Source organism: Camellia sinensis, chromosome 4 (genome assembly GCF_055761805.1).
Source record: "Camellia sinensis isolate YWXY chromosome 4, ASM5576180v1, whole genome shotgun sequence".
NCBI classification, from domain to species: Eukaryota; Viridiplantae; Streptophyta; class Magnoliopsida; order Ericales; family Theaceae; genus Camellia; species Camellia sinensis.
Genome location: NC_138964.1, coordinates 201659648 through 201731736, shown reverse-complemented (window position 1 = coordinate 201731736; position 72089 = coordinate 201659648). Strand labels below are relative to the sequence as shown.

At 38.8% G+C, this 72089-nt stretch overlaps 2 protein-coding genes across 2 annotated transcripts; both read left to right on the top strand.

Annotated features, from left to right (window-relative positions):
• The first annotated feature begins 13615 nt into the window (after window positions 1–13615).
• On the top strand, window positions 13616–14329 carry LOC114263257 (phytosulfokines). The gene is made up of 2 exons (XM_028203763.2): window positions 13616–13804; window positions 13973–14329. The coding sequence occupies exons 1-2, from the start codon at window positions 13700–13702 to the stop codon at window positions 14102–14104; spliced, it is 237 nt and encodes a 78-aa protein (XP_028059564.1). The 5' UTR covers window positions 13616–13699; the 3' UTR covers window positions 14105–14329.
• A 9358-nt stretch (window positions 14330–23687) lies between these two features.
• On the top strand, window positions 23688–66290 carry LOC114263268 (ACT domain-containing protein ACR1). Its single transcript, XM_082924023.1, is given in 11 exon segments — window positions 23688–23758; window positions 23832–23877; window positions 24292–24406; window positions 35717–35787; window positions 37686–37725; window positions 37728–38129; window positions 38163–38188; window positions 38191–38346; window positions 51835–51936; window positions 65932–65968; window positions 65971–66290. Coding segments are annotated over 11 exon segments (1386 nt in total).
• Window positions 66291–72089: the final 5799 nt, after the last annotated feature.

Genomic DNA, 72089 nt, shown 5'->3' with positions numbered 1-72089 from the left:
AATTAAAGATACCATTACTTTTCAAGTGCAAAATTATCAATTTGATAACATATAAATTAATTTGATAAAAATAAATGTCAAAAAAATATTTTTAAATTTTTAAAAAATATTACTACCCACTAAAGATAAAATTATGTAAAATTGATAAAGTTTTTAGACGTTTATTTATTTATTTACTTTATCAAATTAATTTTTATTATGTGTTTGAATGATAGTCATGTAATGAGTAGTTCTTTTTAGAAAAAATTGGTCTAACATCCCTCTCCAACTTTTAGTAATGAGAGAGGTCCACAATAATTTTTGTTTTGTAGTCTAAGGTCCCTCATCCACACCCATATATAACACCCACACTCTCATTCTCTCTTATCTCTCTTCTCTCTCTTCTTGCACCAAACCTCTCGCTCTCTTGGAACTTGATCGGAAAATTCATCTCCCTCCACTAAAAACCCTATATAAATCCTCAAATTTAGATCATGAAATCAAATATTCATCGAATTATCTTCTAAACCCACCCATAACGAATATATATATACAAACCAAAGCAACAACAATTAAATCTACAATAGTAGTTGGGTCCCAAAAGCACTAAACTCACCAGAATTGGTAGCGAATTGATGTTGGAAGAATAAGAAGAAGAAGAAGAAGAAGAAGAAGAAGAAGAAGAAGAATGGCAGTAAAAGCAGCAATGGTGATAAGGAGAACCACCACACAACGTCGTTATCAATAGTGGTGTCAGACTCCGTGAAGTAGTAGTTCCAAGAAGCCAAAGACGGCGACTTCTTTGGTGAGTTTGTGGGAGGAATTGCCAATGCCATCAATGTGAGATACGAAGATGTAGCCCAGGTGGACAACGCCAATTCCATCGATAGTGTAGCTCAAGAAGTCAAAACTAGGGCCAAGGTTAGCAACAATTATGGGTGTGAAGGACTTGCGAAGGTGAATATAAGCTCGAGTTCAGTAAGAAGGGTTGTAGAAGAAGAAGAAGAAGAAGAAGAAGAAGAAGAAGAAGAAGAAGAATAATAATAATAATAATAATAATAATAATAATAAACAAAAGAGAGGTTCTTGTATCTCAAGGTTAAGGTTTGGATTGATGATAGCATATTTCCATTATTATGGCGATGATGCTTAGGTAACATGTGACAACCACTTTCTTAATTAAGCAAATTAATTATATTATGTTAGGTTTTATTCTTGGCAACCCCGTTTGACAAAACTCCTTTTAGTTGTATTTGTTTTCGCACCTTTTATTTCAGTGAGGCTATGAGTTTATTATATGCGAATCCAACCCGAATCGTGCCTTTGTCAATTTTCATGGATCAAAACCGAGGTTGTTACAGGATCTAGTGTTTCAGATTTTCCAATTTTGGTCGTCCCGCTCGAGCGGGACAAGGGACGCTCGAGCGAGTATTGCAAGCTCACAGCATCTCTGCTTCGCCTGAAAAAGTACTGGATGGTGTGATTCTCCGCTCGAGCGTGGAAACTTCCGCTCGAGCGTGAAGCCTATATGAATCACACACTTTTGAAGCCTCCGCTGGAACGGGAATTACCACGCTCGAGCGGACCGCGCGAACACAGATTCTTGGATTTCTATAAAGAATTGGTTTTCTTTCAAAAATAGGATTACTTTGGTTTTTTATAAGTAATTGGTTTTCTTCCAAAACTTAGATAACTCCTCCAGATCTTCTTTTTAGGTTCTAAGGTTTATATCTGGGGATTTTTTGCTAGTTTTCTATGATGTTTTCATTGAGTATTCAACTCATGGTTTAAGAAGCATACATCAAAGGTTTGTTTGTTTATTCTACACAAAAGAGAAAGTTGTTCTTCGGTGGATTCTGAAGAATTCGAGCCTGAAACTTTGGTAGATTTCGGAGTGGCTCATCGTCAAGACAATTCCGAGGTGAAGACGGGGTTGGAAGAGGCACATAGAGGTTGGTTCAATTCGGGTGTGGATTTGCTAGGTAATTGAGAGTATACCTGTGTAATTCCTTTATATCTTCTTAGTGGATTGTTTTGTGGCTGTTGCCCGTGGTTTTTTTTATCACAATTGGAGGTGTCCAATTGTGGTTTTTTCACGTAAAATCGTTGTGTCGATTTGTCTTGATTGTTTGATTGGGATTGTTATATATTGCTTAAAATTGATACATAATCACAAATCAACATCTAGGGGATTTCTAGATTTTTCATATTAATTATATGCTTATTGTTAATAATGTGATTATGTGTTATGAGATGTTATTGATTTGCCATATGATTATTTGGTATTGTATTGTTATTGTGAATAGATGCGGATATGTATGAATTAGACCTGCCTGATTCGTTAATTTTAACAAATTAGAATTAAGAAATTGGCTAAGAATTAGAGCCTAATTCACCTTAATATAATTTAATTTAGTATAATTAAGATTATAAGATGATGAGGATTAACTTAATTGAGTGAATTTGATTTCATTAGTTTAACTTAATTTAATTAGGAATTCATGTATAATAAAAGACTTAGTGTTCATTCATCAATTAAATTAGAAGTATGAGTCAGTGACCTTGGTAAACTACACGTAGAGAGAGAGGGAGGGAGAGAGAGAGAGAGAGAGTGTGTGTGTGCTAGAGAAGAACTCAGTATAGAAAAAGAAGAGAAGAAAAAGAAAGGGAAAGAGGAGCTTGAGAAACCTTTGCAACTACACTTTGTTCTTCACAATTCACTCTAGGTAAGAATTCTTCTCTCTAATTTCATGTACTTGAAGACTTATGCTCATGATTTATGGAATTCAAGATTAGTCAAGAGAAATATACGTGTTAGTGAAAGTTTGGTTCATGTAATTAGAGGTTTACTACATGCATGGCTTTTTATGAAAGGAATGAGTGAATTAACTCTTGAATTCACCTTGCATGGCATGAATTCTTTATATCCTTGTTGTTTCTTGTAGTTACACATAATTTCATGCATGAACCACACGAATTCATGGGATTTCTTCATGAGTTTTGAACTTGAAAGTTTATGAGACAAATAGTTTATGTTTTGTAATTCAATTGAAATTTAATCTTTTCAAATTGAAACTTTGAGAGTTGATTTCAAGTTTTAATCTCTATTTTGATCTCCCTTGACTGTTGAGGGTCCAAATTCAAGGTTGTTTATATAAATTTATGGGTTGAAACATATGAATTTGAGACTAAAATGTGGTGAAATTGAAGATCCATACAAGTGCAGATTTTCGGAGTCAAGTAAACCTAGCATTGCACATGCGGCTTGGGCCCTGCACGTGTGGAAAACATGGCAGCCTAGGCAAGCATTTTGCTTAAATTGCACCTGCAGGAGCAGGTGCAATGATGGTCACCGCATGTGCGGCCTTTTTGGGCAGACCCGATTTTGTTTCCACTTCTCTTTTTCACCTTCTAGGCCTTCGTTTGCATGATTTTAAAGTTTTTTCATGACCATTTGCATCTCAGGAGTGCATTAGGGGGAATAAATGAAACATTAGAACGAGTAATGTTGCATGGTAATTGAATAAGAAAACAACCGAATCAATGGAATTGGCTAAAATTATGAATGTAATTGTCTTGTTGTGTTTGAATTGTTTTGTTAGCTCAGACGCCGCATTCTTAGTGCACTTTAGCACATGTTTCAGCAAGTTCACTGTGAGTAACAATGTTGTAAAGGTATGTTCAATTATATTTATTTTCTGAATGATTAATTGTATTGCTTTATGAAATGATATTGTTCACTGAATAAATGTTTGTCCTATTTTATGAACTGTACTAGTGGCATCCATAGCAACTGACTGTTACTACTACTGTTACTGTTACTGTTACTGTTACTGCTACTATTACAAATATCTCTGTCGGTTCCAAGTTTTGGAACTACTATTTACTATTTGATGGCCATCAATTGACTGTTTGGTCTTCTAAGACCTATTGTACTATTTTGCAATGGGATGTACCATGTATGACTGCTATGATTTCTAAATGACTGATATGACATGAAATATGAGACATTGATTGAACAACTGATCTACGAATGCAATTGACTGTTTTAATTTCTGAAAGGACATTCATTCTTAACCCCTTTACACATTTGTTATTCACTGGGCTTTAACTCACAGTTTATTATGTATATGTAGGTGGACAGGCATCGGAGCAAAGTTAGCGATGTCAACCTGATTCCATTTTGTCAAGCCAACCTATTCTAAATGACTGATATGACATGAAATATGAGACATTGATTGAATAACTGATCTACGAATGCAATTGACTATTTTAATTACTGAAAGGACATTCATTTTTAACCCCTTTACACATTTGTTATTCACTGGGTTTTAGCTCACAGTTTATTATGTATGTGTAGGTGGTCAAGCATCGGAGCAAAGTTAACGACGTCAACTTGATTCCGTTTTGTCAAGCCAACCTATTGTGCCTCACCGTGAGATTCCGAACTGTTTCCGTCAAGACTTTTTTGGGGTGAACTAAATCCACCATTTTTGAATGTTATATAAATGCTGGTGAATGTTTTATGACTTTGGTAATACTATTTTTGATAATTGGACTTCATCCCTAACTTGGGTTTTGTCATGTATGTATGTGTTTCATGTTCATAAGTGTTTGTGTATATTAAAGTTTGTACTCATTTAGTTCCTCACAGCTCATTGGGCGATGTATGTTAATATTGATTGGCTTTCGTCAGCCCCTTTATATTGTATTAATGTCATTATTGTTAAGTAGGTCTTTGCTAATCACAGATTACTGGCTGATTACGATACTAAACTCATAGGGGCGGGTTTATGTCGTGACATAACAACACTAGTTTATATATATCAGTAGACTAGTTCAATTTTCTCTGGGTTGGTCAAAACACAAAGAAAATTGTGAGCAAATTAGAGAAAATTGGTCAAAACAAAGAAAAATTTATGCGCAAATCAGAGAAATTTTAATCTAGAGAAATTTCTAAACACAGAGAAAATCAGAAAAATTAAACAAACCAAAGAAATTTCAAAAGACAGAGAAATTTGTAATTTCTTCTTTGTGTTTTGAAATTTCTCTAGATCAAAATTTCTCTAAATCAATATTTCTCTGAAAAAATATTGAGGGATCCCAACCATTATGAAAATATTGCATGTCTCTTATCCTATAAAATCTTAATACCAAAAACTTTAAAAAAAAATTCTCCATGCTTTTATTTTCATTAAATTAGTTTCTATTTTTTCAAAAGTCAAATATGGCGACAATTTTGATATCATTGTTAAACAAATTTATTAAATCAAAAAATTCAAAACTAAAAAATTTTATATGTTAAATATATCGATTATACATTAAAATCTTAACAATTACCTATTATATGATCATCATCCAAACACATAATAAAAATTAATTTGGTAAAATAAATATATATAAATAAATTTCTAAATGATTTATTAATTTTACATATTCTTATCTTTGGTAGGTAGGAATAATTTTTAAAAATTTAAAAATATTTTTTTAATATTTATTTTTATCAAATTAGTTTATATTTTATCAAATTGATAATTTTGTTTTTGAATTTATGCAATGACATCTTTAATTATTTTTATTTAAAATAAAATTTAAAATTAAATGTATCATAATTAAAAAAATTAAAAATTAAAGTAATATGAATTTCAAACTATAAAGTTGCATTGTAATTCGCCCAGAATATATGTCATGGTGACTCAAATCTTGGTTCAGCACGGGGATAATGACAGGAAGAAGGTACAGTGATTTCTAGGCTGTTCTAGAATGCTGATCATTAAATGGCTTTGAATTATCAAACAAAAGTGATAAACCAGTGAGAACTAGATGGGTGATTATTCGTAATTTGGGAGTACGGTCATGTATTATTTTATGTTAGTATAATTAGTGAAGAATATGAGGTATTAATTATTTGTATGAGATAATTAAGAAATATGACATAATAAATAATAATTGATGCAAGCGTATCATCGTCTGATATTTTGATACTATTCTATAATTTTCCGAACTGAAGATAAAATTAAGTCACAATAAATCTATATCAGAAAATGTTAAAAACAGCTCTAAAGACTCTGGTTAGTATTGAAAAGTTGTACTAAAATGTATGAAAGTATTTAAAATATGTGAAAAGTATATTGAAAATATAAATAATTTGACATTTTGTGCACTTTATTAACAACCTTTAAGACTGTTATTAACTGGACTTATATATATATACATATATTTATTATTTCTACTTAAATGAACTTTATCATCGTGAGATTTACGGTTATTCAAATTTTGTGCACATGTGGCACGGAAAAATACAATAAGATCATACTTATAAAATATAATTGGCTAGACCAAGATAAGGGCTCAACTAATCAAATAAGAAAGCCTAGCCAAATAAATTATGCATCAAGGAGAATGTGTCATTTAAAATGGTTGAGTAAGAACATCTCCAACGGTTCATCAAATTTTTTACTAAATCTGAGTAAAAAAATCACAATTTTTCCAATTTGGTACTAGATGCTCCAACGGTTCACTAAATATCAAATCTGTCCCGGGACAACCGGTTGGTCGATCGGTTGGTTGACCGGTGAGGGGAAATTTTTTTTTTTGAATTGTTTGAACTTTTTTTGTTGAACTTTCTGAACTTTTTCCGGGACGACCGGTTGGTCGACCGGCTGGTCGACCGGTTAGGTAAAAAATCAACCAGTTGGTCGACCGGTTGGTCTCCCCCAATGGTCAGGAACAGTGATTTGGTGAAATGCGGAGCCTGCTCTCATTTTGGTGAAAGGTTTGATGAATTCTCGATTTGATATCAATTTGGTGAAACCGTTGGAGCTCAAAAAAGTGTTTTTTTCACCAAATTTTAAATTTGGTGCTAGGTTTGGTGAAGCGTTGAAGATGGTCTAATGATAATCAAAAATTTATTCTGAAGAGAAGATACCGAGAATAAAATAAAATAGAATGAGATTGATGAGAAGTTAGTCATTTTGTCAAACAGATGTGATTAAAAGACAAGTAACGCTGTGCAGTATTCTGCAAGCATCAGAATAACAGTTGAATTATTTCCAACATATCACTCCTATACTAAATTCCAATATAAAAAGAGAAGTAGAAGCTGAAAAGAAAGAAGAGTAATTATCAATATATAACCCCTATACTAAATTCCTATATTATTTTATAAAATTAAGCACGTATTATTGAGTTGATCATCGAAGTTCCCTTCGGTGAAATACCATCAATCAGGCAATTTTGACAAGTTGTGCTTCGACCGGAAATACCAGGACTTCTACAGAACCTTCTTGCTCTCTTTGGTACGAGAAATATTTTTAACCGAATAATAAACTTGCGCGTACTACAACTCTGAATTCCTTTGAATGTCAATATGGAAACTGGTAGTATGGGGTCTTTTGGTCACCTTAACTTACAAAACTTCTCACCTATAAAGTTTCAGAAAAATATTTCAGAAAACATATTTAATAGTTAAAATTAATTTCATGCGTAAACCCCACTATGCAAATAATAGATCTTAAGCACACATCACTTTTCTAGTACAATTCTTGATCCATATTTATGGGTCCTTAAATTTTCTCTCAGGAGTTTATGCACTGATGTTCATCTCCTTGCATGTAAACATGTTATGTGCTTGCACAAATTGCATATGTTCCTTCGAAACTATAGGAAATTAAGCAAATTAAAGGTATGGCTGGACAAAAATAGTTAGTTAAAAATTGATATACAAAAGGAAATACTAAAAACAGCCAATGTTGAAAAAATGTGTAAAAATTGTATTGAAAACATTTTAAAATGTTTGAAAGTGTTTTGAAAAAATGCAAAAAGATTATTGTAATTATAAATATTTGAATATTTTGTGCTTTTTTTGACAGCCTTAATAAGGGTTATCATTAGTACAATCCAATCCATATATAAAATAGACTCAAATAGTTAGTTAAACTAATCCAATTACATAAAAACTGTAATATACAATAGACCTAAAATCTTTATTTGACTAACATTTTGTTGAATACTCCATAAAACTACAAGTGCCTAACTACAACATGCAATGCAACGGACATAGTCCACAATTTGGAACCTAGTAGTATGGTCTCCAAACTCAAAAAGATGTTCTCTTCATGGGGTCATTTTTAAGGTCGATATATACGCATACATCATAAATCAGGTATCTTAATTATAAATATTGGGCTAATTGACGATAGGTTTTAATAGTTAGATTTTAATTTTTATCAAATCTTATTAAAAATAAGTCTTAGTAAAATCGTTGTTAAAAATTAAAAATCTAAAATAACCCATGAGATATTAATTTGTGATTATATTTTAATTTTAAATAGTGAATAAAAAAATACCAATCACAATCAAAAAATCAATAACAAATAGACAAAACGATTTAACGTGACAAAAAATCACAATTGGAGCGCCTCCCATTGTGATAAAAAAATCATGGGTCAAAGTCACAAAAACAATCCAATAAGAGATATAAAGGAATTACACATGTGTACTTTTAATTACCTAGCGAATCACCTGACCTCAATCTTCACCTCGGAATTGTCTTGCCCGACATTGAATCCACAATGCTAATGTTGAGTTCACGATGATGAACCACTTTAGAATCCATCAAAATTTCAAACTAAGTTTTCTGGAATCCACCAAAGAACACTTCTATCTTATAAAGACAAATGTGACAACCCCCACAACGTATAATAATTAGCATTTAATTAATTAAGGAGATTTGAATTTTAATTCCCTTTTATTTTAATTTAATCTGGGATTTATGAAAATTATAGAGAATGATTCATATATGATTCTATTGAGGATTTATTTTGGAATTAGATTAGGCTCAAGAGAGTATAATTGGTGAATTGGATTATTTTAATTTCAAGTATCGGACTATATGGGAGTTTAATTAAATATTCGATACAGTTTAATAAAATTGAGATTTTATTAAGTGGGTCTGAATTGGAGTTAATTAAGTTATGAAGATTGAGACTTAAGATTATTATGAATTAACTTTATTTATGAGATGTTCAATTGAATATGTAATTTAATAACGGAGATTTTGAATTTGATCTAAAATTGAAGGCTTTAAAGATTTGGGAAACCAAAAATTATGATGGCAATAAGTTTAATTTGATATTTGGAGCATTTTGAGAGTTTGATTAAAAATCTGATTCAAATTAATAAAATTAAATATAATTACTTGAGAATTAATTGAAATCAATTAGGTTAATTAAATTATGTGGAGGTTGCGATTAGTTATGATTAATTAAATTATGTACTGATCAAAATTTATTAAGATTAAGTGGTGTTTAATTAAACTAATGTGTGATTAGTATGCTATTTTTGTACTACTCAAATTAATTGGCACATTGGTGAACATTGAGAGAGTTCTAGAAAATTGGAGACGTTTAGCTAGTAGTGAAACAGGGAGTGTTCATTCTATTAGTTTTGCTGGAGCAAAAACCGTGGGAGAGAGAGAGAGAAAGACAGAGAGCTAAAGTTTGAAGGAGAAGAAGAAGCTAAGGAGGAAATTATCTATAGTTTCTAAAATTAAAACTTAAGGTATAAAATTTATATTTAATTTGTGTAGAATCTTTATATTACACTTAAAATTAAAGATGAATTTGAAATCAATGTCTTATAATTAGAAAGAAATTGGGTTTTGAACATGAAATGGGTTACATGTATGTTTATTGTTATAGAAATAAACTTAGTAATTAATTATTTTGGGTTTAATTTTAGATATGTTGCATGAATTTGAGTCTCATTTTTTACATGCAATATAATTTGGAGAAATTAAATAATTAATTCATGAACATGGATAAGATTAATAAATATAAAAATAATTGTAAGAAGTCTTCAAATTAAGCTTTGGTTTGGAAACCTTGATATATATGAGATGTATATTATAATATGAGCTAATTAGCATGCACCATAATGAGCTAATTAGCATGCACCATGAGTTTTGAAAGGATTTGAGCCACACAAGTTTATTATACATTTGATTTTAAAGAAGAGTTTTGGAAACCATGATTTTATGAAAATATGGGTTTTGATTTTGATTATTAATCCATGCATGCAATATAATTTAACAGTTTTATTTTATTCAATTTAAATTGGAACATTTATGTTTTGATTTTGAAACAAACAAAATTAGATTTTAATTACATACATACAAATATTTTTTTCCTAAGAGCTTTATAATTTTAATTTCATATTTTATAAGAAAAATGAAGAAAGGTTTGGTTTTATAATTTAAAATTAGTCATGGGTTCATGTTTATTAATGAAATTACATATTTAAATTGAATCAAGCATGAACCTAAATTTTGAAATAAAGTTTGAGAGCTAAATCTTCAGTTTTGAAAACTCGGAAAATTTACAAACCGCTTGAGTGACCAATTGGTGGCTCGAGTGAACATTTCGAACTTTCAGTATTTTTATAGACTGTGTAATCTGTTCGAGGGACCAACTGGTGGCTCGAGCAGTCAAGCCTTTTCAGCATATTTTGAAAAATTATTTATTTTTCATATTTTCATTCTCATTTTTTTCCAAACATTCTTAGGCATAAAATATGACCCATTGAGGATTACCAAGCTACGAACCAACATAAGTTAATTGATTATGAAGCAAAGTAAGAAATTGGTCTATTTGGAAAAAAAGGAATTAATAATGAAAGAATATGTAAAATGAGAACTTAATTTATTTGAGTAAGAAAGAATAAGCGTAGTAAAACTTTGGGTGACTTACACAAAAAAAGACAAGAAAAGTTAGGTTTGATAAAAAAAAAAAAAAGTGATATTATTGTGTTTCAATGTGTATTTGTTATGTGTTTGTATAGGTTACACGCACATGTCCGTCTGATCTATCTCTCAAGCTATCTGTGAGTAACAACCTTGTAAAGATATGTTCAATTATATGTATTTTCTGCCTGATATGATAAGCTTTGTTTTCTGAAATGATGGGTGTGTTTGGTTTGTGTTTATAGAGTAGTTTTTAAGATAAAAAGTACGAAAACTTGTTTGGTTTGCCTTTTTTCAGAAATGGTTTTGGAAAATTATTTTGGGGAGAGAGTTTTAAAAAAATTGATTGATTTGATGTGTATGAGAGAGAGTGTGTGATTTTGGAAAGTAAGTAACTGAACAAAATTTTGAGATTTTTTTTGAAAAATTTGTTTGCTTTGATTACTCTTAAAAATTTGTTTGTAAAGAATTTTTTTCAAAATTTTTTCTAAAAAACAAACCAAACAAGGCCGATATTTTCTGTATAGATGAATGATTGTCCTATTTTTGAAATGTCTTGTGACATCCTTAGCATTATGTGTATCTGTTATCTGTTGCGTGATACTAGGGTTTCACGTGGGTTCCATTCATGGAACTGACTACGCATAATCAACTATCTGATCTACAAGTGTGTCTTAATGGCCATCTCATATGAATATGGATCTTTATGATCACCTATTCTGCAATTGGATCTTTATAACTAATTTGATCTGTTAGCGCTAATGGATGTACCACATACGACTATTTACAAATTTGAATATGTATATGAATCTGTTTCTGATCTGAATTCTAATTTCTAAATTTGTTATGGACTTCATTCATCAAAACCTTTACTCTGTTGTTATTTACTAGGCTCCAGCTTACTGTACTCTTTACATATGTACATGATCAAGCACGTGACCAAGCCTAGAGCTTCTGCTTAGACTCTATCTTATCAACTAACCTATGTGCCTCCCGTGGAAGTTCCGGATATGTCAAGTGGTTATGGCTATGTGATTAAAGTTTAAGTTTTTGTTTATTCTGTAATTAAGGCTAAGTCCCTTTTTGTCTTATATGTATAAATGTGATGACGTAAGGATGATATATGATACATGTATATAAAGTTTAAAATTTTTCGGTCTCATATATGTTTGCACAGCTCAATGGACATTATATATTTGTTATTTACTTTCACTAGCCCCTAATAATTTGATTTCTATTTAAGAGGCCTTCGGTAATCTACGAATTGCTAGCCAGTTACAATGTTAAACCTATATGAGCGGGTTTGGGTCGTGACAACAAACCCCCTGATGGTGTCAATATAAAACTCGTAGACCCACCGGTCACTCTCAAATCATCAAGAAAACACTTATAAAAATACCCTCCAATATAGAAAACCGTGACAATTCTGCTCTCCTAGAATTTGGACAGCTTAAACCCTAAAAAAATAGCAAATGGTGCACTTTATAGTAAATAGAATTGCGAAGACCACTCAAGTAGTGTGAGTAAAGGCGGTGCAAAACATATAGGCTAACTGCTCAAGTGGTAAAATATCTTTCCCAGAAGTTCAGTTTGCAGGCAGAGATAGTAGATGCTGTTGTTCACCGCTCGAGCGTACAAATCCCCATATATAGTCAACGAAGTGGCAAACATGAAAGGCTTAAGATTACAAACTCCTTTGCATAAGTATAATTCAGATTGGATTCGCATCTAAACACTCACATCCTCACTGAAACAAAAGAGCAAATAAAATTATAACTGAAAGAAATTTTGTTAAACGGGATTGCCAATTACAAAAGCTAAACAAAAATAATTTTTTGTCACGATTTTTTTACATATGTCGTTAAAAATTAACAATTGGTAACTTTTTTTGTCACAATTTTTATAAATTGTCTCTAAAACTTATAATTAGTGACGTTTTTCTGTAATAAATTATTCAAACTACCGCTGAAAATTAAAAATTAATAACTTTTTTTGCGATGATTTTTTTAAAACCGTGGCTAAAATTATAATTAGTGACTTTTTTGTGACAAAATTTTTAAACTGTCACTGAAAATTAACAATCAAGATGTTTTTTAATACTGTTTGATAAAAAATGTCATTAATTCTCATAAGACCTATTAGATAATAAGTCCGCATATTAAAATCTACATATAAGTCCCTCTAAATATTTTTAGTAGAAATAATTTAATTTTTGTACAAACATAACCTATAGCTTCATTTTTTTTCTTTTTTCTTTTTTCTTTTTCTAAAGCTCCGTTACTAAAAGTCGGCAAAGTAGCTATGTATTTAAGGAAAAAGGTTAGGACTCCTTTTGGAGAACTCTCCTCACCTTCAATGCATTGTGATTGGTTAATTTTTTATTTTTTATTTTTTTTTCTCCTATCTTTGATTGACATGTGTCTGTAGAGATTGTAAGGATTAAAAAAAAAAAAAAAAAAAAAAAAGAATTTGTATTATTTCTGATGTATTTAAATGACTTTCAACCCATTTTTAGTTTTGTTTTTTTGCCTTCAATTCCTCCTGTCATACACATTTAATTACCACCTTATTTTCTTTTTTTCCTTGTCCTTTTTTTATTTATTTTTGAAACTTTATTCACTTAAAGTTTTTGTATCTCCTAATATAAGTTGCCACATATTAAAGTCTTGCTTTCACATGAGTGATTATTCAGTATTTTTGAAATATAAATATGTGTTATTCTATAAAATTTTAATTGGTAGAGAGGAGTAGGGGCCTACTATTTATGTTGGGGACAAAGAAACAACATGAGACTAAATAATTAGTAATTGACTTAGAATATGATTTCTGCAATTATTGAATAATTTCTCCCTTCACACACCCATTTTGCATTTGTGTTCTTCTCTTATCCTCCTCTCTATATATACCAACCTTATCACACTCTCTTCTTTGTATCTCTCAATTTCTCAACCTTAACCAGCTTCTGTAAGAAGAGCAAAGATGTCTAAACTTACCACCATGTTCATCCTAGCCCTCCTCCTCTGCTTCTCACTATCCTACGCAGCTCGCCCCGTGCCAAACTCTCCCATGAAAACCCAGCATGAGGTAGGTTGCATCATCATGCCCATGGTTTTAAATAACAATATTAGAATTATACATATCAGTATCCACAATAGTCATATATCTAACTTATTGGCCGATATTTAAAACCCATAACTAAATTTGATTTTTGATGATGGGTTTATGATTATGATTAATGGGTTTTTTTTTTAGGGTCTTGAAGCTCAGCACGTTGAGGCGGCCATGGAAGAGAGCTGTGAAGGAGTGGGAGAAGAAGAGTGTTTGATGAGAAGAACACTTGTAGCTCACGTTGACTACATCTACACCCAGAAGCAGAACCCATAGACCATTTGCTCTGTTCATTACCTTCTTAATTAGCAATAGAAAATTAATATAATATTATAGAACTTAGTAGTATCAATAATATGATACTGTGATGATCAAAGATATGTGCAGTTTGGTTGTTTGGAATTCACTGTACTATAAAGCTCTGTTTCCTAATATTTTTAGAGAAGATGAACGATGTGGAGTTTTCTTTATCTTATTATAATTGAACAAGCTCATTCTGCATCCTTTTTCTTTTCCTTTTCTAGATTAATCCACTCAAAATATCAAAAATCAAGATAATATTGTAAGGGTTTTTTTTAATATTATTATTGCAAAGTTTAATTATTTTAAAAATTGATTGCTCAATATTTAAGTTTATAGTAGCGTCGTTGAATAACTGAAAAAATCTTCTTCAAAAGAATGATAAAATAACATACTATTTATGTTCTGCGAAAAGAATGTCAATGGTACAGGAAGAAGAATATTTTCCTTTGATTTTTGGATTAAAATTATTTGTCATGAATTTTTCTGCAATGATTTTGTTGCGATAAATCAATGGTCTAAGTTATAATAAAATGATATCGTTTGAATGCAGAGTCTAAACATAACACAGGATATTTTGATATTACTCTATTTCAATTTTAAAAGACACAACATCATTTTAAAAAATAAATTAATAAATAAAAGATAACACAGTTAGAAGCACCGTCAAGACAGACAACGAACCTCAAACGATGAAGGTGTAAAGGAGAAGAAACGTGTTGAATTTCTCTGTACTTCATTGACAATTAATTTCTCTAACCTACCTCCAAGTGATAACATTCCAACCAAATCATTCTAAGAACATAATTTTATACTGATTCAAGTCAACTTGCTTGTGTCTCCTCTCTTTCTTAACAAAAACAGTAATACTATAAATTTAGAAATTATTCAGAAATATTAATATGTGGTTCAAATTCATTCTGTATATAAGTCTCACAATATACAGTTTCAATCTCCATTACACTCTCAGTATTGCCACAAATCTGGAATTGTAAGTTTGGGTCTCTAGCCGTACTATAAGAAAAATTATTTGATAGTATTCACGCAAGTTCGTGTAGTGTCTTAACTAAATTTTTATTGGTTAAAACATCGGGACTTTTTTGTTAGTTTTTGAAAGTTAACACGACACTAGTCACGTGATGAGTGGTGTAGAGTATTATGCTAATACCATCAAATAACTTCTCATATCTTAAATGTCAATACCATCTTCCCTGACTTAATTTGCATTATAAATTTATTTTTATTTTTTTTTTATTTTTTTGCAATAATGCTACAAAAATATTAACTAATATACCTACATACATATCAATTACAATAGAAAACTTGTTCATAGGTCTCGGCAATTGGCATGAAATCTACTTATCATTGTGTCTAATGGATGCGTTTATTAGTGTCTCTAATATTATTATATTTCAAGATAATCAATGGGCAATAGCACTTGTAAAATTTAAGCCATGTATACCAAAAAAATTAATAAGAAAATTTAAGTCAGGATGATATCATCTTATTAACAATGAATGTACTTTCATCTTGATATCCAATAGTACTAAAGCACTAAAAAAGTTGACTAAACATTTTATTCAAAAAAAAAAAAAAATACAAATTCATAATTCAAAATTAAAACATAGATAATTTTTAAAATATCATAAACCAATCAATTTAAATGTATTTTCTATATAATTTTTCTATCTGTAAATTATTTTCCAATATGTTACGGAGTTGAATGGGGGAACAACAACCACCTATTTGATTTCAGGTGGGGAATTTAAAGAAACAAACTAAATCACAGGTCCATGTGGTTGGTTAATGGAGGTAGCTGAGAGTTGAGTGATACAATTATTAATAATCTCATTGCAGTAAATGGCTGCTTGCTTGGAATGCCTCATCACTTTGCTATTTTGGCCGCGTCACATATAACATTACCGGCTTAGAACAATTTCAATGAGCTGCTATTTGAATTGTCACATCAAATTTATATTATACCATGTGATGGTTTAATGGTGTTATTATTAAAGTCGTTAAATTTTGACATTATTAGTATTGAAGTAGTTATCATTTGGAAGGTAATTGATTCAGTTAGTCCTTACTGTATTTTTTTTTTTTTTTTTGAATTTTAGAGAATTTATTTTAATTTAACTCATTTTTTTTAGATAGGGAATCCCAATACAACCCAATGGGTATCTATGACTATATTATAGTATTAGTATAGATATATATCTATTGTCAAAGGTCTATGGTAGTCTCTATTAATGTTTATTTTGAAAAGTGATTTTTTATTTATTTATTGATTTATTATAAAAATATATATGTAAAAAACTAAATATATAATATGCCTCAAATAAACTAATAAATTAATAAATTAATTTTCCATTGAATCAAAAAAAAAATTAATAAATTGACTTTTTTACACCTTTCCAAAAGAAGCCTAAACAGGCATCTTTCTGAAACATTATTATGAAGGCATTCACATTGGCATACTGTTGTAAAGTTTTTCTTTTCTGTTATAGATAACAGCCCCAAAGTCACCCACTTGTCAAATCACCACTTTGTGTTTCTCATATTGCAAGATCAAGATTTTTTTTCTTTTTTTTAAGGCTCAATCAAATAGGTGATACTAATTATTGTCAAAATATCATGATGGATCTAGAGGAGAGAAGGGGAGCGATCTCTCCCCAACTATTTTATTTATTTATTTTTACTATAGTTATATTATATTGGTATTAATTATTTATTTTTACTATAGTTATATTATATTGGTATTAATTATTTTCAAATTATACAAATTCACCCGTTCTAATTTTTTTATTTTATTTTCATATAGTAGACGTTGCCTCTATAGGTTTTTTTTTAAAAAAAAAAAAAAATTAAGTGGTCATCTCTCTATAATTTTTTTTAAAAATTAATTTAAGTGATTCCTTAAGTTTAATGTCGATGTTATCATAAATATTTCTAATAACATGAAAAAGCGTTGAATGCAATTCAAGAGGCCTCCTTTAATAGATACATTACTTTACCGTTGTTATCTTTTATAATGCAATATGAATACAAAAAAAATACTATTTATATATGTTTTTATATTATTTTTCATTTAAATTGATTTTGTTATTCATAATCTTTTTTTAATATTAATATAAATGTACGTTCCTTATATTAAAATTATGGATCGGTCCCCCAACATAAGATACAGCATTCTAATAAGAAATGCTTCTCTAATTTGCTTCAAATGCACACAGTTTGCAATACTCTTTTTCCTCTTTGTGCTTAGTTTTAAATGTCAACTTGGCATTGCTGGGTTAAGCATTTGTAATGACCATTTACCAACCAATTTTGGACTGAAATGCTTCAAAATTCTGGTAACTCTCACCAACCAATTTTGGAGTCAAATGCTTCAAAATTCTGGTAATAACTCACCAAACAAATCTGGAGTCAAATGCTTCATATTAAATTCTAACAACTTTCAACTTAGACAGCAATATAAAGTTAGAGTTTGAATAAAGATTATTATTTTTTAGTTACTCTCCGTTTGTTTCAGCTAACAACGTTTCCTATAGAAAAAAGTTTTTATTTTATTTTATTTTTATGTATGATTAATATAATGAAACATATGTGCTCATGACTAGTGACAGTGTTCGTGGTAGCTGTGGGGAGTCCGGATCCTCTTCAGCCAAAGCCTCCGGCCATTCCTCCTGTCAAGGGCTAGGATTTGGCCACGTCAACAGGGCTGGATCCTACGGCTCAGATCAAGTTTGGTTTAAAAAAAAAAAATTGAATTTCTTTGCATTCAACACAACCACAAAGCTTCATTCTAATTCACTTTTCTCCCTTCCTCTTCAGCTTTGGTGAACGGAGATGGCATCTCGTGACACCGACGATGGTGAATCCAATACTTACTTCTTTTTCATCAATACTTACTTTTTTTTGGGTACAAAAATGTGCATTTATCTTACTTTCAACATGTGCACCTAATGCAGCGACTTGTGAACAACAAAAATCATAAGTTTCCTCAGCTTCTGTAGCTCTACATGCTATTGATCTAAATGAGGTCATCAATGTCTTATACCGTAAGGCTTGTTTGAATTTGACATCTACTTGACTCTCATTCCCCAACTTGTCCGTCACAGCTTCTCCTCTTGCTTGTTTGGTCCACCTCTTCATAATGTATTGTAAATGAATCTCTTTCAACTTCAATATTTCTCTCTCATAACCTTCAAACAGTGACTACACAAAATTCCTTTCCTTTCAAACTTTGAACAACTACAAGCCAAAGAGTCATCCATGTAACAACATCGCCAAATTGGACATAATCCATGATCATTTATGCATCGGCCCAAAACATATTCGTTATTTGCTTCTCATTGTCTAATTGCAAAGCATAAAAAAAAAAGATGGATTCTCCAAAGATTTTTGTTGAAAGTATTGCAACACATTACCTACTTCCCCATACGCTAAACTTTTTGTCTTTTGATTCTCAAGTAATTTTTTTGATCTAATTTCATAAACCCAAGAGACTGCCTCCCACCAGCTTCCCTACCCATCAGTTCAAAAGACTGCCCTAAATGAAGACCAGACTATAAGGCTAAGTCTAACTCAATTGCTTGGGTAGCTGATATCTTTCTTTGCGATGGCAACATATGGACACAATCAAGAGATACAAATTCATGGTTGTTTTTTTCTTTGAAATCAATCACAACAAATTCCCCACTATTGACCTCCAATTTAACAAAAAGTCGGGCCTCACAACCAGTCCTAGTTTCAGCTCTAGGGGATTTTGTCAATGGGTCTTGCTTGTCAACCTTCCGAAATCCCTCTTTGTTGCAAACCAAATTTTTAGAAATAATTTGTTTTGTTAACTTGTTCTTCTTACAATATTCCCTTTTTATGCTAAATCCCATTCTTCCTCCATATGCATTATAAAAATCATACACACCTTCTTCCAAATCAAAGGTCATTCCTTCTTTTGGTTTCCAACCACAATCATTGTTAGGTTCCATATCTATATAAAAACGCAACTGAAAAGTAGAGGCAATCAAATGGGAGAAGTATCAATACACAATAATAAAGTTAGCTCAATCACTGTGTTCTCTGGTCTGGGCACTTGAACAGGTCACTTTAATGTTTATTTTTTTAATAAAATTACAAGTTTTTTTTATTTCATTTTACAATGTGGAGCCAATGCCTTCTGGTAAACCATTAACTATATTCATGGACCTCTAACCAGTCATGAAGCTCTTCATGTGTGTGCCCTAAGGTGTGTTTGATAGTGTGCTATTATGATATATATTACTCATTTGATGCTTACAATAAAATATGCATCTTTGTCATAGCAGATCAAACACTACAAAATAATGAAGTAATAAATTTAAAAATAGTATCAGTTGTTAAGTGATGATGTTCTGAAAATAGCATTAGTTGTTATATATGTTATATAATGTAATCTATATGTTATAAATTATTTAGTGATGTTCTCAAATGCATCAAATGCCACATGAAATAGGCTATATTTTTGCTGTTAAGTTTCCAATATAATGTTGGGTAGAACAAGCCAAGGAGGAAATGGTAGATATTCCATTTCATATTATTTTAGTCAATTAATTAAGCATATTATTCACTGACATCCATTTCAGAGCAAGATTTGTATTAGTTAGCAGATCGTGATGCCATTGGGTCGGCCAATCCTACTGAGAATTTCGATCAGTTTTGAACACTGTATGAAAATGCATTGCTTCTAAAGTCTTTTCCTATATTTTGATTTTTTTTTTTCCTTCTGTAGATACAAATAATGAGCTGAAACTTAAAGAGTTTGAAAATACTACTGAACAAGTTAGGAAGACCACATAAATAAATGATTTTGCACAACCACATTATAGATTACATTATATATATATATATATATATTTTGGGCCTATTAAACAATGAAATGACAAACCATCAAAAATTATTTGAACATGGCAGATTATATGGGGAAAAATTAATGAAAAAAAATATTACCTTTAGTTTGATGATGAAGTGCAGCTCTGGTTCGCGGGGTCGCCGGAGCTTGTTTCACCGTCGATGTTCGTTGCTAACTTCGATTCGCCGCCGATCATCGTCGATGTTCGCCGATCGTCCTTCGCCAGAGCTTCGAAGAGGGAGGGAAAACATGGAGTGGATGGGAGGGAAGCTGCTACTATGTTGAATGAAACAAATTCAATATTTTTTTATTTTTTTGCATCTGAGCCGTAGATCTTCATTTAAACGACGTGACCAAATCTTGGCCCTTGACCGGAGGAAGGGCCGGAGGCTTTGGCTTGGAGAGGATCCTAACTCGTAGCTGTGGGGGCAGGATGGTAGCAGTGGTGGGACAGGAATAGTGGTGGTGCATAAAATCCTACTTAGAATATTTCAACTTGGATTGGTGTTTTTATTTAGTAAAACTTCTCATGGCGAAATGAAATTCCCCCCCCCCCCCCCCAAAAAAAAAATTATCTTATTTGGGAACAAGTGAAAATTAAGTTGAGTCCAAGTGAAAATAATTATCTTCCTTAATGAGCCACAAATCTTTATACAGGCTAGTTATCTATTTACTGGTTATATATTTAGCGAGAACCACAAGTTATATGATTTGAAAGATTGGAGACAGATTATATTAATTAAAATTCCAAAAATTCTAGTTATCATAAAATTTTAATAATTTTATTTTGAAAATTTTATGTAGAATGTAAATTTAAAATTAATATATTGTGGATGCTATGTAAAATAAATTCTGTCCAGAAAAATCTCATTATGGGCCTAGGATACTTGCGTCTCACATAAAAATCTCATTATGATCTTAAACTGCACCAAACAAGCCATGGTAATCTGGGCACAACCATTTTCAATAGCAAACCTCATCATACTTCTTGTACTGCCAAACCATATCATATTTGCGCTGGCTTCTAAATTTTTTGTTTCACACTTAAAAATTATGACAAAGATCCAAACATCAAAGCTTTCAAATAAAATTTTTTTTTTTTGGTTAAAAAAAAGAAGAAGAAAGAAGTTAAAACAACTATTTTAAATGAATCTCATTACACAACACTCTTATACCTCATGTAATCTTCTTGTGTGAATTATTCTCCAATTACCTAGATCAAGTAATGAAGAAGTATCAGAACTCCCTACAAGGGCATACGTAATGAGAACATCGTGTATTTATCACTCAATCAACAAAACTTACATTGGTTGAAGCAGAACAAAATACCTTTCCATTAGCCTTATCAAAATGCCAATACACCAATGGAAACAAGAGAACAAAGGTGTCCGCTTAATCTCTCCTTTACAAAATTAAGGATAGAAGCAAAGGATTGAACAAGCCTTGTCTTTAGAACTTTTATTGCACACACCCAAACATGTTCACACATGAAGCAAAACACACAAGAGCTCCTAATTTTTCCAATAAACAAAAAATACGAGACGACATCTGTGGGAATCTTCTATAACCCTACATTGGGAACAAGTCCAAAACAAATTTTTCCAAAGCACACATAATACAAAAATTATGAAAGTTATAGATAACTATGAGCTCTCTCTTCGTTTCTAAACCTCTTTCTTCATTTTCTTTAAGGGGGGGGGGGGGAGAATGATAAACTGATCCCCAGGCTTGTCTTGAGTTAGAAAAAGAAAGGGTCTTTCAAACTAGGGGTCAAACTTTTTTAGTTCAGAAAGACAATAATCTAATTTCTTCCACTGAAATCAGACGAGGGGTGGGGGAACAAAAAGTGGGATATGGGTTCCTTTTGTTTGCTTTCAATGCGGTAGAGGCAGTGCCAAATATATATATATATATAGAGAGAGAGAGAGAGAAGAGATAATGCTTGAGAGTTCTAGGGTTTCTAGGGTTACATGGCTGGGTTTGACGATTGTCCTTCTCCTAAAATTTGAAATCCTAAAAACTACGAGCCATGTCACACCCCTAACATGAATTTGTTAACAATTGCTAATCTGATTAAACCTTAGTCAATGATTTGTAATACAACTAACAAGTGACAGCAACAAACTATCTGTCATACCAAACTAGGCATTCAAAATTTGAAAAGTTCATCATGGTTTTACACAATAAATCACGATTAGTCAAGGCATCTATTCGGTGTCAGAATGATCTGCACCATAGATCGTCGATCCAACTATTAGATCTGATCGGATGCGATCAAGGGACATGACCATTTGATTAGATTCATTAAGGCCTATAAATAGGCTACGAAATCAGCCGTTTCATTCCATTCAAAATCTTGAAAAGCATTCCTGCAATTCTCTCTGTCTCCCTTTTGATTTTGAATTTTCGATCAAGAGTTTCTTAAGCAAATTTCTATTTTTCTTATTGATAATCAAATTCTACAGATTGATTATCAGTGTCTTGGTTTCTTGATTATATCAAGAGTGTTCTGATCTATTGTCGTTAGTGCAGACGCCGATAGACTAGATCTTTAGATTAGGTTTCATTGTATCCTGGAGGCAAATTTTTTGTAACCCCCTGCACACCTTTTGGTGGGTACAAATATTATTTTTAAGAAAACGACTTAGTAATGCGACTTAAAGCACTAATTTTCTGTTCTATATAAACAAGGTCATTGCCAAATTTTGAAGACCCGAAGACCACCATTTGAAGAATTCAAGACCCTTTGTTCCAAACCACATTCTTACTGTCAAAAACCCCCTCCCTCCCCTCATTTCCCCTTGCCCCCTCGGACCCTCTTCTTCGCTAACGTTAACGTTGTGTGCACAATCCCCCACATACAGAAACTGTCAAGACTGGGACTCTATCTCACCAACAAACCAGCTCACACACAGCTAAACTCTCAAAGGGACTCTCTCTCCTACATATCCAATTGAGAGCGCTCTCTCCTTTCAGGTAATTGCCTTATATGCATAAATGTGTGTGTATACATACAATACCATTATCTCTCTTTCTTTTGTTATAATTAAAAAACATTAAAATTTTATTTTATTCTATTGATCAATTAGATTGTTTGATGAATTAGAATTCTGGGTTTCCAATATTCAGTGTTTTGATTGTGTTGTTATGTCTCTTTTAGGATGAATGGTTTGGAATTGTTTGCTTTAAATTTGTGAGTTGCGTTAATTTTTTTCTTGTGCACAAACTCCATTAATATTGTAGGTTTCGATTTAATCTGATTTGTTTTGTTTCCTTCTCATATAACACCGTACGTCGTTATCGTTGAATATATCCTGAACAACCTATCAAATCTTGAATTTAATTTAATTTAATTTTTTTTTTAAAAGAGAATTTCAATCCTAAAAGGGTTATGTTCAAATTCAAAAGAATTTAATCAAAATTCAAAGAAAATTTTATGATCATGAAAAATAGGAATTCTTGAGAAGCAAGAAAGGCATCGCTTTTCTAACTAGGGTTAATATCTTCTTCACTTTTTATAAGTCATGTTTTTTTCAGATCAAAAGAAGTTTATATATATATATATATATATATATGTGCATATATATATATATAACATTTGTGTGATCTTTAATTTTTTAATAATTTTTTTCATATAGAGAAAAGAACAAAGCTCTCTTAATTTAGAAGATGGAGATCATTTACAGGCCTTATTTCGATCCCGATTTCGACACACTTATTGAAAGAATCCACCTTCCAAGGTTTGGAATTTCCTAAGCTTTTTCATTAAATCTTAGTTTCTTCATTGAATTTTTCAAGTTTTTGGTTTTGTAGAGTTTGTATCGATAACGAAACATGCCGAGACTGCACGCTTGTGAAGGTTAGCTATTGCAAATTCAGATTTCACCTAGTTTTAAATAATGATTCATGTGTAGTGAGATTTTGAAATTTTAAATGTACAATTCACTAATGCGTTACATTATCAGATATATAATCATATCATCATCGATACCTTTCGCCAAGATGTTTCCTTAGAAACGATAAGGTCCTTCAATGGTTTTTTTTTTTCAGTTCTGGTTAACCAGTTTTTTTAGGGCATGATAAAAGAACAAAAAAAAAAAATATTTAACTCTTGATTCACCTTTTGTAGTGAATTTTTATATAGAATTATGTAATTCCTAGTGTTCCTTTAATTTTAAATCAAAATATTTATTATTATTTTTATAATTTTAAAAATATATGTAACAAATCATTTTGACGATAAATTATTTATGTTACACTATTATGTATACAGGTAGATAGTGCGAATAAGGACGGGATATTGCTAGAAATGTTGCAAGTACTGACGGATCTAGATCTCGTTATATCAAAATCATACATTTCTTCAGACGATGGCTGGTTCATGGATGGTTAGTGCTCTTCTCTTCTCACACATACTACTACTCTTTTGCAAAAATGTTTTTAATGCAAAGTGGTCTCTGAATAATTGAAATTAAGATTTTGTTAACAAGTGTTTTTAAGTTACGAGTAAAGACAAAAAAAAATTAAAAAATAGAAGATATATTTTATTAAATTTAATTCACTTTTATTAAAATCAATATATATATATTTTCAAGATGTTTTTTTTACACATTTTATAATATTAAACAATGTCCTTAGAATACTTGTTAACATTTATCTTTGACATGGTAAACCCATAAAGATTATAGCCCACCATTTAGGGCCATAGGGCCCAATACATAACTCAAATACTAAAACCCAACATTGCTGAAGCCCCAAGTAGCAATGAGAAGCAATGACATCAAGACACATGGCAAGAGAAGGGCAAGCCACATAAGCAGACAAAGATCTGCAAAGTTATTGTCACTGCACATCGCCATTAATGAGGCCCCTTACAGCATTTATTGCGATAACCCCTCTTCGTCGGGACAGAACGCCTTCACCATGAATAAGGTAAGCTAGAGCATAGACTTTCGGCCAAGGTGACAGGTCGGAAGGGACAACGAAATGATTACCAGAGGACATACGCAAACGTAAAAGACAAGAAAAGGTTAAGTTTTTCTATCTTTAATCTATCTACACATTCCACTTCTCTCTTTCTAACTTGCTCATCGGAGGGTTCGCTGGGGGACTCCCCGTTCCCCGTTGAACTCTTGTGCAGGTCTTCTGGTGGGCTTGGTCATTCAGACATAGGCTCGAGGAGTGTGGATCAATCCAACCCGTTCCACCTGGAACGAACTGTATCATCAGTTGGCACCGTCTGTGGGAAACGTTTTTGTTCTGCGCGCCAGTTGTGGTCGTTGTCGCCGGAGACCCTCTCCCAATAACCCCCTCCTACCACCCGTGAAGGTGGATGGTCACAACTAGATCCATGGCTTCTCACCCCAATGTTCCCAATCATCAAGCCGACCCTCCCAATCCGAATAACCCACCACAGTATTTCACCGACCTCACCAACAGCATTAACCGCTTGGCCGAGCAAAATCAAGCCCTGATTAATGCTCTACTCCAAAGAAACCTTCCTATGCCTCCTCCACCACCTCCAGATATTCCACCCAACTAAGAACGAGCCCCGAGCCATACTAATCCACCCAACTTGGAAGGCTTGCAACCCCCTCCCCCAAGTATAAACCTGCCATCCATCGGTCCCAGTGCCAACCCCCGAAGGAGAGGCCAGTAGCGTCCAGCCCCCGTTTCCCTCCAGTGGTGACAACATTCCTCTCTGGGATGCAGAACTCCGAGCCATGAAGCTCCAGCTCCAAGGAGTCATGCAAAACATACAGCATAAACCATCCACCACAGCCAACTCACCATTCATTGCCTCTATCCGGGACAAACCTCTACCGCCTAAGTTCAAAATGCCCACCATCGACTCTTTTGACAGAACAACAGACCCAGTTGATCACTTGGAGACCTATCGGACCCTTATGATCCTCCATGCATTCCCTGACGAAATCATGTGTCGGGCTTTCCCCGTAACACTCAAAGGGTCGGCTCGACTTTGGTTTAGTCAACTGCCAGCAGACTCTATCTCCACTTTCCAGCGTCTCAGCGACTCTTTCCTCAGCCATTTCATTGGAGCCCAGAGCCAAAAAGACGCCCAGCAACCCAACTCCTCAACATCCGTCAGACCGAGGAGGAGTCGCTGCGCAGTTTCGTTACCCGCTTCAACACCGAAGCCTTGCAGGTAACAGAAAACGATGGCAAGGTCATCCTTACGGCTTTCATGGCCGGCCTATGATCATCTGATTTCCTTTTCTCCCTCTCAAAAAATCCTCCGACCTCCATGGCAACCCTACTCTCCAAAGCCTAAAAATACATGAATGCCGAAGATTTTCTAGCTGCCCGGCAAGACCCAATAGTCAAAAACCCGACACCCAGAGAAAAGAGAAAAGACTCAGAAACCAGAAACACCCAATACACTCACCAAACACCTCAGTACAATGACCGACTGCCCCGAGCCGACCGTCCGGCGTCAACCCGACCGCCCGGCCGGTTCGAGAGATACACACCCCTCAACTCCCCCATGGAACAAGTCTTAAACCAGATCCAGCGAGATTATCCCCTCAAATGGCCCCAACCGTCGCGGTCTCCTTCTAACCGGCGAGACCAGTCCAAATACTGCCGCTTCCACCAAGACCACGGCCATAACACCGAAGAGTGTGTAAACCTCAAAGACCAGGTTGAGGGTCTGATTCGTTAGGGGCGTCTTAGTCGGTTCATGGAAGCTCGCCCCCAGCAGAGGCCAAGAAATGAACCCGTCAGAAACAACCGCCGGCGCACCCTTCCCCGACAACCAGCACAACCTAACCAAGGTCCTGATCGCCCTCCACAACAACCTCGGGCACAAGGTAATCCCGACCCACCTGTTGGAGAAATCAGAGTTATCTCTGGCGGGCTTGCTTGTGGAGGACCATCCCACTCGGCTCAGCGGGCAGAACTCAGAAAAATAAGGCAGGGCTCAAACAAAAAAGTTGTCACATTGGACCGACCCTCCAAACAGCCCAGGCAGTGGACTGAGCTTATCACCTTTACGGACGCCGACTACACAGGCATCTACTACCCCCATGACGACCCTCTCGTCATTTCTGCCCTCCTTTCCAATTACAAGGTCTGATGAGTTCTCATCGACAACGGCAGTTCTTCAGACATCATCTTCCTCAACTGCTTCTGCCAACTCAAGATTGGGAAAGAAAGTCTGTCTCCTGTCCAAACCCCTTTGGTCGGTTTCACTGGTGACCGAGTGACCTCTATCGGCTCCATCGATCTTTCCATCACAATCGGCGAGTACCCACGGCAGACCACAAAGTTGCTCACCTTCCTTGTTGTCGATTACCCCTCTGCCTACAACATCATCCTTGGCCGCACCGCCCTAAATTCTTTCCAGGCTGTCACATCCACTTTCCACCTAGCCATCAAGTTTCCCACCGATCTTGGGGTCGACACAGTAAGGGGAGAGCAGACTGTGGCTAGAGAATGTTATGTCGCCTCCCTTAAAGAAGTCAAGCTCAAGGAGGCTATAATCATTGAAGAACTCAACGTCAGAGACGAGGACGAGCTGGTCAGAGGGGAACTAGTGGAGGAGCTCGTCGAGGTCCTCATCGATCCCACCAACCCAGCCAAAATCTCCAGGACTGGCAGCCAACTATCTCCCCAAGCCAAGGCCGACCTCGCCGCCCTCCTGATTGAACACACCGATGTGTTTTCCTGGACTCACTCCGACATGCCGAGTATTGACCCCTCCTTCATCACCCACCGTCTCAGCATTGAGCCCCATTTCCGATCCATCCGCCAGAAACAACACATCTCCACCTGGAGCCCAACAACCTTATTGTTTCTGAAATAGATAAGCTCCTTGAGGCACAGTTTATCATAAATGTGGACTACCCCAGGTGGCTGTCGAATGTGATTCTGGTTCATAAAAATAATGGTAAATGGAGACTCTGTGTCAACTACTCCGACCTCAACCGAGCTTGCCCCAAAGACAGCTACCCTCTTCCTCGCATAGATCTGCTAGTTGATGCCACGACCAGCCATCAAATGCTCAGCTTTATGGATGCCGTCTCTGGGTACAACCAAATTTTAATGCACCCGTCCGACGAGGAACACACCTCCTTCATCACCGACCGGGGCACTTACCATTACCGTGTGATGTCGTTTGGGTTGAAAAATACCGGAGCCACTTACCAACGGTTGGTCAATGCCGTCTTTCATCATCAAATAGGCCGGAACATGGACGTATCTCTCCACTGATCATCTGGCCGACCTGCGAGAGACCTTCAACACCCTACGGAAGTACCAAATGAAGCTCAATCCGGAGAAATGCGCCTACGGCGTAGGATCTGGGAAGTTCTTGGGTTTCATGGTCAGTCAGCGGGGCATCGAAGCTAACCCTGAAAAGATCAAGGCCTTAATCGAAATGTAGTCACCCAGGATGGTTAAGGAGGTTCAGCAGCTTACTGGTCGAGTTGCCGCCCTCAACCGCTTCATTTCCCGCGCAACGGACAAGTGCCTCTCCTTTTTCAAAATTCTTCGGCAAACTTTTGAGTGGACGGCAGAATCCAAAGAGGCCTTTCAGCAGTTGAAATAGTGCATGGCCAACCCCCCCTTACTTTCTCAAGCAATCATGGGCGAACCCCTCTGTCTCTATTTGGCCGTGTCAAACACTACAGTTAGTGCCGCACTCATTAGGGAAGACAGGTATGTCCAACGATCAGTCTACTACATCAGCCGGGCTCTCAGAGGTGCAGAACAAAACTACCCATTGCTTAAAAAAATGGCCTTAGCCTTGGTCATAGCCTTAAGACGACTCCGACCTTACTTCCAGGCCCACTCCATTATCTTCCTCACTGACCAACCGTTAAAGAAAATCATACAACAACCAGAGCTGTCCGGCCGACTTATGCAATGGTCAGTCGAGCTCAGCCAGTTTGATATCTCCTACAGACCTCGAACGACGATCAAAGGACAGGCTGTCGCCGATTTTATCTTAGAATTCACTAATCCCATTCCGACCACAGCCCCACCACCTCCTCAACCTTAGACTGAGGCAGAAGACCCCCATTCTTGGACCCTAAACGTTGATGGATCATCCCGCAAAGAAGGCAGTGGGGCTGGTCTCATCCTCACCGCCGCCAAGGGCAGTTATTTCCAGTGTGCTCTCCGGTTCTTGTTCGATGCAAGCAATAATGAGGCCGAATATGAGGCATGGATAACAGGTCTCCGCCTAGCCAGAGACATTGGCGTCAGCCATATCTGGGTGTTCAGCGATTCCCAGCTTATTGTCGGACAAATTACGGGGGAATTCGATGCCAAAGAAGATACCATGCGGGCTTACAGGGATATTGCACTCCCCCTTGCTCGCCTCTTCAATACTTTCCATATTAAGCATATTTCCCAGGCAAAAAACTCCAAGGCAGACGAGATGGCTCAATTAGCTTCTGCAGACCAATCAGACCTCAGCCACGGTGTCCGCCTCGAGTACCTGACCACCCTGCCATTTCCTCCAACCAACAGGAAGTCCACTTCCTCCAAAATGAACCTATCCCATGGGCGTCCGACATCTTTCTATTTTTGACAACGGGGGAACTGCCAGATGACAAACAGCAGGCTGCCAAAGTCAGGGCTCGGTCGTCCAATTACATTCTTGTTAGTGGTCTCTTATACAAACGTGGTTTTTCATGTCCATACCTAAATGCCTCAACCCTGCTCAAGCGACCTACGTGATGAGAAAAGTCCATGAGGGTATACGTGGCAATCATTCGGGTGGCAGGTCCCTGGCTCACAAAATACTTCGCACTGGTTATTTCTGGCCTACTCTCAATCAAGATGCGACAGACTTCGTGCTCAAATGTGACAAGTGCCAGTGTTTTGCCAACATCCCCCATGCTCCACCTACAGAATTGATCACACTTTGTAGTCCTTACCCATTCGCCAAATGGGGGATCGACCTAGTTGGCCCATTGCCCACTGGCCGAGGCCAAACTAAATTCGCCATTATCGTCATTGATTACTTCACTAAATGGATGGAGGCAGAATCCCTTGTCACGATTACCGAGCGAAACACAACCAGATTCATCTGGCAGTCGATCGTATGCAGATTTGGCATCCCCCAAGCCATCGTCTCCGACAACGGCAAACAATTCGGCAATGCCAAATTCAGGAAATTCTATGCAGAACTTCAAATCCAGCCATGTTTCTCTTCCCCAGGCCATCCCCAACCGTTCTCTTGTCAAGATTATCAAAACTAAGCTGGAAGCTGCTAAGGGACTCTAGGTTGAGGAATTATCGAACGTACTCTGGGTCTACCGCACTACCGCTCGAACCCCCACTAGGGAGACCTCTTTTCGCTTAACATACGGCGCTGAGGCGGTCATCCCAGTGGAAATCGGTCTGCCTACCCCAAGAATCCTACACCCGAATCCAGAACTAACTGAGGAGCTACGTCGGGGAGACCTAGACCTAATCGAAGAGCTCTGAGAAACCACTGTTGTCAGACGGGCCTCATACCAACAGAAGATGAGAACACATTACAACCGCAAAGTCCGACCAAGGGAGTTCACCGTGGGGGACCTTGTTTTGCGGGAGGTAACCCTCGCCACCAAGAATCCGACTGAGGCCAAACTAGCAGCCAAATGGGAAGAACCTTACGTTGTTAAAGCCAGGCCTCGTCCGAGCACTTACCGACTTCAGGACATGGAGGGCCGAGATCTCCCCTACCCATGGAACGCCGAGCACTTGAAGCGCTATTTTCAATAAAGTTCAATTCTTGTATCAATCTTTTGCTGTATTTTCTTTTTGGCAATTTACGCGCTTGAATGTTCTTATCTTCCTTTTATATGATGTAAATCTCTGATCAACTAGGCCATATTTTAATGACAACAAGCTTATATCTCAGTTATCTGTGTGGTCTTTCAATAACGCTTTGATTGCAGCCTCAGCCAGACTGAGCATAAAGCCTCGGCCAGACTGAACATACAAAGCCTCAGCCAGATTGAGCACGAAGAGTTCAGCCAGACTGAGCATAGAGCCTCAGCCAGACTGAGCATAAAGCCTCGGCCAGACCGAGCATTCAAAGCCTCAACAAGACTGAGCACGAAGATTTCAGCCAGACTGAGCATAAAGTCTCGGCCAGACCGAGCATAAAAAGCCTCAGCCAGACTGAGCACGAAGAGCTTAGCCAGACCGAGTTACTTAAAGCCTCAGCCAGACTGAGCACGAAAAGCTCAGCCAGACTGAGCACGAAGAACTCAGCCAGACTGAGTTACTTAAAGCCTCAGGCAGACTGAGCACGAAGTGCTCAGCCTGACTGAGCATAAGGCCTCAGCCAGACCGAGCATGAAACACCTCAGCCAGACTGAGCATGAAAGCCCGCCCTTGCACCGTCATGATTGTGGCATAGTTACCATACTTAGTCAAATTTTGGGTTCACATTTTTACGCCTCTTCACACTCTTTACATCTATTAACTTACATTTTCCAAACTGACCTATCATTTCTCAACACTCTTACAACATGATTTACAACTTCATTTTTGGGCGTGATTTGAAACTTCACATTTTTTACATTCTTACATGTTTCCTTTACAAGTCAGATTGTTTTCTTACTTATCAGCTTTTACAAGTCAAGCCTAATTTGAATAAACCATTCTCATTCATTTCAGACTCACAAAAATAAAGACAACAGTGTGACAACCACAAACATATAATTTTATTCATTCACAAACTTGTACATAAGTCTATTACAGCAATTCAAAAAAAAAAAAAGCACAAAACAACCAAAATTCTAAGTCCAAATTTTCTCCACACCACTCACTCCTCTTCACTTGAGGCGAGATCTTCTTCTTCAACGCCCTCATTCTAAGGGGGTTTGGGCCACGTCGTCTTCATCAATCTTGACACTGCTGAAGTCTAAGTCTGGGAACAGCTCTTCTGCTTTACGCTTGAACATCTTCCAGCCGCTGCCCCAGAACTCAGCCATCTCGTGTTTATAGAAATCCGACCGCTGGAAGCTCTGGATCACTTCTTCTTCACTCCTGCTTCCACCGGTCGTCCCCTATGGGCCAGCCCCCCTAGACCCCTCTCTCGCCAAGCTGTTGGCAATCACGGCATCGACAGCCACCTGAAAGTCCGCAGATCCCTTGAACTGCTCTACTGCAGCGACGTATAAGTCGGGGTATGCTGCCCTTTCAGAAGCTGCCTTGGTCTTTTCCTCCTCCAACTCCTTCTCCAACCCCGCCTTCTTTGCCACTGCCTTGGCGCGTTCGTCTGCCAGATCTCGTTCCAACTTAGTGAACTTCAGGTATGCTTCTTCCTTTTCTTTGATCCACTGAGGGTGCAGATCTTCATTGCTGATCATGGCCTCTTTAAACCGTTCGTTGGCGACGGTGCAGGCTTTCTTTGCCTCTTCCAGCTTCTTCTGCTCGCCAACTAGCTGGAACTCGAGCGACACCACCTTGCGGCGCTCGTCCTCCAACTCCAACTTAGCCACGCGCAGCTCAGCATGGGCACGATCGGTAACAGTGCTCTGCACTACCGCCAACACCCCCATCTTCTTCGCCTTCTGCGCCTCTTCCAACCCCCTTGCACACACGCTTCGCACGGCCTTCCGCTACCCTGCAGTCTCCTTCCTTAAGCTTTTAAGTTGGGTCTCCACCGCCTCCAACTTTGCCTTCAACTTCCACATTTCGCCTTTAGCAGCCGTTGCATTTCTCAGAAGAGCCCCTGAGGAGGTCGCCTCCATTTGGGCAGAGTACAACCCCCTCAACAGCTCAGCCTCAGTAAAACTGGCCATCGAGCGCACGACTGCGTCTTTCACTACTCCTAAAAGGCGATCTGCAGCGCTTCTGGCCTCCCTTCCTTCCCCTTCCAGCCGCCCAGACACGGTTAGGGCGTGGTAAAAAGCGATCTTCAACCTGGCCCCATCTTCTTCTCCTTGGGGCGCAGGAGCCCCCTTAGGTTGATGCTTCCCCCCTCCGCAGGGTTAGCCACACCACCCTCTACTAGTTCTTCAGGGCCAGTCGCCCCACTCTCCACCCCATTGGCTGATTCCCCCAGCCCCACTTCGGGGGTTGCCCCCGCCGTCACCTCCTTTCTCCTCTTCAAGGCGGGCTCCCCCTCACTCTCCCTCACTCTTTTCTTCTTCTTCAAAGTCTCCAGCTCCTTTTTTGTTCCTTTCCTTCAGAGGATCCACTGGGGGCGGTCGTGGCTCAAAGCCTCCCAGATCCTTTCCCCCCAGTGGTTTCGAGCGCGGTCGGATTTGCTCTCTCGCGATCAGCTTTAGAGCGGGTCCTAGCTGTGTCTCCTTGTACTTGTTCGCTTGGGCAAACAGTATTCTCTCCTCCTCCTCCTCCACTTTTCTCTGCGCCTCCAACTCCTTCGTTGTTAGGTCCTCCCCCAATGGTTGCGGTCACAATTTCAGGGCAAACAATGTTGAAAGCAGGACCAACTCATCCCACCTCACCCCCTTCTCTTCGATCCATTCCCTCACCCTTTTCACTCGATCCTCAGCTGCCTTGTCCAACTTGGGCTCGACCGATTTGGTTGGCACCTTCCACATGGTGCGAACTTCTGCCCCAGCGTTCGCTGTCACGAAAACTCATCTCGGTCTCCATTCCTTCACCGATGATGGCAGACCTGCCACCAGCCCTCGCCCCACCACCGTTTGCAGAGTAACCCAAGTCTCCTGCTGACCGGAAGCCTTATAGCAGGAGAAAAACTCCTTTACTGTCATTGCCGCCCCTCCGATCGCCTGAAGCCAGGCACTCGCACAGGCCATTATTATCTTCCACGCGTTCGGCATCAGTTGCCCTGGCACCGCTCCTAGCTTGTTCAGAATATCCACCACCACTTGGGGGAGAGGTAGCCTCAAGTCCCCTCAGAATGCCTCCTCGTACAAACTGAATTCACCCGGCCGCACGTCTGATGCCTTTTCCGTGGTGGTGGGCAATCTCAGCCCTATCTCCGAGGGTATTTGGTACTTCTTCCTTAGACTCTTCAACTCCTCAGCTGTCAGTACAGATCTATCCGGTTTGGTGTGCCAATGGTCGGGCTCCACCTGACTGATAGGCCTCGCGGCCGAAATCATTGTCCTGGGGCGAGCCCGCACCGCTTGACTCGCTCCCTCCCCCTCCCTACGCTCCGTCTGGTATTGTTCTGCCAAGTCAACCGCATCATCATTGCCTAGGGGACCAACCCTCGCGGTTGTTGCTTCCTCTTGAGCCATCTCTCTTGTATGTCTCGAATAGCTTCGGATGCGGGCGCAAGAAAATTCAAAAAGTGTTGCAGGGGTGTATCATTAGCAACGAAGGAGTTTACACTTGGAATGTTTTGATTTTTTGCAAAAAGGTAGGTAAAACGAATAATACCAAAAGCCCAAGGCTTGCCTGTATTCCAAGGATCACAATTAATTTTCGTCAGTTTGAAAATTTTCAACAATCCGCCAAAACTGTCTTTTCAACACCCTATAATGACCTATCGTTTCACTTATTGTCCAACACCTAACCTCCCGCCTACGAGATTTTACCACGTGTACGACCACGATCCACTGCCCCTTTCCCCTTCTTTGTCTATTCCACTTCACTTCAACGCGTGCCCCGCCACCTCTCGAGCCCCGCGCCACAACACCCACCCTTCGCGGTCGGCCCTTCTCATGGTCGGTCCGTCCGCTCGGCCACCCTTCGCGGTCAGCCCTCCTCATGGTCGGTCCCTCCGCTCGGCCACCCTTCGCGGTCGGCCCTCCTCATGGTCAGTCCCTTCACTCGGCCACCCCTCGCAGTCGGCGCTCCTTTTGGTCGGTCACCCCTCTCGGTCGACCTACACCCTGCCGGTCTCTCACAACCCTCATTTTCTTCATTATTCCCTTCGTTGGACTAAAGCTGCATTTGGGAATAGAGGACTACTGACATGGATAAGCCCATAAAGATTATAGCCCACCATTTATGGCCATAGGGCCCAATACATAACTCAAATACTAAAACCCAGCATTGTTGAAGCCGCAAGTAGCAATGAGAACCAATGACATCAACACACCTGGCAAGAGAAGGGCAAGCCACATAAGCAAACAAAGATCTGCAAAGTTATTGTCACTGCACATCGCCATTAATGAGGCCCTTTACAACATTTATTGCTATAACCCCTCTCCGTTGGGACAAAACGCCTTCACCATGAACAAAGTAAGCTAGAGCATAGACTTTCGGCCAAGGTGACAGGACGGAAGGGACAACGAAATGATTACCAGAGGACATAAGCAAACGTAAAAGATAAGAAGAAGGTTAAGTTTTTCTATCTTTAATCTATCTACACATTCCACTTCTCTCTTTCTAACTTGCTCGTCGGAGGATTCGCTGGGGGACTTCCCGTTTCCCATTGAACTCTTGTGCAAGTCTTCTGGTGGGCTTGGTCATTCGAACATAGGCTCGAGAAGCGTGGATCAGTCCGACCCGTTCCACCTGGAACGAACTGTATCATCAATCTTAAATTTATTTGGAAATATATATAATAAAAACTCAATTTTCTGAGCCATGTATGAGTCACCCACCACTCAATCAATGTGTTTATATGTTGTTTTAGGAAAATGTTTGAAAGTTCTAATGGTGATCCTATTATGTAATGTGATGTTTTAATTTTTTATTTATTTTTTTGACCACATCCCTGGAATTTATATTAAAATTTTAATTTTAAAACTCTGTATCATTGCTCATTGTTTGAATTGCATGGCCAGCTGTGTTCCACGTTATGGACCAGCTTGGCAACAAAATCACTGACGAAACCCTCATTCTTTACATTCAACAGGTACACCTCTCTCTCTCTCTCCCAAAATTATTCATTGCTAATGTCATAAAAGGATCTCAAAGACCATTTGTCTGGTTTTTATGTGAACTCCTTATAATATCATATTTGGAAAATGATAATGGAGGTGCTTTAGATGAAAATGAAAGGAGAATAGTAAGTCACATCTTTTTTTTATGGAATCATATATTATATATCATTACTCATTATTTTTTTGGATTTAGTTTCTCTCATATTAGGGATCTAATTTAAATTTAGTAGGCTCATTGTAAATCCAATCTTGATAATTCAAATTGTTCACTTTTAAAATTCATTAAAAAGAATGTTCATGTAAAAAATTAAGATGATTGAATTTCGGTAACTATATGCTTGAATTACATTTCTTTTCAAAAAATAGATAGCAAATATAATTAAAAAATAATCGCCTATTTTTCAAAGACAGATATGATTCAAACATATAGTTATTGAAATTTAATCATCTTAATTTTTTATATCAATATTTATCTCAATGTATTTTAAAAAGTAAACAGTTTATATCACTAAAATTAGACTCACAATGAGCCTATTTAATTTAAATACTTTCTCAAATTAAATTATAAATATCAAAGAAGCCAAACCTCATATTTTTACACTATATTTGGTTTAATAATGTGAGTTATGGGGGTAGATACAAGAATCAGGATCCTCCCCTTGAGGTTCTTACTTGACTTCTTACTTGCTAGGTCATTGGGTCAACTTTTAGGCTCAATTTCGATAATCCGAACCGTTCATATTTTAAGATTTGTTGAGTATATCATACCTGTAAAAAATTAAGTTGATCGGATATCAGAAAGTATGTGTTCGGAAAACTAACCAAAAACTATTTTTTTTTTAAATTAATAAATAGTTTTCCGAACATATGCTTTCTGATATCCGATCACCTAGATTTTTTACAGGTACAATATACTCAACAAATTTTAAAATATGAACAATTCGAATTATTGAAATTGGGTCTAAAAGTGGGCCCAATAGTCCAGTAAATAAGAAGTCAAGTAAGAACTTTAAGGAGATGATCCTGATTTGTGGATACAAGTCTGATAATCCACCTAGCCTAGCTTGAATTTTTTATAGGTTTGGATTTGAGGAAGCCTATAACAAGGTTGGATTGAATTTGGTAAGCCCCGTATATATTAAATTAATTGGACATGAGAACCCATCTCAGCCTGACCCAATCCAATTACTAACATATTTTTTATAAATTATATATAATACAAAAGTCATATATACAATTTATTTAGTTTTATAAAGTAAAACAAATTTAACTTTAAATTTAAGATATAATTAAAAAAACTAAGGCCTTGTTTGGTTTGGCTTTGGGAAAAAGATTTTGGAGAAATTTTTTGAAAAATTTGTTTGGTTTGTAATTTTTCTCGAAAAATTTTCAAAATCACTTTCTCTCTCCTACACATCAATCAATCACTTTTTCTCTCTCATCTCTCTTTTTCAATCACTTTTTCTCTTATATGCATCTACTCAATTATAACAAATTAGCAAATCATCCTAAACTCCTAAACTCCAAAACTATTTTTAAAATATACAACCAAACAAATTACAAAAATTTCTAAATTCTCTTTTCAAAATATTTTTTGAAAACTTATCTCCAAAGTCAAACCAAACAAGGCCTAAATATTTATGACAACTTAATGACAACATTATTGATTTTTTTTTATAAGATCTATTTTTTATTTAATATATTAGTTTATTGTGTCACTGGAAATTGGAATGAAATTTTTTTCGTCCTTGGGGGGTAAATTTTTAACTCTTTTTATATTTAAAATAAATTTAGATCACATATTATTTATTTATTTATTTTTAAAATATTATTCGTGCACAGATTCTAATGGTTATATACTAAACTACAGGCAATGTGTGGAATAGATCAAAGGATGTCCAAACCTACCATGGTAATGATGAAGTGAGACCGCCACACGTGTCAATAGAACACACGGCCTTCGAGATCACTGGCATGGACCGGCCCGGTCTAATATCCGAAATATCAGCCGTACTCACCGAGTTAGGATGCCTCGTCACTGCCGCCGTGGCGTGGACCCACAACAGCCGAATGGCATGCATCATCTATGTGGAAAAAGAATGCAAAGGTGGTAAGCCCATTACAGAAGTCCAGGCCCAGCTCGAGAACGTGGTGGAGGCCCACCACTGTGATGGAGAGACGAGGAGCATGCGGTTCACGTCTCCGGCAGCTGGGCGGACCCACACCGAAAGGCGACTCCACCAGTTGATGTCCACTGATGGGGACTACGAGGGGTATTGTTGTAGCAGCCCTGGCTGCTACCGCGGCGGTGGCAGTGGTGGTGGTGGTGAGATTTATGAGAGGGAAGGGAGGAGGCAAGATAGCTGTAGAGATGGACCCAGGTTACAATAGATCATTGTAAAGAGAGGGGTTATGATGTGGTTAATGTGAGAAGTATAGACCGTCTGAAGTTGTTGATTGATACGGTGTGTACCTTGACTGACATCGATTACGTGGTGTTCCATGCGGCTGTTAGCTCCATGGGCTCCATCGCAATTTAGATATATCATATATGAATTTCTTTTGAGTCCCATTTGTTTTTAGAGATAAAATGGAAGAGATTCATAATGAGGAGTTTAATAATGAGAAAATTGTTAGTAAGAGAATTGATAGTGAGGGAATTAAATAAAATTATATTTATTTTTATGATAGTTGTTAATGTAGGAATCACTACAAGAAAAGGGAGTATAAAACATGGAACCTTTTGTGACAGCGCGTTCCTCGTTGCAAAAAATAATCTTTTACGACGGCAAGTCACAAATAAAGAGCTTTAGCGACGGCAATTGTACTGTCGGTAATAAACCTACACAGGGAGTGTGATAATACGGAAGTATTAGCGACGACGTTTTTCACCGTCGCAAAAAAGAAATTTTTTTAGACGGCAGAAGGTTGTTGTCGCAAATAGTGGACAATTTGCGACGGCAAATGTCTGTCGCAAAAAAACCATTATCAAAACTGCGCCGGTTTAGCAATATTTATTTATCATTTACGACGGTGTAAAATGTACCGTCGCAAAAAAATAATAACAAAAATTTGCCCCGCTCTCTCCAATTTTTGGCGCTCGATCATTTGGATCGAAATCCCTAAATCTTTGAAACATATCTTTTTCCCCCAAAGTCAATGTAGTGCTCAAAACCCATTCGCCGTATCAGCCACCGCCAGTCATCTTCAATCCAGATTTCATAGCTTCTTCTCCGGCGAAGTTCTTCGGCTCCAATGACCCCTCCAATCGAACCTCTCTCTACATGCTCAAAACCCATTCTTGGAAGCTTTGAAACAATGTCAATCGCAACAATGGTACTTCTGCTGACTCTTCTCTGAGGACTCAACTTCAACTTCAACTTCAACTTCAACTTCGTTCAGGTATATATCTGTTCAGATTCTCAAAACCCCATTTCATTTAGTTCTTTCTTTCTCGAGAATTTTCAATCTATTTCTATGAATCAATGTAATTTAGGTTTATTTTATTGGTTTGTATTTGAATAAGACACATTTGAGTTGAGAATTTAAATTTCTCAAGTGGTTGGAATAAATATACTTCTAAGTTGAGAAATGATGTTCTCATAGGGTTCAACTCAAAATTGAATTAGATAGAAATGTTTTGGTGTTTGAAGTCAATTGGTGCATTAAAAGGGTTGACAAGAGACTAATAGAGTGATACAAATAGTTGGTTAAATTTTGGGAAATAAGAATGGGGAACAAAGGGATATCAAGAGTTTAGCAGTGTGCAAATATTGGAAAACATAACCCTAAGGTAGTGTTTAGTTTACTGGAATGATCATTCCATCAAAATATATACATTCCCTTCCCCTGTTTGGTTGGCTAAAAAAAGTAATGAAAAATACATTATGAATAAAATCATCATTTACCAATTGTAAGCGAATGATCATTCCATATGAGAGCTTACGGAATGACAATTTCATTCCATATCATTCTGGTGAATCAAATAAAGCATAATTCTAAATGATCTTTTAATTCTATATTGCAAGTTATATTGTTAAATTGTGATTTTGTGTATTTGTGATTTGTTTATTTTAGAAAATAGAGAAAAACGTTAAAAATATATAAATAAATAAATTAGGATTTTAGTTTTTTTTTTATAACAATTATTGATATATAATATGACAAAGTGATCAAATTATTGAGGAATAGGATGGAGTACATCATTTTGCATGACTTTTGTTGTTTTTATGGCAAATGTATAAACATGTTTAGTAGGCATGTGGAGGGTCAAAAGGCAAAAGAAAACCTCACAGATGTTCTTTTCTTTTTCTTTGCTTTGTTCTTTGATTTCTCAGCAGAGGCCTTCACTTTAGTTCTATTCCAGCTTACTCTAATTTTGTTGCATGCTACTTACTAGATGTTGTGATGAGTTCCTCTTTACTTTGATTCCAAGGAATGTCTTTCTTTTGTTCTTTCTTCCTATGGATTGAGAATTAATATCATGGTGTTTCTCTTATGGTACGTTTAGTGTCTGGTTGCCTACAATATTGGGAAAATGTCTATTAATTGATCTTCTACTGTCAAGGTAGTGCTCAAAACATATCTTAAAGTCAAGGTAGTGCTCTTTTTGGTCATATATGTATTGTTCTCGTGAAGACAACAAGGACCAAAGTTTAATAATTAAAAATAGTAGCAATTTCAATTACAAATAGTGTTAAAATTAGAGAACCAAGTGCTTGCCCACAAGGCTCTAGTATGATAGAATAACATGGTGCTTGCACTATGTTTTGAACTAAGTGTCGTTTTTTTTAGAACTAAAGTGTCTTATTCATGTCAAAACTTGTCGTATGTTTTAGAACTAAGTGTCTTACTCAAAAGTTTTTTAAACTTAAGGAGACTAAATGAATATGATCTTCATATTCCGTCTCAAATCAATTCATTTTAGATCCTTAAAATTTAATGGATAGTTATATTCATTGCTATGGAATGGAAGTGTACTACTTGTTTTGAGAGATGAGGGTGTAATACGTAGGTATTATATTTAGAGTTACTTTGATGAGATATTTTTGTGGATGTGTACAGATGATGGATAAGAGTTGGATTGATTTTCCAAATAGGATGTCGAGCAAATACATTAATGGGATTGATGAATTCCTTGTGTTTGCCTACACCAACAGGGTTGAAGGTTCGATGTTCAGTTGTCCGCGTAGGAAGTGTGAGAATCGATACCATTTGTACGAGAAGGTGTACGGGAGCATCTGATTTTGAATGGTTTTTTTAAAAAATACAAACATTGGATTAATCATGGGGAATCTTACGTATCTCTGCATGGTAATCGAGAGAATGAAACATTAACTAATTTAGACATTGGGGATGATATGATTGGAATGATACAAGGGGCTATCGGAAATCCACATACCGGTACAAGTGTTGAGGGTAATGAACCACAGGGGCCAGATCCCCATGCATCTGAACCCCAGCTCGGTCCAAATGCAAAGACTGCAAAGTATTTCAAACTTTTTCAAGATGCACAAAGTGAATTGTATTCGGGTTGTCAGAAGTTCACATCTTTGTCATTCATTGTTCGACTCCTACATTTGAAGGTGCTTAATCAGTGGACAGACAAGTCTGTTGACATGTTGCTTGAGTTATTGAATGAGGCGTTCCCGTTGGGTATGAAACTCCTGGACTCATATTATAAAACTGAAAAGGTCACAACAGATTTAGGCTTCACGTATGAGACGCGGGATGCATGTCCCAACAGTTGCATGTTGTTTCGACACAAGGACGCCAATCTTGATAAATATGTCATATGCAACAGTTCTAGATGGAAATCAAATGGTGATGGTGGTTCAAATGGTCCTAACAAAGGTGGCAAACGAATAGCTGCAAAATAGATGAGGTATTTTCCTTTAAAGCCAAGGTTGCAGAGGTTGTTTATGTCATCCAAGACAGCCAAGTTAATGAGATGGCATGCGAAGGAACGAACTGATGATGGTGTCTTTAGGCATCTTGCTGACTCCTTTGCATGGAAAGATTATTACTGTTGGAATATTGACTTTAATAATGATTGTCAAAGTGTAAGGCTTGGCTTAACATCTGATGGTTTTAACCCATTCAGGACGATGAACATAGTTCATAGCACTTGGCCTGTTGTGCTCATTTCATACAACTTGCCGCCATGAATGTGCATGAAGCAACCATTTCTAATTTTATCCGTGCTTATTGACGGCCTGAAAGGACCTGGTGATAAGATTGATGTGTATATGCAACCGTTGATTGAGGAGTTGAAAGAACTATGGAATGGAGGTGTATCAACATTTGATGCATCAACAAATCAAATGTTTCAAATGCATGCAGCTTTACTGTGGACAATTAGTGATTTTCCTGCATATGCAAACTTGTCAGGATGAAGCACTAAAGGCAAATATGCATGTTCTTGTTGCAATAAGGAAATTAAATCGTGTTGGTTGAAGCATAGTAGGAAACAATCATACTTAGGTCATCGCAGATTTTTACCTACTGGTCATAAATTCCGGAAGGATAAAGTATCATTTGATAGTAGTCGGGAAGTCAGACTCAAACCAAAATTGTTTTCTGGAATTGAGATGTTGCTACAATTAGAATCTGAGGGTATTTTAACCCAATACAAGAGGGACGACCTTAAGGAGAGGCATAGGAGACAAGTAGAGAAGGAGAAAACTGGACATCACACCCATAGCTGGAAGAAAAAGTGTATATTTTATGAACTGCCATATTGGGAGCACAATCTAATAAGACACAACCTCGATGTGATACATATAGAGAAGAATGTTTGTAACAATGTGTTGTGGACAATATTAGGGGTTGCAGGAAAATCGAAGGATGGTGTTAATGCTTGGCGTGATTTACAAGATATGAATATTAGAAAACCCTTACATTTGCAGTTAAGAGGGTCGAATAAAGCCTATTTACCACTAGCACAATTCACAATGACCAAGGATGAGAAAGATTTGTTCTTGAAAGTGTTGAAGGAAGTAAGAGTTCTCGACGGGTATTCATCCAATATATCACGTCGTGTGCACTCACATGATAGAAGTATTGGGGGTCTTAAGAGCCACGATAGTCATATTCTGAAGCAACATCTTATTCCATTGGCTATTCGAAGATCGTTACCGAAGAATGTAATTGAACCCTTGATTGAATTGAGCAATTTCTTTAGACAATTGTGTTCCAAAGTGAATCGTGCGATGGATTTGCAATATATTCAAGATCGTATCGCTGTAACACTTTGTCATCTAAAGAAAATATTTCCTCCGAATTTTTTTGATATAATGGAGCACTTGCCTATACATATAGCTGATGAAGCATTATTGGGTGGAGCGATTCAGTTTCGATGGATGTATTCAATTGAGAGGTATCTTCTTACTTTGAAGCAATACGTGCGTAATAGAGCTCGTCCTGAAGGATCAATTGCTAAAGGATATCTTATGGAAGAATGCATGAATTTCTGTGCACAATATCTCAATGATGTGGAAACCAAATCTCGTCGACCCGTGAGGAACTATAGTGGTGATGATAATCTGGGTCATGCTATTGGTGAAAACACAAGCTTTTCTCTTGATAATACTTCTTGGGTACAAGCTCATCGGTACATCTTATTCAATACAAGCGCAGTTCAACCATTCATAAAGTAGGTTATGTCACTCACTCAACATTTTATTATATTTTATTGAATTTTGAACCAAATTTTTTGTATTAATAAATTTTCAATCTACACAGCAAACACCTTGAAGTACTTAAGCTCAAAATGTCTTGTGTCGACGGTCATCAACCTCGACGTGAACATTTTGAAACGTTTCACATTTGGTTCAAAGAACATGTATGTATTTAAGTCTACAGATTCTAGTTACTTAAGTCGAACTACATTTTAAATTTTACATTTTTGTTTTAAATAGGTCCAAACTTTATGAAGGACTACTGATGTCATATTTTCTGAAGAGATTATTCTATTGGCAAATGGTCCTCATAACCTGGCAAGGAGGTTCAATGAGTACATACTAAATGGGTTTCAGTGTCGAGTAAAGGCCATAGATGATCGTCGAGCCACACAAAATTGTGGTGTAGCTTTGAAGGCAGATACCATAAGTTATGCTAGTCGAAAAGACAAGAATCCTCATATGGGGTCTGTGTACTATTATGGACAATTGATAGATATTGTTGAGATTCGATATTCCAATGAGAAGAAACATGTGTTGTTTAAGTGTGATTGGATGGATAACATTCACGGAAAGACAGAAGATGTCTTCAATTTCACGTTGGTGAACTTCAATCATTTATTGTACCGAGATGATCGAATTACTAATGAACCTTTCATCTTGGCATCCCAAGTAGAGCAAGTTTGGTATGTTGCAGACCCATTACAACCAAACTGGCAAGTGGTGGTGAAGATGTCTCAAAAAGGTTTATTTGATATGAGTTTGACTGAACCACATATTGAGTCATATATGAGCCAACAATTGGAAGAAAATATAATGCTTCGTGATGAAGAAGTTGGTTGGGTGAGGGAAGCCGCAGAAGGAGAAACAGTTAATGTTCAGATAGACTGACATTTAATCAACATCAGTAATTCAATTAAGGCCAAGGTTGTAGTTAATCATCAGTTTCTTAATTTACTTTGTCTTTGTAATTGTATTAGTTCAATTAATGTCATATTATAGTTGATGACAAACCATTGTCTATGTTTCTAATGTCAATTAATGTTATATTGCTTGTAGATTATTATGGGAAGGAAGAGGAAACCTGATCATCCCCGATGCATGATGTCTGATGTGGTACATAATAGGACATCAGTAGCACCACCATCAGAGGAGGCATCACATCGGCCACCATCGGAGGGGCCATTAGTGCCACCACCATCTGACCAGCCATCGCAACGACCACTATTACTGGCACCACCATTAGAGGAGGCATCCCAGCGACCACCATCGGAGGGGCCATTAGTACCACCGCATCGACCACCATCAATGGCACCACAGCAACTACCATGTACTCAGCCTCGACACCTACCATCGGTGCGTCCACCATCAGTGGCACCACAGCAACTATCATCCCGACTAGAGTCATCAGCTTATGAGCCATCCGCGGGTATATAAATTTTCTTTGATTTGTATGAAAATTATTTAAATATACATTTATTTATTCCCATTATATATAACTTGTTTATTCTCATTGTATTTTCCAGACCCTTCGACTTCTTCACAGCCCACATCAGGTATAAGAATTCGATTTGTATTGACATTATTTAAATTTGCATTTGTTTATTATCATTGCATATTGTTTATTAATTGTATCTCGCAGGTCATGTTAGTTCTTCATCAACCTCGACTAGGCTTGGTAGAGGATGTGCCAAGGACATTAAGAAGTGGGGTACTGGTACAAAGTTGGACATACAATTTGATAAAAATTACTGCCCAATAGGGGATAATGTGTCTAAGTTAACTACTCAACTTGGCATTATTGTGTGGAATGGTAACATTGTTCCTCTTACTTTTCTTGACTGGAACAATGTACCTGATGATATTGTTGATGCTATCTGGAAAGATGTGAAGGTAAAAGTATATTTTTGTCCAAAAATTCAAATTCCAAATCCAAAATTGTGTTATTATTATTTAAACTTTGAAATTGTGTTTTATAGGACAATTTGAATATATGTCCAGAGGAGTATAAGCCAATCTGCATGAAAAACTGCAACAGCATATGGAAGGATCACAAGAATAAGATTAAGGCTAAGTATTTCAAGCCTAGAAGTTCTGATCCTAATCTAAAGGATGATGTTCCTTTGCACATTGTGCCAAGCCAGTAGGAAGAACTTGTGGACTATTGGCGTACTTCCGATGCTGAGGTATACAAATAAGTTATATGTATGATATGTAAACATACAAATCATATTTATATACTTACATTTGTTGAACCTGTTATAGAAAATTGCAACTAAGAACGCTAAAAATCGGCGAGCTCACGGCATAGCTCATACCACAGGGCGTACTACTTTCGCTCAGATACGGCATGAGGTTTATATTTTATTATTTTATTTTTGTAGGTAAATAAACATTGTATATTTGCAAATTATTTGGATTCAAATTTTCATATTTCTAAAAAAATGTAGATAACTAATAAAGGGGAATCTACTGATAAGATAAATGTTTGGCTTATGACACGTAGAGCAGATGACCCAGAGGTTATCCAGACCTTGGTAATTTCCAAACACCTTTGATTGTATTTAAAGTTTATTTTTTATTTTTTGTGTGTCAACCATCTTAATTTGGCATATATGTCTTATTCAATACAGGATGAGTTTAATCGCCAACTCTCTATGCTACCTGAGAATTGTCGGACTTTGGAGGCTAGGAATGCCATTTTTCATGAGTTGATAGGTCATGACGGACATGGATATTGTTGCACATACGGGAGAACTGTGCCTCAGAGAGCAGTGTATAAAGATGGTGCTGGGCCATCACAGTCAACACCCCAGCCATCGACTATTGTTCAGATCACCTAGCAGGTTCGTGCAGAGCTAAGAGATGAGTTGAGGAAAGAGCTGCGAGCAGAGTTCTCTACACATTTACAGCAGATGAGAGCTGAGATGATGGCCTTTGTGTCACAGGGGCCAAGTGTGGAACCTAACAGACAGGTTCGATGTAAATTAAATTGTTTGATAGTTCAATTTTCACATAACATTATGTATAAAATTCAAATATGATTAACACATTATGCATTGACTACCATAGGTTCCTGGTGCATCGAGTGGCCACTGGGCATTTAGGGAATCTGCAGAATATGAGAATCCATAAACACCACCACTAGAAGATTAGGTATAAAATGTATCTTTGCATTCAAAGCTAAAATGTATCTTTGCATTCTTTACATTCTAAGTTAAGAGACTTGTGGAAAAAGACGGGACTCAAATCGGGTTCCCACATTAGGAGTTAGAGCCGGATTTCGGTCTAGGCAAACTAGCTCCTTAAGAAAATTGAATTCGAGGTGTTAACGTCCCAAAATTACCAAACGGTGTTAGTTTAGCACGAAACTTGGCACACACAACGGCCTAGGCACGAGAGAGTTGTGGGAGAAGACGGGGCTCGAATCGGGTTCCTGGATTGGGAGTTAGAGCTAGATTTCACTTTAGGCAAACTAGTTCCTCAAGAAACTTGAATTCGAGGTGTTAACGCCCCAAAATCACAAAACGACGTCGGTTTAGCATGAAACTTGGCACACACGACCGCCTAGACACGAGAGACTTATGAGAGAAGACGGGGCTCGAATCGAATTCTCGGATTGGGAGTTAGAGCCGGATTTCACTTTAGGCAGACTAGTTCCTTAAGAAACTTGAATTCGAGGTGTTAATGCCCCAAAATCACCAAATGATGTCAATTTAGCACGAAACTTGGCACACACGACCGCCTAGGCACGAGAGACTTGTGGAAGAAGACGGGGCTCGAATCAGGTTCCCGATTTGGGAGTTAGAGTCGGATTTCGGTCTAGGCAAACTAGATCCTTAAGAAACTTGAATTCGAGGTGTTGACGCCCCAAAATCACCAAACGGCGTCGGTTTAGAACAAAACTTGGCACACACAACCGCCTAGGCAAGAGAGACTTGTGGAAGAAGACAGGGCTCGAATCGGGTTGTCGGTTTGGGAGCTAGAGTCGGATTTCAGTCTAGGCAAACTAATTTCTTAAGAAACTTGAATTCAAGGTGTTAATGCCCCAAAATCACCAAACGACATCGGTTTAGCACGAAACTTAGCACACACGACCGCCTAGTCACGAGAGACTTATGGGAGAATACGAGGCTCGAATCGGGTTTCCGAATTGGGAGTTAAAGCTGGATTTCACTTTAGGCAAACTAGTTTCATACGAAACTTGAATTCGAGGTGTTAATGTCCCAAAATCACCAAACGAAGACGCTTTAGCATGAAACTTGGCACACACGACCACCTAGGCACGAGAGACTTGTGGGAGAAGACGGGGCTCGAATCGGGTTCCCGGTTTGAGAGTTAGAGTCGGATTTTGGTCTAGGCAAACTAGATCCTTAAGAAACTTGAATTCGAGGTGTTGACGCCCCAAAATCACCAAATGGCGTCGGTTTAGCACGAAACTTGGCACACACAACCGCCTAGGCAAGAGAGACTTGTGGGAAAATACGGGACTCGAATCGGGTTCCCGAGTTAGAGTTGGATTTCATTCTAAGCAAACTAGTTCCTTAAAAAACTTGAATTCGATGTGTTAACGCCCCAAAATCACCAAACGGCGTCAGTTTAGCACGAAACTTGGCACACACGACCGCCTAGGCACGAGAGACTTATGGGAGAAGACGGGACTCGAATCGGGTTCCCGGATTGGGAGTTAGAGTCGGATTTCACTTTAGGCAAACTAGTTCCTTAAGAAACTTGAATTCGAGGTGTTAATGCCCCAAAATCACTAAGCGATGTCGGTTTAGCACGAAACTTGGCACACACGACTGCCTAGGCACGAGAGACTTGTGGGAGAAGACAGGGTTCGAATCAGGTTCCTGGATTAGGAGTTAGAGCCAGATTTCACTTTAGGCAAACTAGTTCCTTAAGAAACTTAAATTCGAGGTGTTAACGCCCCAAAATCACCAAACGGCATCGGTTTAGCACGAAACTTGGCACACACGACCGCCTAGGCACGAGAGACTTATGGGAGAAGATGGGACTCTAATCGGGTTCCCGGATTGGGAGTTAGAGCCGAATTTCACTTTAAGCAAACTAGTTCCTTAAGAAACTTAAATTCGAGGTGTTAATGCCCCAAAATCACCAAACGACATCGGTTTAGCACGAAACTTGGCACACATTACTGCCTAGGCACGAGAGACTTATGGGAGAAGACGGGGCTCAAATCGGGTTCCCGAATTAGGAGTTAGAGCCGGATTTCACTTTGGGCAAACTAGTTCCTTAAGAAACTTGAATTCGAGGTGTTAACGCCCCAAAATCACCAAACGACGTCGGTTTGGCATGAAACTTGGCACACACGACCGCCTAGGAATGAGAGACTTGTGAGAGAAGACGGGGCTCGAATCGGGTTCCTGGATTGGGAGTTAGAGCCGGATTTCACTTTAGGCAAACTAGTTCCTTAAGAAACTTGAATTCGAGGTGTTAATGCCCCAAAATCACCAAACGACGTCGGTTTAGCACGAAACTTGGCACACACGACTGCCTAGGCACGAGAGACTTGTGGGAGAAGACGGGGCTTGAATCAAGTTCCCGGTTTGGGAGTTAGAGTCGGATTTCGGTCTAGGTAAACTAGTTCCTTAAGAAACTTAAATTCGAGGTGTTGACGCTCCAAAATCACCAAACGGCGTCGGTTTAGCACGAAACTTGGTACACACGACCGTCTAGGCACGAGAGACTTGTGGGAGAAGACGGGATTCCAATCGGGTTCCCAGTTTGGGAGTTATAGCCGAATTTCGGTCTAGGTAAACTAGTTCCTTAAGAAACTTGAATTTGAGGTGTTGACCCCCCAAAATCACCAAACGACGTCGGTTTAGCACAAAAGTTGGCACACACGACCGCCTAGGCACGAGAGACTTGTGGGAGAAGATGGGGCTCGATCGGGTTCCCAGATTGGGAGTTAGAGCCGGATTTCACTTTAGGCAAACTAGTTCCTTAAGAAACTTGAATTCGAGGTGTTAATGCCCGAAAATCACCAAACGACGTCGGTTTAGCATGAAACTTGGCACACACGACTGCCTAGGCACGAGAGACTTGTGGGAAAAGACGGGGCTCGAATCAGGTTCCTGGTTTGGAAGTTAGAGTCGGATTTCGGTCTAGGCAAACTAGTTCCTTAAGAAACTTGAATTCGAGGTGTTGACGCCCCAAAATCACCAAACAACGTCGGTTTAGCACGAAACTTGGCACGCACGACCGCCTAGGCACGAGAGACTTGTGGGAGAAGACGGGACTCCAATTGGGTTCCCGGTTTGGGAGTTAGAGCCGAATTTCGGTGTAGGCAAACTAGTTCCTTAAGAAACTTGAATTCGAGGTGTTGACCCCCCAAAATCACCAAACGACGTCAGTTTAGCACGAAACTTGGCACACACAACCACCTAGGCACGAGATATTTGTAGGAGAAGACGGGACTCCAATCGGGTTTCCGGTTTGGGAGTTAGGGCCGGATTTCTGTCTAGCCAAAATTATTTACTAAACTATCTTTGTAATTATATAGTAGTTAATTTTTTATGTTTTTCTATAATTAAAATATTAACACAATTATATTGTCATTAATTATTTTTATTTTGTTATTTTCAGATATTTCCTAAGTAGCAGTTTGCTTCTTATGGAATGCAGGTGTGTAAAGATTATGACCAATTTTTATTTTTGTAACCCACAGAGGAGTCATGACGAAAACTTTTGTTTTTGATTTACGTTATTTATATTTCTGAACAACATTATGTATGTATTATGCAACATTATGTAGTGTGATAATTTTACTGATGTATTGTTATGAATAGAAGAATATTTTAATTATGGATGAATTTTTATTTATATATTGGACTTTTTATATTATTATGTAATTATCAGTTTTTTTTTTTTTAGTTATTTTTCATTTAATACTGGTTATTTTCATATTTTTAATAATTTTATTACAGGATTTTTTTTTTTTTTGAGACGGCACCACACACACCGTCTCAAAAAGAAAATAGAACCAGGGTTTTTTGCGACGGCAGTAATGCTGTCGCAAAAGATAGGGGAATTGGTTGAAACGGAAGACCTTTAGCGACGGTGTTATTTGCCGTCGCCAATAGTACTTTAGCGACGGCATCAGGTGCTGTCTCAAATAACCCTTTAGCGACAGTATTTTTGCCGTCGCAAATAACCCTTTTTGCGACGGCAACACAGTGCCATCTCAAAAAAACTCAGATTTTCACTCGTTAATAGTGAGAGAATTTTTACGTCGCAAAAAGGCATTTTTGCCGTCGCAAAAAAAAGGCGACGGCGTTATGCCGTCACTAAAACCCTTTTGCAACCCCCTTTGTTGTGACCCCCCACTTGTCGTCGTAAAAAGTCAGTTACCGTCGCAAAAAACCTTTTGAGACGGCGATTTGGGTATTTGCGATGGCATTTTGCCATCACAAAAAAGCAATTTTTTTGTAGTGAATTGTTAAATTATTTTTATATAAAATAATAAAACAAATAATACAATATAAAAAATTAAACATTAATGTTTAAAATAAATTCCCAATATGTAAAAAATAAAAAATAAAATTCTAATCCCCTCACTATTTTTCTAATACCATCTCCACCTCCTCCATCCCAATCCCCCTGCCAACCTCCATTTTAATCCCCTCCTCCATTCTAATCCCTTCTCCAACTCTACAAACAAACACAATACTAAATAACCACACCTCCATTCTAATCTCCTCCTATCCTTTGCACCTCAAAACAAACGGGGCCTTAAATTTGAATATGAATTTAAATAAAGAAAGAATAAAAGTTGATGAAATATGAATAAAAATTTATTTTTCAAATCAAATACTGCAATTTTTTCACACATGAGATGACACCCATTATTATGGTGAGACCAACCCAGGTAAATAAGTTGTCTCCAGTTCTTTGATGGAATCTGTGCACACAAAATTTGTTACACTAATCCTTAGAATATTTGATTTGTTAAATGACAGAAAAGCATATATATACACGTGATCTCAAAATGTGATTTTTTGTTATATTTTGATTTTTCAAATATGCACGTTATTTTAGTTTGATCCTCAAAATATATGTTTTATTACATTTGATCTTCAATTTTTAATTTTGTTGTAAAGTTTTAATTGATATTTAAATCAAGACTAAAGGGCACGGTCTCACATATTTAAAAGATTAAAGTGCAAAAATTAAAAAATTGAGGACTGAAATTATAGTAGATCAAATATTTTGCATACCATTAAATGTAATTAATCCATTTCTTCCAAGTTCTTGCGACAACTGTGTAGGATCATCGGATCAGTTTTGACATCTTGGTTTATGTGTGCAAAATTAAAGTATTACATTCGGCACGTAGACGGTTGTACTTTGAATTTAGAGACCAAGAGGAGAAGAGTTGCCCAATGCTTGGTTGCTGCCATCGAATGAAGAGCCTCCCATGTACGTATCCAAAACAATTCTTTTATTTATATATAAATCAATCACAGAACTAAGGTGTACGAGTACGAAATTATCTTCTCGTATAATCCTGTTAATTAATTCTGCGCTCCTCCAAACGTCGTCGCTTTATTTCCTGAAAACACAAACGTGAGCTAGCCGGCGGGTGTGTGCCGGATACCTCTCTGATACCTAAATCAGCAAAATAGACAAAAGCTCTGTGTATTCGAGAGTCAAAGTTGTGTGTTACCTCTTCCATGGGTTCTATTATGAGCTTTTTATAGGTTCCGTATGGCACAATCCTAGTAGGACTCTTATTTCTTCATGTAGAGTTTTCCTAGGAATCACACTCCTGAAAGATAATGTTTATCCTTCAACACCCCCCTCACTACTTAAACCAAGTGAGATGGTTTTACCTCGGTAGTATAATAAAACGACCGAGCTAACATGGCCATGCTAAAGCGGCAGAAATGACCGAGCTCCAATTAGCTTGGTTCTTCCCTTTGTTGCTGGTACCTCGGTTTGGTCCGTCGAGACCGAGCTAACCGCAATAAGCTTTGACCAAGCTAACGAGAGCAAGGTCCACCATAAGAAGCCCAAATACCTCGGTTCTGAACACCATAACCGAGCTAATTATCACCATACCGACTGTGGTAACCACAACCACAATTGGACCGAGTTAACTGTAAGGTCTTTTCATTCGACCCTTTTTACTGCGGCCCACAGAACGGCCCATTACTACGCCTTGGTCTAGCTTGGCCCTAATGCACATAAAAACTCCCTCCTAATTGCTCCTTAATTCCGTCTGTGTAGCATGATTGAGATTACTCTTCTACCTGCCAAGCTAAAAAGTGGCCTTCAACCGAGCTAAATTCACACTGGGCTACTAATCTATCCAGTCAAAACGTCTTTTCAGTCGCTGTAACTGAATCGCTTTCTATTCTATGGACACGTGGCAAACTCTCATTGGCCCAGCGTAGCTGTCACGCCGTCTTCGTACTCCGAAAAGTTTGAACAGTCCCGCCTTTTCTCTTTACTTTATACAAAAGTTTTGAACCAACCATCTCCACTATTCATCTCCTCTCTCTCTTTTGCTTGAGCCTCCATTTTTGTAACCTCAGTACCTGCGAAGCTTGCATTCTCATCACCATCTTCATGGTTTCAGATCTGCATCCTTCCGTCTTCAATCCGTAAGTTGGTCAATCCTCTATTTCTTTTTGTTTGTTTTAGTTTCTGTAGTATGTAGCATACTATTCACATGTTTCTCAAAACATACTACTTTGGTTTCCATTTTTCTGGGAAAAAACCATGTAATAGAACCACTGTTTTCATGAATAATCTGAAGAACAATGCGTTTGATCCAAAATAGAATTCCAACCGAGCTAGGAACCTGTTTGTACTTAAGGTGTGCACCTAGCCAAACTAGATTAAGTTCTAATAAGGCTTACCTTATGTTTCACTTAGCTGAACTAAGGGACTGTATTAGGTGTGCGCATTACCAAACTAGAAAGCCTTAACCAACGACCGGGCTATCACTTAGGACCAAACCAGGTCTCTGATTTAGTCAAAACTGAACCAAGAATACCACACCCTAAGCTTCAATCGGGCTAGGAACCTCTCGTTCCGCTTAACCGAGCTAAAGTCCTTCGTCCCAACCGAGCTAAGAACAGACTGTATAGTACGTAGCCGAGCTAAGACTCCATTTATTTTGCCTTTTGTTTCTTTTAGCACGGTCCAACGATCTGTGCTTAACACTTTTCCTTTTCACTTTGCAGACTTAGGTTGCCAGGCACTCATTTGAACGCTTCAACCGAGATACTCAACATCTTCTCAACACCGAGCTAATTTATACTAATTTAAGTCCATATGGGTAAATATAGATTCTTAGTAAACTCTCCAGGAGCTATGGCTGAGTTCTGAAGGGACTACAACATCCCTGATGATGTTCACCTTAGTTTAGCCGAACTAGACACCACTCCCTGGGGAAAGCCGGGCTTCATTCCCTTCACCCTCCTTTCTATAGTAGAAACCGGACTCTGATTCCCTGTACAACCTCTTCTTTGCGAATTCCTCAGACAAACAAGACTTTGCCCTACCCGGCTCTCCACAAATTCGTACAAAATAATAAACGGCATCACTGAACTAAATCGCCGTCTTGGCCTTAACCTCGGTTTAGCTGAGCTGTTCCATCAATACGCCCTTGGCCAAAATGAAGAGGTTGGGTATATTATTTAAGAATAAGACGCCGCCGAGAAAAAATAATAAAGAACACCCCAGACAAAGATGTAAATGACGATGATTTTTTCTAGGTCTCGGGCAACTTTGAAGACCAAGAGGCCCAGTTCCCGGGCGACTGAATTAACTGGAATAAAGGAGTAGCTGGTATACATACCTCGGCTCACTTGGTGCATTCTTTACTCCATTTATAAGTTTTGAACCGCACCAACCATTGTCTTTTTTCTTTATGCAGATTTAAACCATCTAAAATCGCAGTACAGTTATCCAAACCTAGACGCCCTTCGTGCCGCACTACGGTACCGCGAACGAGGTTGGGCCCAGCTACTCAATTTCGAACCGACATACTGATATAGTAGCAGGAGGAAGACCAGGGTGACAGATTTCCTCCTAGAACCCTCGCCAGAACCTGATCCAACCCTTCCACAAATCAATCTTATTCCATTAACTATCGAACAAGAAATGGCCGAAAAGATAGCAGAAAGGGCCCTCATCACCGAAACAAATCAGGTCGAGGTACCACTAGCCGGCCAAACACAAGACACCGTAGTAGCCCTTCCAATCGCTCAGTCGTCCTCATCTCGGCCAAGCAAGCGTTCTCGGACATCCACAACCGAGCCACGCTTTGTTAACGAGGATAAAATCGTGCTTTCCCAAACCACCCCACCGAGCCCACAACCTGAGCGCTTAGACCGAGCTAGCCCATTAGAATGGGTGCCTAAGGTCACCTACAAGAACCGAGCTATCACTGACTTTGACTCAGTGGTCGTTGAAAGAGACCATTCGCTGGTTTTTAACCTTGCCAAGAGCGTATGTCTTCCAGCCGACATGGAGCACCACGACCATCTCACCGAGCTGAAGGCCATTTGCTCGGCAAAAAAATCAATGGTGCTGGTAAGTTTTCCTTTTTCTTGCCCTAATTTTTGTATCTATTTGCTCGGTTCAGCTCAAAATTGTTCCTCTTTTTACAGGCCTTACAAAAGAACCACGTCGCTCACAAGCGGATGTTGGAGCTTCGAAAAACCACTAGGCAGGCCGTAGCAAAGACCAATGCTAAATCAGTCGAGCTGGATGAGTCCAAAAAGAAAATGGCTGAGCTACATACCGAGATGGCCCGCCTGACCGGTCTTGTCAACTTGGTTGAAACAGATAAGCAAAAGGCTGCGGCCAAGTTGAAAGACAAATATCTGCACGAGCTGGCCAAGCTCGAGAGAAAGAAGAATGCTGAGATAACCGAGCTGGAGAAGAAAGTGGAAGATGCAGAAGACTGCGGTTACAAAGAAGGTGAAGCCACGTATTTCTTACAGTGCGAAGCTGCCAAGGATATATTTTTCAAATGTGGATGGAAAGCAGCCGTGGCGCAGCTCGGTCATGGCCAGGAGACTGAGGTCTTCAAAAACCCTCCTCCACATTTCATACCGAGCTACATGGCGGAGTATGCTACTGCCATTCAACAAAAGTTTCTTCAAGCTGAGAAAGAAGAGGAGTCCCCAGAACCCAATAATGCTTCGGTTGTCGCCAATGATCCCGTTGTCCAGACAACTCAAGTGGAGTCGCTGGTGAAAGACTTAGTTGAACGTGTGACCAAGCTACTTGCTGAAACCAGTCTTCGAGTTGATCTGGATACGGATCTCGACGACCTTTTTGCTTGAGCCAGTATTTTCTTCTTTTTACTTCTTTGGAAAGAATGTGTAACCAGGCTGAGGCCCCATCTTTTGTGCCTTTCATTTGAAATTTCAGTGAAATCTTCTGTTGTTTCAACTGTTAGTTCGATTAACTCTATGCTTGCACTTATTTTCTTACCAGAAATGCATGAAGTATAACATTTTCTGGCCGAGATAACTATCTCGGTCTTCACCTTGTGATCTACTTGGTCATACCTGCCAACCTCTTTAGCCTAGGTTTTTATCTCGGCTGAAGAGTACTAAAAGTTCGTTATTCCAGCCAACCACTCTTCAGCCTAGATCCTTATCTCGGCTGAAGGGTACTAAAAGTAGGTTTTTCCAGCCAACCATTCTTCAACTTAGATCCTTATCTCGGCTGAAGAGTACTAAAAGTTGGTTATTCCAGCCAACCACTATTTAGCCTAGATCCTTATCTCGGCTGAAGAGTACTAAGTGTTGGTTTTTCCAGCCAACCTCTTCAGCCTAGATCCTGATCTTGGCTGAAGAGAGCTCAAAGTTGGTTATTCCTGCCAACTTAGAGTAAAGTGTTTGGTTATTCCGGCTAAACTTCCTGCAGCCTAGATCCTAATCTCGGCTTAGAAAAAGTAAGTGTTGGTTTTTCCAACCAACCTCTTCAGCTTAGATCCTGATCTTGGCTAAAGAGAGCTCAAAGTTGGTTATTCCTTCCAACTTAGAGTAAAGTGTTTGGTTATTCCGGCCAAACTTCCTGCAGCCTAGATCCTAATCTCGGCTTAGGAGAAGTAAGTGTTGGTTTTTCCAGCCAACCTCTTCAGCCTAGATCCTAATCTTGGCTGAAGAGAGCTCAAAGTTGGTTATTCCTACCAACCTTGAGTAAGGTGTTTGGTTATTCCGACCAAACTTCCTACAGCCCAGATCTTAATCTCGGCTTAGAAGAAGTAAGTGTTGGTTTTTCCAACCAACCTCTTCAACCTAGATCCTGATCTTGGCTAAAGAGAGCTCAAAGTTGGTTATTCCTGCCAACCTAGAGCCAAGTGTTGGTTATTCTGGCAACACTACTTTCATTGCCCCTAGCTCACTAAAATAGCTTGTACAGATGAAAAACAATTTATGCTGAAAAGGAAACTACTTGTTTTATTGAAAAGAGAAACTACAAGTATGTTTAAAGAAAAGCTAAAAATAAAATAGTTTGAGATTGATCATGTTCCATGGCCTGGGAATGGCCTTGCTATCTCCATCTTCCAAGTGGTATGCCCATTTTCCTACTAATCTAACCACTTTGTAAGGTCCTTCCCAATTAGGCCCTAACTTGCCGTCTCCGGGGACCAGGGTGTTTCCCATTACTTTGCGCAGCACCCAATCTCCAATCTTGAATTGCCTCGGATTTACGATCTTGTTATATTTTCTGGATAACTCCTGCTGGTATGAGGCAATGTGAACTAGTGTTCTTTCTCTTCTTTCTTCTGCAAGGTCGAGCTCCAATGCTATGGCTTCTCCGTTTAAGTCTGGATCAAAATTTTCACTTCTAATTGTGGGGAGGCCGACTTCCAGTGGGATTACTGCTTCCATGCCATAGGCCAAGGAAAAAGATGTTTCTCCAGTAGACCGTCGAGGTATGGTACGGTAAGCCCATAAAACATGAGGGAGCTCCTCCGCCCACTTGCCTTTTGCTTTCTCTAGCCTTTTCTTCAATCCATCCAAGACGACTTTGTTTGATGCTTCCGCTTGGCCATTTGCTTGGGGGTATGCCGGTGCAGAGTTGTAGAATTCTATCTTGTATTCTTCACAAAAGCCTCTAAAAATTTTGCCATCGAACTGAGTGCCGTTGTCAGATATTAGAGTTTTTGGTATACCGAACCGAGTGATGATATTCTGCCAGACGAACTTCTTCACATCTTTCTCATTTATTGATGTGAGTGCTTCTGCCTTCATCTACTTTGTGAAATAGTCTGTTGCTGCAAGAAAGAACTTTCTATTGCCGGGTGCCGTTGGAAGTGGTCCTACTATGTCCAAGCCCCACGTTGCGAAGGGCCATGGGCTAGTTAATGGTAGAAGCTCTTTGGCTGGTTGATGTATTTGGTGTGCGAACTTCTGACATTTCTCGCACTTCTTGACATACTTCTCTGAATCTGCTTGCATGTAAGGCCACCAATATTCTTGTGAAATTGATCTGTAAGCCAATGATCTTCCTTCTTGGTGGCTTCCGCATACGCCTTCGTGTATCTCGAACAAAAATGCTTCGACTTTGCTGGGATGGACACATTTCAGGTAAGGCCCTGCGAAAGATTTTTTGTACAAGACCATTGATGAGGAGAGCCAAAATCGCTGTGACTTTGCTCTTATTTTGTTGGCCTCTTTCTTCTCTTTGGGTAAGACACCGTCTTTTAAGAATACTATAATGGGATCCATCCATGACGGGCCTAATTCGGCACAACATACCTCAACTACTTCGGGTTCTTCAATGCTTGGTCTTGGTAGGAAGTCGATCAGTAATGGATGTGGGATGGATACATCTGCCATCGAAGCGAAGCCTGCTAGTTTGTCTGCTCTACTATTTTCTTCTCGACCGATCTGCTCTATCCGTACTATTTCGAATTTCATGATCTCCTTTCTGACTAACTCTTGGTACTCGGCCATCCTCTCATTCATTACCAGCTGGGAGTCACTGTAAACCATTAGTTCGGTGGCCTGCATGAAGAGTGCTGATTTTAGGCCTGCTAAGTGTGCTTCATACTCCGCCTCATTGTTCGATATTGGGAAGCCAAGGTTGACTTCTTGTTCCACTACGAGGCCATCTGGTGAGATGAGGACTATGCCAAGTCCTGCGCCGTGCCTATTAAATGCTCCATCCACGAAGAGCTTCCACATCTCTCCAACGAATAGCTTCTAGCAAGTGGAGGGCTCGGATGATGTCTTGGGGTCGTGAGTGTTGCTGATGTTTTCTTCCAAGTCTATGCCTGCTATAGGTGTTGTATCTTCACTATCAGACTGCCTCAAATCTCTGCTTTTTGATGAGGCCTCACTGGGAATGGCTTGGTTTGCCTCTTCTACCTTTTCTTCAATCTGGTATGCCTTGGGCTGTGGCTGGGCATCTTTTCTTGGGGGCTGCGTATTTCCTGCGGCACTTTCCATCCCCTCATCTGTTGTACCAGTCAAGTCAACTGGGCATATGTGATAACTTCCTGGTGTGAACTCTGCCACAAAGTTTGCCAAAGCTTGGACTTTTATTGCGGTTCTAGGCTAAAACTTGATATCAAACTGTCCCAATTCCACCGTCCATTTCAAGATACACCCAGAAAAGTTCGCCCTCTCAGACAAAGCTTTTAGGGAAAAAGCTGTTAGGACGATTATAGTGTGGGCGTGGAAGTAATGTGACAGCTTCCTTGAGCCCATTATCAAAGCTAAAGCCAGTTTTTCCAATAGTAAGTACCTGGTTTCTGCGCCCCGCAAAGCCTTGCTAACATAAAAGATGGGCAGGTGTTGGATTCCTTGCGCTCTGACCAACACTGCGCTGACTGCGTGCTATGAAACTGCCAGGTACAAAAAGAGCTCTTCTCCAGGTATTGGGGTTACTAGCAAAGGTGGAGAAGACATGTACTCTTTCAAGTTTTCTAGAGCGCGGTCGCATTCTTCATCCCACTCAAACTTGGCCTTTAATGCTTGAAAAAATAGTCAACATCTGTCTGACGACCGACTTATGAACCGGTTCAGTGCGACTGCTAGGCCAGTGAGATGTTGCATTTCTTTGACTATGTTGGGCCTCTCAAGATCTTGGATTGCTTTGATCTGAGAAGGGTCTGCTTCTATACCTCGGTTTGTCACCAGGAAGCCTAGGAATTTGCCTGATCCTACACCGAACGCACACTTGGATGCATTTAGGCGCAACTTGTTCTTCTTCGGGATCTGGAACATTTCATCTAGGTCCCTGAGATGGTCCTTCTCATCCTTGCTCTTGACCACCATGTCGTCTATGTAAGCCCCCATTGTTCTGCCTAACAATGCTTCAAACATCTTGGTGACCATCCGTTAGAATGTTGCCCCTGTATTTTTTAGGCCAAAGGGCATGACCTTGTAACAATACAATCCTCTAGGCGTTGTAAAGGATGTGAACTTCTGGTCTGGTTCATACATAGCAATTATCAAGGAAGCTACGTCGATTGTGTCCTGCCGTTAGGTCTACTAGTTGGTCTATCCGTGGTAGGGGAAAGCTGTCTTTTGGGCATGCTTTGTTGACTGTTTTGTAGTCCACGCAGACACGCCATTTTTCGTTCTTCTTTGGCACTACTACGCTATTGGAGATCCATCTGGAGTAGTGCACCTCTCTGATAGCTCCTGCCTCCAGCAAGTTTCCCACTTCTTCCGCCACTATCCCAACATGGTGGAGTGCCGATCTACAAGTGCGCTGTATAACTGGTCTGGCAGTTGGATGGACGTTCAGTTGGTGACAGATGAAGTTAGGGTCAATGCCAGGCATACCATACGGTGTCCAGGCAAACACTTCGATATTAGAGGTTAAGAATTCCATGACCTCTATTCTCTCAGTGCTGGACAATGACGAGCCGAGCAAAAAGAACTTTTCTGGGTCTATTTCATCTATCCTTACCTGTACCAAGTCTTCCACTACCTTTTGCTCAGCTGCCTTGCCAACATCGGTAAATAGTTCATTGCTCTCGGGTTCTTCCACCATCTGTACATAGCCTTTGGCAGCGCGTCTGCCATTTATTGTGACGAAGCACTGTTTTGACATAATTTGGTCTCCAAAGACCTCTTCAATTACTCTGGTTTCGTTGGAGAACCGCAGTATTTGATGGTAGGTTGAGGCTACCGATCGCATGGCATGCAACCATGCTCTCCCCAAGATTATGTTGTAGGTGGAAAGGACTTTCAATACCCAGAATTTCACTTGTTTTGTCATAGTTCATGCTTTGACAGGGAGGATTATCTTACCCATTGGCCACTCTGGCATTGAGTTGAATCCGATTAGGGGAGATGTTGCGGGTGCCATGTCTTTGTCCTCCAGTTTCAGTTGTTTGAAGGTTTCGTAATACATTATCTCACATGAGCTTCCTTGGTCGATCAAAATTCGCTTGACGTCGAAATTCTTGACGCGTAGAGTGACAACCAGTGCATCATTGTGAGGGTAGTATATCCTTGCTAAATCCTTGTCTGAAAAAGATATGACATTTGTGGCCTCTGTTCTTCTATTTTTGATGGCAGGTTGTGCACTTAATACCTCCCTTTAGTGCTCAGCCTTTTTGATCATCCCCCTGAGCTTACATATCCGCTCAGGTTCAAATATCCCATGTATCACGTTAATTACGACTTGAGGTGGAGCGTCGACCGGCATCCCGTTTAGGATGTTGTGGTTCTGGGGGGCTGGCTGTGTTCTTCCTTCTATGTACTGGTCTAAGTGCCCAGCCGCCACTAACTCCTTCAAATGCTGCCTCAACGGCGTGCAATTTTTAGTGCGGTGCCCCTTTTCATCATGGAATGTGCACCGGGACCTTTCGTCGTAGTCTTTTTGGGCTTCTCCCAATTTGGCTGGCCATCGAACGAAAGGTTCGTTGCATATTTCACTGAGAATCCGGTAGATTAGTTTTTTGAACACTGTTATAGCGATCCCGGATTTACCCTTGTTGTACAATGATCCGGACATGTGTCCGTGGATGTTGGTAGTTGATCATTATCTTGTTTACATCCTTTCTTACTTTGTATTTGAGTTATAGGATGTGTTGGGCAGGTTTGTTATAGGTTGGTTGAGTCTAGAAACCAAAACTAGTTGCCCAGATTTTGGCCTGTCCGCTCGAGCGGGTCTTCTTGCGCTCGAGCGGGGATTGCACTCCTCCAGTATTTCGTGTCTCTGCAAAACTTCTGCAGATGTGATTTTTACGCTCGAGCGGGTTTGTTTACGCTCGAGCGGTGGCGCTCGAGCGGGTCGGTTGGCGCTCGAGCGGGTAGTACTTTCTGGGTGTAAGTTCTGGGAGGTGGAAATCTACGCTCGAGCGGACTGGTTTTCGCGCTCGAGCGGAAGTGCTTTATTCCTGTGTCTTGGCGCTCGAGCGTGTTCAGATTTTGTTCTTGGCGCTCGAGCGTCGTGTTATCCGCTCGAGCAGGTCATACGTATATGAGTTATCCGCTGGGTGATTTCAAATCACTTTTTGCTTTTCTTTCTCTCTTCTACTTTTTCTAAAAGCCATTTTAAGAGCTCCTCTCTCTAAAATCTTGCCTTCGCTCTAGATTTTGATCTAGCAAGGGTGAGTTCCTCACCTTCGGCCTTTGTAAAAGTCGTGTTGATCGTCGAGGGCGTCGTTTTCATCCGAGAATCTTGGTCTTTGGAGCATTTTGATTTTGGTCTTCATCTCCTTTGGAGCTCAAACTTTGAGGTAGGGATATCCTACTCCTCTCTATGGATTTTGTCTTTAAATTTTGGTATTTTGAGATGTTGGGGTTGGTTTGGTAATTTTGTGAAAGTTTGGGGCTTTTGTGTTATTTTACAAAAGTTGGGGTTTTATTTATAATAAACCTAGAAGCATGTTTGGTATAGAGAAATGGAATAAATGTTGAATCATTGATGAAAATGGGACCTAAGGGTTGAGATGGTAATTATGAAAAATGACCTAATTACATTGTTTGATTAATTGAGATAATTAATTGTGAGAAATGAGGAAATGAAATGGAATTGTTGAGATTGGGAATGTATGGAGAAAAAGGGTGTAGTTGAATTATTTATCACTCACCGAATTGAAATGTTGATTGAATATCCATTTGTGCATTTATTTTCTGTTTAGAAATAATTGCTTTGGGCTATCGGTGGAGGATAGTCGTGATTGTTGTAGACAATGCATGATGATTAGGCAAACGGAAACTAATCAATGGAATGTGTCATGAAATTTGACGGTTGATAGAATACATTAATTGTATGTATTGAGTGATTGTATATAGAACCAATGTGTTTGTATACGTTATGTGTAGAGGAGGAGATGGGGGATGTACTCCGCGGTTTAGGGGAAGATAGGGGATGTACCTCTAAACCGGATAGTGTTGGGAGGAGATAGGGGATGAACTCCGTAGATACAGCTCATATGCTTGTCTAGAGAAGTGAAGATAGAGCTTATATGCTTATCTTTGTGAAGTGTGGATATAGCTTATATGCTTATCTGTGAATGTGGGATATTGTTGTTATACATATCTGTTGAGAATGTGGATATAGCTTATATGCTTATCTGTGAATGTGGGATATAGTTTTTATACATATCTGTTGAGAGGATGATAGAGCTAATATGCTTATCTGTTGAAAAAGAGAAAATGAAAAGTAACTTGGACTCATAAGTCGTATGACATAAATATGTGATTTATGTGAATGTATCAGTGTTGGTCATCTATCAATTGCTAATCTTTTAGTCATTGTTCATGGTTGGTTTAGTGTATTTCTACTGGGCTGTAGCTCACCCTATATGGGAATATCATTTTCAGGTACAGGTAGCATGCCACCTCCAAGGACATAGCTTGGGAGGCTAGAGGCGGACATACTTTTGTCGTTTTATTTTTGATGTATTACATGTAAATTCAAGCCAAGGGCTAAATATGTAAATGAGTTAGTACTCTTTTGTTGTAACCAAGTGTTAACTTGGAAAGCTGTAAGCCCGTAGGGCATTTTGCTTTTGTTGTTAACATGTAATACTTTTGTAATGAAACTCTGATGAATGTAAGGTTGTGGGACTTTTATATATCAATGCATATCTATTTGATGGGTTTAATGTAATTATTTTGAGGGCGTTACACTGTGGTAATGGCAATGCGAACTCTTAACTTTCTTTTTTCTGGATCCTCTCTTTGAGCCCGTCTGCCTCGCCCATTCCTGCTTGGTTGTTCTACCGTGTTGACTTTTGCTGAAGTCTTTTTATCTGGTATTACTGTTGTGTCAGATTTCGCTTTGGCACGGGCGCTATCCTCCTCTACGCGAATATGTTAGTGCACTCTCTTCATTAAGGCCTCCACCGTGAGGGGCGGCATCAAAGTAATTGAGTCCCTTAACTTGTTTCCGACTGGCAGACCTCTTTTGTATTGTGCGATAACGAGATTTGTGGGGCAATCTCCAATCTGGTTGAAGGTTTCCCAATAGCGACTGCTGTAGGATCTCAATGTTTCTTTGTCGTCCATGTCAATGGAGAGTAGCTAGTCGATCTCCACTGGCATTTTGGTGTTCGTTCTGAACCTTGACATGAACTCCTCTGCCAACTGCGCCCATGAGGCAATGCTGCCCTCTGGTAGCCTTTCGAATCCGGTTAAACCTAGGTTGCCAAGGCTGGATGGGAATAGGATGCACATTAAAGCCTCTTTTCGTCGATATACTGCCATAACCTGGCGAAAGTGGCTTAAGTGCATGTAGGGGTTTATTTTCCCTTCATAAGTAGTGAATTTGAGTTGGTTGAAGCCCGAAGGTAGTGGCGCGTTCTTAATTGCCGGAACAAATTTCGAGCTCTGAAGCCTTGTTAATGCTTTGTCTGTTGGTTCAGAAGCAAGGCGTAGTATTGGCATTCCTACCTCGACGCTCCCATGCGTCCTAGATGCCAACTGCTGAAGGGCTGAAACTTTGCGCGGGTCGCGTGCCCTTCCATCCTCCTTCCATCGTGCTCCTTCTTCAAGCACAGTTCGCAAGTCAGATATTTTGGGCAACTCTGTGTGCCTAGATGACGTCTGGTGTTTGTGCAAGGGTCGATAGGTGCTTCCCACAGTATATGACCTCTCAATTCTCGTTCTCTCAGACCTAGAGTAACAAGTCTTGTAAGTCCTTGATCGAGTGTCGCCTGTTCTTAGGCTCCTACTCTCTGCTTGCAATGGTGTGGTATGCCTACCACGATCTTTCGAGTGGCGAAGAGGTGTGTTACTTTTGCGCTCCTCTCCTGTCGCCACTCCTTTTCTTTTTATCTGGCGCTTCATTGACTCCATGTTCGCCGCCATCCTTCGTATCAACTCGTCCAGCTCCTTCACGCGATCTTCCAGAACTTGAGGGTCTATCCTCCGCCTTTGTCTTTCAGGACTTTGAGAGCGGCAGGGGCTGTTAGCCCGCCTTCTCCTTGCGTCCCTCCGGGGGTTCTATTGCTGGGGTTCTAAATCTGCCATAGAAGGGATAACAGGAAAGCCTTCGGCCCTTCCACCCCCCTCCAAGGTTTGCCTGTCAATAGCTGATTGCAGCAAGTCTTCATTGTGCGCCATTGCCTCCAACTAGCGAGTAAAACTTGATCAAGAGGTTTTATTCTTTGTGAAATTCCCACAAACGACGCCAATTGTAGGAGCATGAAATTATCTTCTTGTATAATCCTGTTGATCAAGTCTGCACTCCTCCAAACGTCGTCGCTTTATTCTCTGAAAACACAAACGTGAGCTAGCCGGTGGGTGTGTACCGGATACCTCTCCGATGCCTAAGTTAGCAAAATAGACAAAAGCTCTGTGTATTCGAGAGTTAAAGTTGTGTGTTACCTCTTCCATAGGTTCTGTTATGAGCTTTTTATAGGTTCCGTGTGACACAATCCTAGTAGGACTCTTATTCCTTCATGTAGAGTCCTCCTAGGAATCACACTCCTGAAAGATAATGCTTATCCTTCAACACCCCTCTCACTGCTTAAACCAAGTGAGATGGTTTTACCTCGATAGTATGACAAAACGACCGAGCTAACATGGCCATGCTAAAGCGGCAGAAATGACCAAGCTCCAACTACCTCGGTTCTTCCCTTCGTTGCTGGTACCTCGGTTTGGTCCATCGAGACCGAGCTAACCGCAGTAAGCTTTGACCAAGCTAACGAGAGCAAGGTCCACCATAAGAAGCCCAAATACCTCGGTTCTGAATACCATAACCGAGCTAATTATCACCATACCGACCATGGTAACCATAACCACAATTGGACCGAGCTAACTGCAAGGTCCTTTCATTTGGCCCTTTTTACCGCGGCCCACAGAACGGCCCATTACTACGCCTTGGTCTAGCTCGGCCCTAATGCACATAAAAACTCGCTCTCATAAGGTATAATTTAGTTATATGTTTTTTCTACCATAAATTGGTATTGCTATTGAAATACCATGGACTATATGGATACACTGACTAGAATGATTTTATGTGTAGGTATTGAGGTTGGATGTCTGCACTCGAAACAGGCTGGGGGCATTCGAGAAAATGGGCTAACCATAACAAGGGCAGAGATTGGGACACGTGGTGGGAGAGCGGTTGGATCGTTCTATGTCACGGATGCTTCATCCCAAGAAGTGAACACAGACACGGTGGAGATGGTGAGGTGAGAGATTGGAGGTACTGTCTCGCTGGTTAACAAATCCCCAGGAAGACCTACACAAACTTCAACAAGAATTACAAGCAAAAACAAAAATAGTGATGATTTAGAAGACAGACCGAGATTCTCACTGGGAACCTTGTTATGGTCTCAGCTTGAGCGATTCTCGGACAATTTCAGACCCATAAAATCATGAGTTTATTCAGAAAAAAGAAAAAAAAAAAAATATATCCCAGCCTTTATATCATAGACACATCTCTGTAAATACATCAACAATGTCTGTTAGTTTGTCAGTTTGTCAATTTCATATACATGGTGAAATACTACATTCTGATTACGATGTTTTTGATATGTTTAGATACAGATCATCAAGTATTTGTATTATCACTTCAGATCACTTAATAAATACCACAGATGGAACTAGGTGGTAATTACAGGATATTGAATTCTTAAATTACTAGAATTCTAGACTAAGGCGGAGGCCAATCAAATCTTCTATTGTAACAAGAAAATATTTAAAACTATAGTACTAGTATTACAACAATTTATATTTATAGAGCATGGATAAAGAAAACGGACCAAAAATAGAGAAACTCATAAATGCTTTCTTAAGTGTGGAAACTACACCATCCCAAAAAAATTATGGAAACTACACCCAAATAATGATATACAAACTTAAATGAACTTGCCCAATACAGACTATTGATCATATTTTGGCTTCTCTCTTATTTACTCTAGTTTTCAACATATATGAAAAGAAATTGGCTTTTCTTCTCTAGATACTCTGGAGAGGGAACATGAAATTTTATTCTTGAGTATATGATTTTCCAGAAAACAAAGGTCAGAAATTGATGGAAAATAAGAATGATTAATATAAGTTTTTACCATTTCTCAACAATACAAGTTATCTGTCCTGGGTGAGAAAAATTTCAACTGTTAAAGGACAGTTCAGTTGAAGGAAAAAAAAAAGAATTAAATTAGGTCTCATTAGTCAATTATATATTTTAGTCAAAGAGTCATTATAAGTTGTCATATCACTCTTTCTACTTTTCTGCACATCTTTTCGTAAAAAGTCAAAAAATTACTAAAATGATCTGTTCCAAACGAGACCTCAGATTCAATACAACTTGTGCACAACCAGTTGGTTCTGCATTTGCTTCTAAAATTTTACTTTGTGTCCATTGCGTAATATTATTTGGTTTGATAATTGTTTTTGAAAAATGCTTGAGACCCTCATTTTTTGGAGACTCCACAACCCCCTTTAGATCTCCTCCATTGATGTATGTGTGGAGCCTACACCATCAATGGTGGAGATTTAAAAGGGGTTATGGGGGTCTCCAAAAAATAGGAGTTTTAATCATTGTTGATTGTTTTTACTTTTAATTTATACTTTACTTGTAGTTATCCCTTTCACCTAAAATTAATCACACTTGTGTTTGGCTTATTTTCTTAGGAACAAAAATTTCATAAATGCAGTGTGCTGCTTATACATAAAATTCAAGTCAATAATTAGGTGAATGTGTTGACAGTTCTTTTATCTCAATAAAAAAAAATTCCAAAATTCGGAATGCATAGAAAAATATATAGTTAAAAAAAAGGAGAGAGAGAGAGAGAGAAAGTGATGAAGAAAAATGATTTAGCAAACAATTAAAATAGTCATATCTACTCCTATTGCTTTGAAATAAAGGTGCCATAAGGGAAATGTAAAAATATAAGTAAGTTACATCTACTCTTTAGATAAAAGAAATGACTAGAAAAATAAAAATCTAAGTGTGTTTGATTTGTGTTGGAAAGCTATTAATGGCTATTTATAAACAACGAAATTGTAGAAAAAAATTACCTACTAATTATAAATTTTGCCATCTTTATTTCTTGTAAAATGATATAATAAGTCTACTTTTTAAATCTAATGATTTGTAAAAAAAAAAAATGATTGATGGATAACTAAAGAAGATATAGAAAAAAAAAAAGTTTAATTAGATTTTCTAATAGATTGTCCCATTATTAATTTTTTTTTTTTTTCATAGGAATAAAAACAACTAAAGTTGCAAACAGAACAGTCCTAGGATATATCAATCCCTTCTAGAGTTTATAGAAGCATGCACCATATCAATAATAAGAAAAGAAAGTATAGAGCTAGGTGGATCCTCCAGGTATATCAGATGTTCCTGTTGACTGGCTCCAAGATTTGCCAAGGCATCACCACTTTGGTTGCCTTCTCGGGGTACATGCTGAATAGAGCATTGGCATCTATTGAGAAGGAAGGTTGCATCCTCTACAATGGCTCGAAAGGGTGATGAGCTTGCAGCACCATCTCTGATCAGGTCCATGGCAGCTTGGGAGTCTGTTTCAATGGTGATGTTGGACATCCCTTTTTGCATGATGATAGTCAAACCTCTATAGATGCCCCAAATTTCTGCCTCCAAGCTAGTGCAATGTCCTAGGTAGCCCTGGAAGCCCCACACCCACGAGCCCACTTCATCCCTTAGTAGCCCACCATAGCCAGACTATCCTGGGTCATCTCTGGAGCAACCATCAGTGTTAAGTTTGAGTTTACCTGCAATGAGACAAGACCAGAAAGTTAGTGTGGGATTAGTATAATTTGGATTATGGACATTCTGGAAGGCTTGTTGGGTTGCCTCTGCTTGTTGTAAAATGAGATTGACACTGACTGAAGGGGGTTGGATGTGGTTAGCAAAAACTTCTTTGTTTCTCTCCTTCCAAATGCTCTGAAGTGCTGTCAGGAAAAGAGTGGGCCATTGTATACCATCGTATTGCCCTTTACTTCTAAAGTTAGCTTTAATCCATTTTTGAAGAGGAATAGATATGCTGTGTTGCCACCAGTTGCAGCCCCTTAAAATTAACCTTATTGCCTGAGCTTTAGGACAACTCCTGAGTAAGTGAGGGACATCTTCCCTACTGATCTGGCATCTGGGACAAGTATCAGTTAAAGAAAGGTTTCTGAGGAGCCTCATGTGGTTGGTTAGAAGTTTATCCTTAACAACTAGCCACAGGAAGCTTTTAATTTTCTGAGGGGCCTTGAACTTCCATAGCCACTGCCAGTTTTCATCGCTGTCTTCATGCCCTGATATGGCTTGATAGGCTGCTGCAATTAAGTAATTACCATTGATAGAACCCTTCCAGGTGGGACTATCTTTGAATGTTACGTACCTAGGCCGGTATATGTTAAGAATCTCTTCCTTATCCTGTTGAGAAATGACATCCTGAATAGTAAATAAATCCCATTAACCTTCATCATCAATGATAGAATTGACCATAGCCCCATTATCAACATGAGGTCCTGGATACTTGTTGCAAAGAGGCTGTGATCCACACCACCAGTCAGTCTACAAAGTGATTTCCTCCCCTGTATCCACATTCCACTTGATATTCTTATCAAGTTCATTGTAGACACCCCATTTTTGACCGACCTTAAGACTCAGACGTCACCGATTGAGCGCTTGGTGATGTTGCATAATGTGCTCGTTCAGAAGTTTTAGAGTCGCGGCCGTGAGCCCTGCCTCCGGACTTCCGAACCCTCTTCTGTGCCTTGTCTCGGTTTGCGAACCAGACTCGGTTTTCTCTGTTTCTTTTCCTGAGGGGAGGGAGAGGTCCCGTAGACCATCTCTCAATGTCCGTAGGCTACATTTGGTGGCCATAGGCCATTTTTCCCATTTCGGAGTCCGGTTTCCGGTTTTCGGAGCCGTCAGGCCGTGTGCCTCGGTTCGGGACCGCTTAACCATCTCCTATTGCTCTAATTTTTGGCATACTTCCCATTTGCTCCCTTTTGAGGGACACTGGGGGCTGAGAAGCCCACTTCGTGGCCGAATGCCACTTTCGGTGCTTAACAGCCCATTTTCGGGACCCCGAACTGCGCATTTTGGTCCCCGAGCATTCGTTTTGCAACGGTTTTCGTTCATTTTTGGCAGGTACCTCTGTTTTATCACCGGGGAGGTCACTGAAGGGTGGGAGGCCAGCAATTGTTGCAGCGACCAGTTATACATCCTCCGACGCCCTCCGGCGCCCGTTTTTCGCACTTCCGGGCTAATGTTGAACCCCTTGGACCCTTTTTCTTGAACTTTGAACCACATATTTGTGATGTACACACATGAGAGGACCCTAAAAGTTCATGGCCGGCCATTAATTCAGCTTGACCCTTTTGACCCCCTCCTTCCGGGCTAATGTTGAACCCCTTGGACCCACTTTCTTGGACTTTTAACCACAGGGTTGTGTTGTACACATGAAGGAGAACACCATCAGTTGGTGGCCGGCCAGAAAATCTCATTGAACCTTTTGACCCCTAGCCGGCCGGCTAGGGGGTGTGGCCGGCCGGCCACCTGCAACAAAAGTACCAGGCCGGCCGAGCTCCTTACACTGTTCCCTTTACAGCTGTGAGGCTTTATCCCCTAGAAAAGATCTTTATCTGGGGGATATTTCGTGGGGGAATATTACTCTCCTTTTCCCCCACCTTTACACCCCCTTGTTGGCCTATATAGCAAGCAAGCCTTGTAGTATTTTGGGGTTAGAAAAACTCTTCTTCAAGCCTCCATACACAACTCCATCTCCATACCTCTCATTTCTTGAAAAATCTCTAAGTCCCTAACCATCATTCCTTCTACACCACCAAGCTCTACCACCACCACCTCATTTCCAGCAACAAGGAAGGTTTCTCAAAGGCCAAAGAAGCTGCAAATTGATCCAAGAAGCAACAAAAGTTTGAGTCTTCAAGGGTAAGTGATACTTTTCCCCTTTTGACCATTTTTCTTGATTTATTTGTAAGCCCCACTTGCTTTTTGTTTCAAGCTCCGGCCCTAACTGAAAAAGGCCCTCTTTTGAGCTCATCTTCACTTTTCATTAAGGGCTCAACCCTGTTTGAGCCCTCCATGATACACTTGCTTCATTGATCCTCTTATATGTCATAATTTTGCATGCTATTTTTGGCCCATGAGCAATCTGTTTTTAAGCATGTTGTAAACTGATATTAGGCTTATTTTGAGCCCCTCTTCAACATTGAAGAAGGGCTCAACACCATTTGGGACTTCCATGTTATACCTACCTTTATACCCCTCTTTTCTTCCCCATTCTTGCATGCAATGGCAGCCTACCATGCTTTTGTTTTTTGCCATTTTACAGTTCTAAAAAAGTTCTTATTTTGGTCCATAATTCATGTTTCATTTAGGTCCTTTCATGGTTTGGGGCTTCCATAGGTCACTTCATGTTATATCTCTCTTTTATTCCCCATTCTTGCATGTTTAGTTAGCCTACCATGCTTTTGTTTTTGGGCATTTTACAGTTCTGGAAAAGTGCATATTTTGGTCCATTCTACATGTTTTATTAAGGGTCTTTGGCTGTTTGGTGATTATTTTGTATACCTCATGTTATAGCCACTTTTGAGCCTTATTTTGCATCACATTTCTATCATGTTTGTATACTGATTTTGAGGCTGCCATATACTGTAAATATTCATATTTTTGGTCCCTCTTCAATGTTGTAGAAGGAAATTTTTCAGTTTGGGTTTTTCTTATATCACTTGCTTCATTACCCCTCTTTTGGCCCCTATTCTTGCATGCCATTTTTGCCATACCTATGCTTGCTGTTTGGCCATGTTTATAACTGTGAAAGTGCCTTTTTTGGGACTGCCTAGCTTCTGTCTTTGCATTTCATGTCAATGTTGTGCGTGTTTGGCATAGCTATAGGCCATTTCGGGTGCCTAAATTCGCATTTCGGGACAATTCCATGCTTTTGGCGTCATTTCGCCTCATTTCGAGACTGTTTTCCCTCATATTTTAGTGCTGAAATTCCATTAGAATGATTGCTATCCATTCCATGTCATTTCATCACATTCCGCCATCGCCTCGGTTTGCGTGCCCGTGTGCACGCATTTCGAGGCACTCTTTTTTTATCCGCCGGCATCCTATGTGAGTGTGGCTGAGGCTCACTCATGTTGGTATAAGTCCATATCATGTTTTCATGTCATTTCATCACATTCTATCAT

What these genes read in the sequence shown, in the direction of transcription:
- LOC114263257 (XM_028203763.2), top strand. Translation starts at nt 13,700, where the DNA reads ATGTCTAAACTTACCACCATGTTCATCCTAGCCCTCCTCCTCTGCTTC. An exon ending in CCATGAAAACCCAGCATGAG is followed by an intron (nt 13,805 to 13,972) that starts GTAGGTTGCATC and finishes TTTTTTTTTTAG; the next exon opens with GGTCTTGAAGCTCAGCACGT.